Source organism: Cynara cardunculus (genome assembly GCF_001531365.2).
Source record: "Cynara cardunculus var. scolymus isolate 2C chromosome LG 16, CcrdV1, whole genome shotgun sequence".
Lineage (NCBI taxonomy): Eukaryota > Viridiplantae > Streptophyta > Magnoliopsida > Asterales > Asteraceae > Cynara > Cynara cardunculus.
The window spans coordinates 6,039,038-6,110,825 of NC_037543.1; the positions used below are offsets into that span (position 1 = coordinate 6,039,038).

At 35.6% G+C, this 71,788-nt stretch overlaps 7 protein-coding genes and 1 pseudogene across 12 annotated transcripts in view; 3 read left to right on the top strand and 5 right to left on the bottom strand.

Moving 5' to 3' along the window:
* LOC112529158 (probable histone-arginine methyltransferase 1.3) overlaps nt 1-5,598 on the top strand; it is a 12,074-nt gene extending 6,476 nt beyond the window's left edge. Inside the window, exons 8-16 of one of the 2 annotated variants that reach the window (XM_025140258.1) lie at nt 1-7; nt 579-633; nt 872-955; nt 2,766-2,843; nt 3,565-3,668; nt 3,767-3,939; nt 4,048-4,199; nt 4,782-4,884; nt 5,126-5,598. The exon at nt 1-7 is cut by the window's left edge and continues 90 nt beyond it. In XM_025140258.1, coding sequence (XP_024996026.1) covers nt 1-7; nt 579-633; nt 872-955; nt 2,766-2,843; nt 3,565-3,668; nt 3,767-3,939; nt 4,048-4,199; nt 4,782-4,865 — 737 coding nt within the window. In that variant the 3' untranslated portion in view covers nt 4,866-4,884; nt 5,126-5,598. The other variant, XM_025140256.1, reaches the window with a different exon arrangement.
* Nucleotides 5,599-6,301: 703 nt separating this feature from the next.
* On the bottom strand, nt 6,302-36,384 carry LOC112529198 (isoleucine--tRNA ligase, chloroplastic/mitochondrial). 5 transcript variants are annotated; one of them, XM_025140326.1, is made up of 23 exons: nt 36,203-36,384; nt 28,908-29,103; nt 28,453-28,607; nt 28,263-28,364; nt 27,110-27,179; nt 26,604-26,716; nt 26,308-26,376; nt 25,136-25,243; nt 24,723-24,751; nt 24,604-24,656; nt 23,049-23,280; nt 22,644-22,930; nt 22,389-22,525; nt 13,282-13,429; nt 12,769-12,900; nt 12,569-12,697; nt 12,235-12,362; nt 11,988-12,152; nt 11,755-11,880; nt 10,682-10,755; nt 9,331-9,580; nt 8,428-8,607; nt 6,302-6,944 (listed from the first exon to the last, which is right to left on the bottom strand). In XM_025140326.1, the coding sequence occupies exons 1-23, from the start codon at nt 36,224-36,226 to the stop codon at nt 6,702-6,704; spliced, it is 3,150 nt and encodes a 1,049-aa protein (XP_024996094.1). In that variant the 5' UTR covers nt 36,227-36,384; the 3' UTR covers nt 6,302-6,701. The 5 variants fall into 5 exon arrangements, with proteins under 5 accessions (XP_024996094.1, XP_024996097.1, XP_024996093.1 ...); XM_025140329.1 differs by having other exon boundaries at nt 24,604-24,751; nt 28,908-28,978; XM_025140325.1 differs by having other exon boundaries at nt 24,604-24,751.
* Nucleotides 36,385-38,387: 2,003 nt separating this feature from the next.
* LOC112529641 (translocase of chloroplast 159, chloroplastic-like) lies at nt 38,388-40,748 on the bottom strand. The gene has a single exon (XM_025140981.1). The coding sequence runs from the start codon at nt 40,746-40,748 to the stop codon at nt 38,388-38,390; it is 2,361 nt and encodes a 786-aa protein (XP_024996749.1).
* Nucleotides 40,749-46,439: 5,691 nt separating this feature from the next.
* On the top strand, nt 46,440-53,633 carry LOC112529863. Its single transcript, XM_025141287.1, has 9 exons — nt 46,440-46,758; nt 48,524-48,636; nt 48,868-49,040; nt 50,090-50,183; nt 52,190-52,300; nt 52,395-52,484; nt 52,584-52,669; nt 52,742-52,806; nt 53,249-53,633. The coding sequence occupies exons 1-9, from the start codon at nt 46,554-46,556 to the stop codon at nt 53,356-53,358; spliced, it is 1,047 nt and encodes a 348-aa protein (XP_024997055.1). The 5' UTR covers nt 46,440-46,553; the 3' UTR covers nt 53,359-53,633.
* Nucleotides 53,634-53,853: 220 nt separating this feature from the next.
* LOC112529305 (histone H3.2) lies at nt 53,854-54,432 on the bottom strand. The gene has a single exon (XM_025140527.1). The coding sequence runs from the start codon at nt 54,399-54,401 to the stop codon at nt 53,991-53,993; it is 411 nt and encodes a 136-aa protein (XP_024996295.1). The 5' UTR covers nt 54,402-54,432; the 3' UTR covers nt 53,854-53,990.
* A 5,092-nt stretch (nt 54,433-59,524) lies between these two features.
* LOC112529642 lies at nt 59,525-63,471 on the top strand. Its single transcript, XM_025140982.1, has 4 exons — nt 59,525-60,689; nt 61,606-61,856; nt 62,562-62,765; nt 63,158-63,471. The coding sequence occupies exons 1-4, from the start codon at nt 59,525-59,527 to the stop codon at nt 63,296-63,298; spliced, it is 1,761 nt and encodes a 586-aa protein (XP_024996750.1). The 3' UTR covers nt 63,299-63,471.
* Nucleotides 63,472-63,579: 108 nt separating this feature from the next.
* LOC112529747 (TOG array regulator of axonemal microtubules protein 1) lies at nt 63,580-65,247 on the bottom strand. Its single transcript, XM_025141134.1, has 5 exons — nt 64,945-65,247; nt 64,746-64,852; nt 64,416-64,563; nt 64,127-64,321; nt 63,580-64,011 (listed from the first exon to the last, which is right to left on the bottom strand). The coding sequence occupies exons 1-5, from the start codon at nt 65,167-65,169 to the stop codon at nt 63,760-63,762; spliced, it is 927 nt and encodes a 308-aa protein (XP_024996902.1). The 5' UTR covers nt 65,170-65,247; the 3' UTR covers nt 63,580-63,759.
* A 3,269-nt stretch (nt 65,248-68,516) lies between these two features.
* Nucleotides 68,517-68,696, bottom strand: LOC112499750 (annotated as a pseudogene).
* Nucleotides 68,697-71,788: the final 3,092 nt, after the last annotated feature.

A 71,788-nucleotide genomic window follows, 5' to 3' on the forward strand; every position in this document is an offset into this window, starting at 1 on the left:
TTGGAAGGTGATTTTTAACTAGAATCATATGATATTTAAACTATGGTGCATCGAACGCATTTGAACATCTTTCTTGAACATGATATAACAAGTCTAAGGAAGGGCCTCAATGTGCTCTATAATTGCATGATTACGTTCCCATCTGTTTTATAACTCTTCATATGCTTGGTTTTTATTGTATTAACACAGGATGTTGTGTGCCTCTTGATCAAGAACACATGGGTACATCATATGATGCAAACCTGACCGTTTATGCCATTTTTAATCTGAAATTCTTATATGGGAGTTGATAATCCTTCCAAGATGTCCATGTTTGTGAAGCACATATATTTTCGATGAAAAATAATATCCACAAAGTAGTGAATCTTTCTTGTTGTGTCATGCTGATTAAGCGACACTCGTATACGTTGCTGTTGCCTATTTGTTTGTTGAGACCCCCTTCCCAATTTAGTGTAATTTTATGCATGCACTTGATGTGCATGTGGTTCTAAAGTTCTATGTTGTACTTTGCATATATGTACGTAATATGTATGCCTTTTAATGTTGATATATATATGTGTGTTCTTTAAATTTTTCAGAATTCACATGGCACCATTCAGCGATGAGTATCTCTATGTTGAGATTGCAAACAAGGTAGTGGCTTTTCGTGGTTGGTTATTTGATTTATTTAATGTCAGTTTCCTTTCTTTTTGTTTGTTTCTAAACAATCTAGATTCACTTTGATAGAGAATATGATGTTCAGTTCTGGTCTTGTGCAACATGCGTATTCTAAAACATATTAATGATGTCTTGATTATAATTTGCATGTCGTAGTTTCTATATATGGTTTTGCTATAAGAGGCATACTTAATTCTTGCTCCTTGTTATCCAGGCACTATTTTGGCAGCAACAAAATTATTATGGGGTTGATTTGACAGCTTTACATGGTACTGCATTCCAAGGATATTTTTCACAGGTTTGTCTTGCTTGCATACATTAAAAAATAGGTGAAATAAGCATTAATTTGGGGTCTTCTGAGTAGCTTCTTTGTTCACGACTGCTTGTGTTTTAGGAAGTCTTTTTGTTTATATTTTACGTTTATTAATTATATTTTTGAAAAATATGGTTCTCAAAAAGTTATTCATTAATCAGAGCATGAACAAATAGGGATGGAGTGTGCAATTAAATCCAGATGTGAAATATATTATTAGGATAAATTATATATATAAATTGTGTAGCTCTAACACACTTCTCAAGTTGAAGTGTATGTCATGGACCATTTACTATGTAGACACCATGCATGACTTCTAATTAAGAAATCTATGATCCTAATATAGTCATGGTATGGAAGTTCTTCCATTGGAATATCTTTGAGATATGATTGATAATACTACAGGTCAACAACCCCTGTGAGGGGAAGAACCAACTTGCAGACTTAATTGAAAAGGCAGTTTTAGTCATTTAGTCCTGGTGTGAAACAATCTAGTTTCTTGACTACTCCTCTTTAGCTCCTTGATCACCAACTATGGGTAAACCTTGATGGTTAGGATTGTAAAAGAGTTTGCTTCACAACTCTCTTAAATGGTTCTCCGTTGCTACGCTGAAGTGTGTGCCTCAAGCCTTGCTTAGGCTTTCAAGCTGGAAGGTCACTCAACCATATAGCTGCATTTATTGCTTTTTTAGAAATACTGATAATTGACAAAAAGGTAACTTTAACAGTAAAGGGTGCTTTATACGAACGAACTGTATTTTATACATTAAGGCTACACCTTAATTTATTCGCCTATAAATCCACTTAATCGTTGCTTAATCATGTAAACACTGGGTGTTCAGTCTACTGCGTACTATTGCCTAATGCCTTTTAGAACACTGATCAAAAGCTATTACCTAAAAGGCAGAGTTTCTGTCTCACCTCTGCTTTTATTCTACCTTAAATTCGGCCCACCCCAATTATTCCAGCCCACATCCACCCAGCCCTGGCCCTGACCAACTTTTATCATATTGAATTCCTAATACTCGTAACTTATAAAATACAATTAGACACTATAAACTATAAATGTTATATTATGTTTTCCAATACCAAAAGGCAAAATATAAATGCAATTACAAAGGAAAATACACATATAAGGTGTATATTTACAAATATATACTATGCAATCTTTTATAATGATATATGAACATTGTGGATGTGTTTTCTTTGGGTCATAACTAATGCAGGTTTTGATTCCGAATTGGTTAAAAAACTCACCCTCATATCTGCTCCGCCTCCTGTTTTCGCTTACCCCTATCTTTTCCATGTTGGGGAGATGGGACAGGGCCCTGCAAAAGCCTGCCCCTCCGCCACCTACATGCATATTGCTATTTCATGAAACAAGAACAAAAGGAATTTCATTGCAGTGAGAAACGAACCTGCTGCATTGTCACTCCTACATCTTATTTAGTTTGATCTATCTCAATATTGCATTTTGTGACTTGGAATTGTCTCAAGTTGGGAATCATGGGATATCTCCAACTTAAAGGGAGATTGACAGCTAGTTACTGAAGCAAGTCATAACATGGATGCTTATTGCATCAGCCTGCCATATATTAGGGTATAGTGCTGCCCCTCTAGTTGATGAGGCGTTTTTACTCAATTGGATTGCAAGTGAGGTCCACTTTAGCAAACATAGTTGTTAGCTATTTTAAGTATTTCATATGGCTTTTTCTATGTTGAATTTGAATACTGTCATTCATGACATATCTGTTTCTTTTATCTATAGTAACTTTGTGTTTGATATTATTTGCAGCCAGTAGTTGATGCTTTTGATCCAAGGTTGTTGGTGGCTCCTGCAGTTTCCCATGTGATAAATTTTACTACTGTGAAGGTATTGTGATTTTTATTTGCTAATGATGGTGGGCAATGTCGCAGTTTTACATGTTGACCATCTTGAAAACTTTTTATCTACTATGTTTAACCTATTTTAGTGTGACTTTCATAGGAACTAGGATTTCTAGGACTTGCACGTAGAAATTTCTGTGCTTTGGATTCCCTCATAAGACTATCTTAGTCATTGAATGGAAGGCATGATCGTCGCAGAACTCTTAAAGTGTTTAGGCATTAATCTATGAACTTTAGTGGATTGTATTGCATGACTGAAGTACCTGGGAGCAAGAAAAGGAAGTAAAAGTTTCAAGTCCCATTCGTTAGTAAACTTAACCCAGTAAAAATTTGGATGGTATGAATACCCATTTGACTCTCTTATAAGAGAAAGCATTTATGCAAGTTATTATCAAGTGAACTGCATCATTGCAAAATGTCTTGCATGTAATTTTAGAAATGGGAGCTCATATTCTGATAGGACATCAATTGAGGATTGCTAAATGAACAAATATGTTTGGAAGATAATTTGCTGAAAGGACACTTGTTTTTGAAGCATGTGGCAATATTCTGTGACTTGGCTTACCTCATCAAATGCATTTAATTAAATTTCTTGTAGTGAAGCAATAAGGTTATTACTAGTCATTTTTAACTTAACTTAGACAACTGTTTGTGCTTGATTCACGTTTTTCACTACATGTTGGACTCTTTCCCTATTCGATTTTCAGGAAGAGGACTTGTATGAAATCAACATTCCATTGAAATTCATAGCTTCTGTGGGCACTAGAATACATGGTTTGGCATGTTGGTTTGACGTTCTCTTTAATGGCAGGTGATAATTTTATGCTTTTACAATTTATACAATCTGGATCCTCCATACTAAGTTATCTCCACTAAATAAGTTTCCACATTAAATTTCTTGACCTACAGCACCGTACAAAGGTGGCTGACTACGGCTCCTGGTGCACCTACAACTCATTGGTATCAACTGCGTTGTGTCTTGTCTCAACCCATATATGTCATGCCTGGACAAGAAATAAGTGGCCATCTTCACATGATTGCACACAGTGCTCAGAGTTATACAATTAATCTCACCATGTCAGGTTGGTTAGAGAAATGTTATTTATGTCCTTTCACCGCGCATTTGTGGATGCATCTGGGTTGGTAGTTTAAATGTAATCCTATATGACAAGTTGCAAGTTGTGTTGTAGCTAAAATGTGGGGGCCTGGTGCTGAACAAGGAGGAATACTACAAACGTCAAGCTGCAGACTTGATCTAAAAGAGCCTTATTATCGAATGTCTCAACCACAAGCCTACTCAGTGGCTCAAGATCAGCAGCCAAATCAGCTGTTACAATCACAGGTATGCATTAACTTTGAGTATCACTGGTTCCTTTCAGTCTAGCTACTATATATGTCTTGGGGGCTGTTTACCAAACACTTACTGGGTAAGCGCTCAGCGGATGTCACTTACCTTACCAGGTGAGCAAACAAGGACTGAGAATCTTACCCGGTAAGTGAGGTACCTTTAAATACATGGTACCTTTAAATAGCGTAGAAGCAATTCATAAATCCTTTCCCATGGTACCTTTAAAACATTTAATAAAATTTAAGTTATTGTTTATGTATAAAACCAAATGAAACGAACTCGATATATCCCACTCGAAAGTAGGGTTTTGGGGGTGGGATATATGCAAACTCCCCCTACTTCAAAGGGTAGAACGGGAAGGAGGTGCAACATGAGGACTTATCCTAGTATTACTCTCATCCAAGCACATTTAACCTCAAAGTTCTTATGGGATCTTGTGCATTAACGAAATTTCTCGTTTATGTATCCGTCTACCTTTTTCCACCTCTTGTTCTAAGGAATATAATGATTGTAGTATTATTTAGGCATGAAGATGATGCTGGTTTAACTTTTTTTCTATTTTGTGTTATTTTTCAGGATTTACAACTTCCCTCCCTGGATGAAGACGGGTCGGATTTCATCCAACAACCATCAAATGATTCCAGTGTCCCAATCCGTTGAGGAAAGATAATAGTGAAAGGTGATCATCATCATCATGTACCATTATACAAGGCATGCACCCTGAAGCGTCAGGCCCCAGACTGCCATTTACTCTTTGTATCGTTTCAATGCCTGTAAATTATGGTTGATTTGTTCTTAGAGTGTTCTTTGACTAATAATTATTAATTTCTAGTAGTCCATTTACATACAGTCATTTTGACCAATTGTTACTTTCAGACAACTATTTGAGGTGCCCTTTTATTTACTCTCTTTTGTTGCAGGGCCCTGTTTGGTTTAGACTGGTTACCACCGGTTAGAAGGTACTTGCACTCAACCTTCCATGGCTGGTTTTGGTTGTGAATGGTTAGAAGGGTTGCTTAGCACTTCGGTTCACACATTAAAACTAGAGGGTGGCATATGGGATTATCTCAAGATGACTGAATCATTAAGGCTCTGATGGAATTATACCCATTACCCATTTTGAAGGGTTATTTTTGATAGGAGAAAGGTCATCAATGGCCTCACATTGCTGCAATATCTGGCCTAGTGCCAACCTTTACTTCTTTTATTTGTTTCCAATAAGCCATCAACATTTCGGGATATCAGATGTTGGACCCGTTTGACGATAGAGCCCTCAGATGTTGGAGACGTTGGATGTTGAACCAAAAGATGTTTAGATGTTGGATGTCCTTTTTCTGTCACATTATCAGCTAATTATTCATACGATTCATTTTCCTCGACTCTACTTTTTATATTATTTATACGACTCCTTGGTCTCGAGTCTTCTTTTTTATTACTTGGATGGTGGGGGAGAGATTCCTGCTTGCGTACTTCGCTAATCGGTTTATAAAAACAAGAGGAGATCAAGATGACAAGAAGGGAGTTGAATATGTAGTGGCCATGGTGTTGTAGTTGTCCTTTCATTTTTTTGTATATACGAGTTTGCTCAGGCCTAACTAGCTATGCAGTTTATGGTCCAGATCAATTATGGACCGGGATTTATTCCTGTTTAAAGGAATGAAACGATCATTTAATAAAATGAAACTGCCATGCTAAATCTGCAGATGGACCCTGGACCCGCTTGGACTTGGACGTAGACTCAGACTCCAGGTCCAAAAGCCTGACCAGTTCTACATTTTTCGTCGAGAATGAGTCCATCCGGTCATAAAAAACAGGCATTTTGTATATTTTGAATAACACGGTAAAGAAACTGGGAACATAGTTCTGGGTGGGAGTTTTGCTTGCAACCTAAAAGCATGTGCACAAAAACAAAACAAAATCAAACCAAACAAGCCAACTATATCCCACCCGAAGGTATGGTTTTGGAGGGGCCAAACATATGCAGATTTGACCTCCAGAGTGGCTGTTTCCGTGAAGACCCCGACTTTGTGAAAAACGTGTGAATAAGATAAAAATTTCCCCAAAGAAATAGAGGGAATAGAAAAAGGTGAGGGTTAGGAAAATCAATAACACATGAACATTCCATATGCCATATTGTGTTCAATAAAATGAATAAAGAGTCTCATTGCTTGTAAAAAATACATTAAATGTTAAGAATAAAATAAGAGTTTCATAATTTATGATCTGCAGGCAGAGTTCTATCATGTAATCAATATTGGAACCTTTAACTATGTATTATTCTAAAGCTAATAGAGTTCCTTTTACCCTCATGTCACTCTGAATGTAACTCCATACTCCATGCTATGAAGCATGTGCAATCCTGGTACTCCTCCCCTCGATTTAACTTTCCACTTCACTTTCGTTGCTTTAAAACAAAGTTGAGATTATCGACTTAAAAAGATGGTGAATTATGTAGATAATTCATCTTTGTGAAGAGATTGATTACCTACATAAAGCTCAACTCACAGCTGCAAGAGCAGGAAGTGGTTGATCGGCAATAACATCATAGCAGCGTCGGCAAAGTGTGGGATGGTCAACAAAAGAACCAACTTGAGGTGAGAAGTTCCAGCATCTTTCACATTTCGAACCTTCTGCACGTGATATGCCAATCCATATTTTCTTTTCGCCTTCAATCAAATATTCTCCGGAATATGGTATATTTGCGGTTGGTGCATCCTCCAAACTCGAAAGAATCTCAACCTGCAATTATGACCAATACGCTTTTTGAACACCATATATCATCTGAAACAGTCTCTGGGAGTTGTCACATAAATTAAAAAAAACCTAAATTTAACACCTAAAATCGTTGGGTTGGAGAATAAAACTAAGATTTTGGGTTTTATTCTAGGAATAGTAACCGGGAAACACGGATTTCTGCTACTTAACTGAGTTCAATGATATGTAACGGAGAAGGGCAAGAAGCTCGCACTTCAGCACTTCATACAGTTTAGTCAAAAATTGTAACACCCTAGTTTCTTTATTTGCTAAATCTCAATATTTAAGCCTTAAATACAAGATTTTGTAAGTAAATTAAGTACTCTTAAAAGAGTCCAACAGTTGTAGCATTTATTAAACTATCATATTTATAAGGCAAATAGCTTACGAAGCTACTTACCAATAAGCACATAAGTAGCTAACTAAGCTACTTATAAACAAACAACATGAGCCACAAAAATCTTATGACAAAGCAAGCTAATTATGAGTTGTCAAAGCTAGAAGCATGTATTGGCAAAATTCATGATGACAAGTAAGAGCTAGAAACATGACAAATAAAAGCTAGAAGCATGAGGTGTCAAGATTCCTTTATATTAAGCATGATATGTGACGATTCCTTTATATTAAGCATGAGGTGTCAAGATTTTCTTATCCTCAAAATTAGGTGTTAAACTATCATAAGAGTTCTTATGTGGACCCGAGGTTAAAGAAACTATGAGAAGTTGGTTTACTTAACATGCAACCATGAGATCTCAATGACATGTTTTTATACATGATAGTTTATAAGAATTATTTTAACTATTTGGAAAGAATGTTTTATCATGAAACCATAACTACCCACTAAGCTTTTAGCTTACGTATTCATGTATGTATCTCAGGAATCAAGGCAAGATGTTAGAATATCATAAGTTGTAAATTTCCGCATTTCCGCTGCTGTAATAGTTCTATTATAATGAAATAAAAGTTTAAAATATGAAGTTTCTTTCATTCACTTGTACTAAGGGCAAAGGATGATACCCACGGGAACGGGATGTTACAAAAATCTTTAACAATTCTTGTATATACCTCTTATTGATCCCCTTGTTACATTTAAGTGTCACTTTTGAGTTCTTTATCAAATTCCACGATAGATGCACCGCTGAATTCTATTAAATCTATTTCAATATAAAATTAATAAAAATTGCCCATTTATAGAAATAATGCAGAATATTAATGGTAATTTGGAGTGATTCAAGAAACAATGTCAATTAAGTTTCATAATGAGAAAGTTTCTTTATCATATGCTGATAGTAGTTTTTATATTTCTAACTAGCTGTAATTGGGTATTATGTTTAATGGTTATCATAGTTTGAGACCACCTTGTATAGGTCTATAGGAGTTTCAGTGCCAAGTGCCAGATATAAAAACTAGCCAAAATATCAAATACAACTTCATAAATAATCATATGTACAAAACTAAACAGAAATACCTGAGAAGTTATAAATATGCGATGCAGCGAATCTGCATCAATATTAGCTTCACACATTCTCGTTAATCTTGCAGCAAGGATATCATCAGAGCTGTGGAGATAGACCTTTGCCTCCAAACTGGAACCAATGAGTTTGCCCGTGCGAGCAGACTCCAATGCTTTATTCACCTCGGTTCTCAACTAGCAAATTTGTATGAATTAGATGCACGTAAAATTGTTCAACCAGAAATAATAAAAATTTATCAAAATCACAGCTAGATTATTGTGGTCACAGGTATGTGGCAATCAAAGGTGGCATACTAAAATAAAAAGTTGATATCACAGAAGAATCACACTTCAGTTCTTTGTGGACCATGGAGTTGAGCTAGATTTATTGGTCCTGTAGTTTAAAATTTGCCTACAGGCTACAACTTAACAAAAAAAATAGTGCAAATAAGGACACACACGCACACACATATATATATGTGTGTGTGTGTATATTAGACTAGTAGATTATATATAAATATAAATAAAAATTTAACGAAGTTATATATGTTAAGAGGCGGGTTGGGTTGGGTTGAGCTAGGATAATCCAATTTCAACACTCTTAATTGGCGGTTTAGCGGTTTGACAGGTTGGCGATTTAGCGGCTTGGGATTAATTGGGTTATTAGCGGGTTGGGTTGGGAGGGTTGAGCGGTTTGGCGGTTTTTTGTACACCCCTAAATATGGCTAGGAAGTTTAACATCTAGGAGTTCAATTGGGAGGAACAAGTGTACTATTCTTAACAAATTAGATGGCAACATAACTAGGTTTTAACCAAAAGAGAAGACTTCTTCACTTAATATTTGATTATGTGATGCTCAATATCTAAATCAATAATTAGATAACATGATTCCCTTAAGTCAGCAGACAGAATGGTTACCTCAAGAACTTTCTCCCATAAATCAACATCTTCCTCAGGAAAGGCGAGCCATCTTTCATTTACTGCTGGCCATTTTGACTCGAAAACAAATTTGGCTACGTCAGCATTGTCAACAGTATATTCAAAAGGGAGATTCTGCCACACATCTTCAGCCAGATGAGGCAGTATTGGAGCAATTACTCTAGCTATGGAGAGTAGATGAACTGCAAGCACCGTTTGACAGCTTCTTCTAGTAAAACTTGAAGCACCCCTGAAATAGAATCAACATACCAAAGTCTACTCATGAGACTATAAAGCAAATCAAACTTCTCTAAATCATAAGAATATCCTTTTATAATATCTTGCAGCATGTAATAGAGGAAAACAATTGTTTAACTACACACAAATGTAATCATTAAAAACTTTTGATTATTCAGAAATGTCATTAAGGCTGCTGCTGTTGACCACTTGGTCACTTCAACCATGGAAGGATAAAGTGGTGACAGATTCCTTTTTACTTCCCATCTCCAAAAGTTGATTGAGAAGCGGAAGTGAAGATGGATTCCCTAAGCCAGGAAAATTACTAAAAGATGACTGAAGTGAAACGATTGAAAATACTAAAAATCCAGTTTTACAGGTTAGTGAAACATACACCATTTCTGCATGTTGCAACATGAACCAAAAGAGGATTCATTTCTACTCAAATTTTAAGTTGATCTAAAGGACCAAGTAACTTTCAGAAATGGATAACTTTTGTGTCAACAACTTCTCTAAACATAATTACATTGGCTATCTAAATGAATGTAAAAACTTTTTGAACTTCATCTTGAAGCCATTGTTTATTTTGGTGGTGAAGTAATGCAAACACGGTGGTTACAAAGACATTTTAGAGCAGAAGGGATACGAGGGATCGAAGAGAAGATGATTATATCTTTTAGTGTCTGTATAACAGCAGGTATAGTTCAAGATGTTCTGGCGCCTAAACGACTCCTTGAACAATCTTTTTCTCAGATTATTCTTCTGTGAAAGATCTGATGGAACTATCATTCGATCAGTTAGCACAATGACATAAAGATACTATGATTAGGGTATGAAGAGGTGATTTTTCCTCAACTATAAACTTGATAATGTTCTAATTGTTGCACCATAGAATCCCTTCTCAATTGGGTTAATTAGCATACTAGCAACTGAGCTTCCCTTCTAATTAAATTACAACAGTAAACATGAGTAAAGTCCAGTATTACAACAGATCTTAACTAAAGCACAAATAAGATATTGGATTCATACTGAGGGAGGGAGAGAGAGAGAGAGAGAGAGAGAGAGAGAGAGAGAGAGAGAGAAGAGAGGGAGGTGCATTGGAAAAAAGGTGTACCCAACATAAAGGCGATCTTTGGCAACATCAAAATAGAAATTTGAGAGATCGACAATAGCGAATCGTTGAATGATCTGAAATGGAACAAATAAAAATTATGACATAAAAATAAGAAAACCTTTCACTATGAAAGAATGAGCAACCAAACTGTCATCTTGCAAAAACTAAATTTAAAAAAATCGATTCTCCCCCTTTCGAGTGTTGATGGCACATTAGTATATATTCATTAAAGGAATCTATCAGGTGTTCTATTAACACGTACTGCAAGTAAAATGGCAATTGCCATCTTTTCACATCATGATTTTGGATAGACCATTAAGACCATATTTTAGAACATTTTGAGTTAATGGTAATAAGTCAACATCCATATACTTGCATAAGTATTATGCTATGACCACGAGGGAGTAATTCTGAGGGGATAAGTCTGTCTATAACAACCCTGAAAGCCTACTGGATATGAAAAAATATATGTGAATAACCTCTCCATGGGCTGGAGTAATGCTGTGTATGTTTACACCCTTGCAAGCCTACTAGATATGTAAAAGTATCACCAGAAACGAATGCCCTATCCAGCAATCGTATCTCATTTCATGATAGAATTTCATCTAACCATGAATCAGATGCATCAAGAAAAGGAAAAACGGGAACTACATAATCACATAATCAGTTGCTGATTGGCAACCCAGGTTTCATGATTAAAAATCTTAAAAACCTGATAGAAGTATCCCGTTCCCTACTAGTTGTTCCTGAGCAGATTGTTCTCAAATCATATCCATAACTAGTTGTTCCTGAGCCGACCTCATAGGAGCGGGAAGCCACATCAGTGCACCTCATTTGGGAGTGACAGGTCAGTACTTCAAATAAATCTTCCATCACATTATGGGTTGGCAAATAGGTGTCACTCACTTTAACAAAAAATGGATGCCTTACTTCTCAATATAGTTCCTTTTCTTATCTTCTTTTTACTCTTCCCAAGTCAAAGGGTGCAGAAGTGGAACAATCAAAAGCCATTTGGGAACAATATACGTCTTCCAACCTTTAGTTTAAGACGGCAGCTAGATAACATTTTTTACCTGGAATATTTTGAAGAACTGATAGCTTTCATAGCTTTCTTTGATGTTTTTCACAACATTCTCAAGCTGAAACAGAGCATGCCGATCAATCTCAGGAAGTTCATCATATGCAATAGCATTTCCGGCCTGAAAAAGTAAATCAAAATACAAGGTAAAGGAGATAAACAAAAAATTACTACCGTTCAAGGTATAGCAAGACCATTAGTGAAGTGTATTCAGAATCCAATACATACTTTCCAATCATGAAGATTTCCCAAAAGAAACCGCAAAGTTCCTCTTAGCTTCCTATATATGTCGGACATTTGACGGAGGACTTGAGGTCCAATCAGAACATCTCCGGTATAATCTACACTTGAGACCCAGAGCCTAAGCACATCCGCACCATAGGAAGGTGCTTCCTGGAGAAAAAATTGGAAACAATTAATCCACTATTAAAAAATTGTTCTTATCAGTTATCAATACTGCAAAACAACCACTAACCTCTTGATTCTTCCCTCCTTCAATTATAGTACGTGGATCAACTACATTACCCAAAGATTTACTCATTTTTAAACCTCTCTCATCCAGCACAAATCCATGGGTTATAACTCCAGAATATGGAGCTTTTCCTGCGATATTTAACAAAATAAGATTAATAATAAAATAGGTAGTCATAGCGGTGGTGATAATAATAATAATAATAGTAGTAGTAGTAGTAATAAAGGCAAAGTACTAGCAAAACCAACATGCAACAAGCGATAACAACTACTACAATGAAGATGATGATAACAAATGGAACACTGTTGGAATAAGAATGCATTCATAGTCTATGTACCTTTTGTGGCAACACTGGTCAATAAAGAACTTTGAAACCAACCCCGATGCTGATCGGTACCTTCAACGTACAAATCTGCAGGACAACTAAGGCCATCTCTACTCTCCAAAACAGCAGCCCAAGAAGAACCTGCAATTAGCTCATGTTTATTAGGTCAAGGTACATGTTCAATTAACAGTCTCTATTAACCAGTAATATACCTGAATCAAACCAAACATCCATTGTATCAGTTCCCTTCACATAATCTGATGCTTTATCACGATAGTTCTCAGGAAGCAATTCTTCTACTGGCATGTACCACCATGCATCGCTGCCCTTTTGGGAAATAATTGCTGCCAAATACAATCATTTAAAAGTACAGTCCATAACTGTAAGTTCATTTTCGTAATCTGATGTAATTTGTTTTTCCTAAATTTTCAAGAACATACAATCAGGTTAAAAGGAGAGGGTCAAACGCATAAAATAGTCACCCAAGTTACCACCTTTATTTATGTGTAGCTTCTTGTTACATAACAATAATCCCACCAAAGAGCAACCGTGGCACATGGTGACCATTTTATGCATTTGGCCTCACGGTAGAATTCGAAATGGAAAGAAAATAAAAAATAACACCAGATACAGATATCATGGAACAGTAATATATGTTAAAAATCTTAGATATTCTAACCCACTCCAAGAAGCTAGAAAGTAGTCAGTTAATCTCAGTCCCTTACACTTGATATGATTAACAGTCTCTTCATTTAGCAGAGGTTCCTTTGTTTCTGCATGATAGAAGACTGGAATTGGGACACCCCATGTCCTCTGACGAGATATACACCAATCAGAGCGGCTGGAAGTCATTGTCGAAATTCTGTTTTCTGCCTGAATAACAAAGATCATGATAATTTAGAATGATGCTACCAACAAAGTACATATGCTCGACTGCTCGTTAGTAATAGAGGATAATCACTATCTTAGATGATTGTGTCACTAAAATGTTCACCATTATTTATATATTTTCAAGAGAAAAATCTGAAAGAATAAAATACCTTCTTTATCATTCACAGAATGAATGGTTGATACTAGAGGTGCACAAGGACCGGGCTTTCACCGGTCCAAGAGACCGTTCCTTTTTTAGCCAAAAAAGACCGGACCGGTCCTTTTTTGTTGCATGTTGCGTTTAAGAGTCACGAAAAAACTGACATATCTATAAAATGTTTTATAAAAAAATTCTTGCATTAATTTCACTATTGATGACCAAAAGTTATTGTTTTAGTATTTTTCAAATTTTAAGTCATAATAAATAATTTGGGTAAAACGGCTTTTGACTGATTTTTCGGGCTTTAATTGGGCTTGACCAGGCCTTAATGGGACCAATTTTTGGTTAATCACTGACCGGTTTTTGGGCTTTATCCAGGCTTTTTTTAACCAGTCAAGGACCGGTCCCAGGTTCAAAATTTAGGACCAAAACGGGTTTTCGCCTATAACCAATCCTTGGGACGGGCCTTTTAAAAGGCCCGTTTTTTGGGCAGGTCCTCGGTCCAAACTCGGTTAAGTGGTCCTTTGTGCATTAGTTGATACAGGCAGATTCCTAGAAGTAGCAAATGGTTATAAAATTACAACTGAAAAATAAAAATAGGAATAGAGATGCAAACATGTATACAGGAATCACCCATTGCTTCAACAGTTACAAACATTTTCAATTCCAACTAAGCAAAACATTCAGAAATCTTGGCAGTCTGTGATTTTATTAGCTTAGAATATATATTCTCATGCTCGCCTTTACTTGGGACATTACCCACTCCATGGCAAAACAAATTTTGCTCATCCATTCCGCTACGCAGTGCCTTCTCTTATCATCATCTACCGCAATACTGCCCTTTCTTTCCTCCCCGCTACTCACACATCAAGACAAGCTGGAGATATAGATCGGTCTGTCTTGTCTTAGCCTAGCCCTACTCCATCTTGAGCTTATTGATAAGCTTTTCATTTTCTGCTTACTACTAACGCATGCAAATACTGTCAGCAGATACTCTACGTAGTATACCAATGCATGGTACCCTAGAGAAACTGTTTAGCGGTCAGGTTGTCTCGCACTCTTGGAGGATGGTTGCGGTGGACAAAGACCTCGTTCGCTTCTTTCTGAAAGTTGTTTATAGACGTGCGCTTTTAAAGTGCATAAATCAGGCTGTGAAGTGAAGGTTACAGGGGCTATGAGATCCGACATAGGAATTTGAAATCCCTAGTAGTAAGCAGAAAAAGAAAAACTTATAATAAGCTCAAGATAGCCAAGATGGAGTAAAGCTAGTCTAAGACAAGAAAAACCAATCTATATTCTCCTACTCACCTTTACAAGGTTTATACTCACCTTTACAGGAGAATATTGATCTTCAATGAAGATTTATACTCCCTCAAGCCAATAGTAAGTGCCATATATGACCTTAGACATGCTAAGAATACAAAAGATATACCAATACCTATAACGCATATACATATTACCTATGTGTATGTCTATATTGTGTATGCATATGTATGTGTATTGTTTAAAAAACGGTAGAGGCATGTTCCTCAAGGCGCGCCTCATGTTGAGGCGACCCAAAACCGTCTATGAGGCTTTGCCTTTTATTCTGTTGATGATGACTACGCCTTACAAGTGTGGGGCAGTGAAAAATCTGTGAGGCGGTGAAACTATGAACAGGCATCAGACTTTTAACGGGTTAAGAGTTTAGCGGGCTAGTCTTGGTGGATTAGAGTTTTGGTGGATTAGAGTTTTAGTAGGTTAATGATACCTCTATTATCTGCAAGTGGATGTGTTTTATTTTATTTAAATAAATGACTAAAAACAACCCTAATATTATATTTTATAACAAACATAACTGGCAGCTCTCTTTTTCAAACCCCGTAACTTTTCCTCATACAACCTCATGACTTCTCCTCCTCTTTACCCTGCTGCATTGGAGACTTGTAGCAACTGTGAGTATTATATCTATATTTTGTATTTGTATATATGCTATGTACAAGTATATATATATATATATATATATATTATGTTTTTTGGGGATTACGCCTCACGTGCCAAAAGTGAAAACGCCTCGAGCCTCGTTTCCGTTCTTTAAAAACAGTGTGTGTGTGTGTGTATGCACAAGTATATGTATATGCATATGCTTCTAGTCTAGAACGAAACCAATGAAAGAAACAGAAGTTGTCTAATTTTTAATTTGTGTTACTGTTGGATCAAATTTCAATGGAGAAACTTTCGTGAAGCAATTCAGAACATTTATGTTACTGTTGAGGGGATGAGGAGAGGGGAAGAACGAGGAGGACGTGGGAGGAAAAGTTGAGGATGGACATGACCCCCTTATTTCTAAGGACATCACCTTTGATAGCAGTATCTGGAGATGTAGGACTAGGGTAGCAGACTAGATCTGAGAACCTAGCTAGCTTGGTCGGGTAGAAGGGAGTTGGAGATGTTGCAGGAGTAGAGGGTTGACAGTTTAGACTAGAAACGTGTCTTGCTTTACTTGCTTTGTGTGTATTTACCTTGCCTTACCTTTTGTATGTTTCCAATGTACCTACTCGTTACTTTTTTTCCATTCTATGTTCACCATGTACTAGTCGTTGTTCCTGCTATCTGATAGCTCACGCTCTAGCACAAGTCAGGGGTCTTCATGGAAATAGTTGCTCTACTCTTTGGGGTAGAGGTCAGACCAGCATACATAGCATCCTCCAAACCCTACTTTCTAGTGGGAATTTACTGGCTCGGTTTGGTTTAGTTTGGTTATATATAAAACAAAACTGTAGTTGTTAAATTGCTCAATCATCACGAGAAGTCACTATAGGAGTCGAAAATCAATGAAACAAAATCAAATCCTTTTAAAAGTGTTAATTAATTAACCTGTTTATGGTAATGTGTCCAAGCCCGATGGGCTTTAGGGTTAGTGTTTCCCGTGTAATTATGTCTATATATAGTGTCTCTCCTCTTGTAAATTTGAATTTTTTTTCTGATTAATCATATAATAGAGAATTCTCTCTAATATCTCGGTCCTAGTTCTCTCTGATTACATGGTATCAGAGCCTAGGGTTTATCGTTGTTACTGTTCACATCGGAGTTACTGTTCACGCCGGAACCCCCCGCCGTCGCCGGAACCCTAGTCCGCCTCCGTCATGCCTCCACGCGCCGGCGCGTGAGCTCTTTTCCGGCCTCCGACGACCTTCGACTTTTAGGGTTCTGGTCGGAATCCCCATCTGGTTTGTTTTCCGGCATCTTTTTGGTCTAATTTTGCTGTTATCTAGTCGCAACAAATCTGTTCTCATCTGTTTGGTCAAACTCTGTTAATTGCTATCTGTTTAGTCTGGTTTCCTTTGATAATCTGTCCCTTGGGTGTTCGTTTCTGATTTGATTAATATGACGAACACTGATGATAAGCCTCCGGTAGTACTGTGTTCCTGATATAATTTCAGCCAGTAGTAAAGTTACTGAAAACAAGCTTAATGGTAACAATTACTTCGAATGGATCAAAACGATTCGTTTGTATGTTCGAAGTATGGGAATGACTTCCCATCTGGAATCTAACCCTCCCACTACGGGTAATCGTGACCTTTGGTTACAACAAGATGCCCGTATGTTCTTGCAAATTATAAATTCTATTGAGCCCTCCGTTTCAACTTTAATCAGTCACTGTGAATATGTGAAAGAGCTAATAGAATATCTTGATTTCCTGTACTCCGGACAAAGTAATATTTCAAGGATTTACAGCATATGTAAGTCATTCCATCGTGGGGAACAACAGGACCGATCACTTACCGCCTATGCCATGGAATTCAAGAAGATATATGAGGAAATGAACTCTCTTCTCCCATTGAGTACTGATGTGAAAACTATGCAGACTCAAAGGGAACAGATTGCTGTTATAAGCTTCCTGGCTTACGCCCATAATATGATTCCATCATATCTCAGTTCTTAAATGAATCCGTGATACCTTCTCTTCAAGAGACTCTTGCTCGGGTTCTTCGACATGAAGATTTTCAGCCTACTCCACCATCTGATCATAATTCGGCTTTACTTAGCCGAGGTGGATACCGTGGCGGTTTTCGAGGTGGCTATCGTGGAAGGGGTAGCACTAGAGGAGGCCACAATGATCTACCAACTGATTTTAACTCAGACGTAGAGTGCCACTACTGTCATGAACTTGGTCATACTAAGTTTAAATGCAAGAAACGGCAGGTTAGAAATCGAGACTCTCCTTAGCACATGCTGCAACTACATCAGATGACACAGCTATGAGACACAAAGAGGAACCTCATCTGGTAAATGAGCACCCTGCTGCTTCCACTGCTATGTTTGTTGAGACAGGTAACTCTGGCAAATGCTTTGTATCATCCTCCTCCAAATGGGTCATTGATACAGGTGCCTCAGACCATATGACTAGTAATTCCCACCTTCTCCTAAATATCAATAAACATGCATCCTCAGCTCAAGTCACAGTAGCTGATGGATCTGTCTCCCAAATAATTGGGTCTGGCACTGTTAAATTGTCCCCATCTGTCTCGTTATCCTCAGTCCTGAGCCTACCAAAATTTTCTTTAACTTACTGTCTGTGAGCAAAATTACTCGCACTTTGAATTGTAGTGTCTCATTCTTTCCTGATCATTGTATCTTTCAGGATTTGCAGACGAAGAGGATTATTGGTAGAGGACGGGAGTCGAATGGCCTATACATATTTGAACCACCCAAACCATATTCCTTGGCAAGTTCCAGTTCATCATCTCCTTTTGAAGTTCATTGTTGACTAGGTCATCCTTCCTTACAGAGTCTCAAGAAGTTGTGTCTTGAATTTTCCCATTTACAGTATTTACAATGTGAGTCATGTCAGTTTGCCAAACATCAAAGTGTTCACTTAAGTCCTAGAGTCAATAAGCGGGCTGCGTCCCCATTTCAATTAGTATATTCTGATGTCTGGGGCCCATGTCCTGTAACGTCTAAGTCTGGTTTTAAGTATTTTGTTACGTTTGTAGATGATTATTCTCGAATTACTTGGTTATACTTCATGAAAAACCGTTCAGAAGTGTTTAATCATTTACGTTCATTTCATTCTGAAATCCAAACTCAGTTTCAAACATCTATTAAAACCTTACGAAGTGACAATGCAAAAGAGTATGTATCCCAACAAATTCAATCCTATATGTTGCAAAATGGTATCCTTCATGAGTCCTCATGTGTTGATACTCCAACACAAAATGGGATAGCCGAACGAAAAAATGGTCACCTCCTTGAGGTTGCCCGAGCACTTTTGTTTCAGATGTCCGTCCCTAAGTCTTTTTGGGCCGATGCGATATCAACAGCCTGTTTTCTTATCAATAGAACGCCGTCTGTTGTCCTGAATGGAGAAACTCCATTCTCTGTTTTGTTCCCARKACAACGATTATTCCCTATTGAGCCAAAGATCTTCGGTGTTACATGCTTTGTTCGTGACACACGCCCCACTATCACCAAGCTTGATCCCAAATCTCTGAAATGCGTGTTCCTTGGGTACTCTCGTCTCCAAAAGGGTTACAGGTGCTTCTCTCCTAATCTTAACCGCTATATTGTATCTCGGGATGTTACCTTCCATGAGAACGTGCCGTTCTTCCCAATTCCCCACTGACTCCTTTAAATGAGAAAGATGATGACTTGTTGGTGTATACCATACCCACTCCTGAGTCCACTACTCAAGCAACCAGACCACCTATTGTTCATGTATATAATAGGCGCGAACGACCTCCTCCGTCTTCACCAATATCATCTGAGTCTGCAGATCCACCATCCCCATAAGATGTACCTCTTGAAGCTTCTATACCCACTCCAGTAAATGAGGATCCTGATCTTGACGCTCCTATTGCTCTCCGGAAAGGTAAATGTTCCTGCACGTATCCTATTGCTTCCTTTGTTTCTTATGATAAACTCTCCAGGTCATCTCGTTCTTTGGTCTCTAACCTTGATTCTATACCTATTCCATCTACGGTTGGAGAAGCTTTGACTCATCCTGGATGGCGGGATGCTATGATTGATGAGCTTAATGCTCTTGATCATAACACCACATGGGATTTGGTAGAGTTACCTGCTGGCAAAAGAGCAATTGGCTGTAAGTGGGTGTTTACTGTGAAAGTTAATCCTAATAGCTCGATAGCACGGTTAAAAGCTCGTTTGGTTGCAAAGGGGTATGCCCAAACTTATGGAGTGGATTATTCTGAGATTTTTTCTCCTGTTGCAAAGATGGCGTCTATTCGGCTTTTCATCTCTCTAGCTGCTACCTATAATTGGCCTCTTCACCAATTAGATGTGAAAARCGYCTTCTTACATGGCGATCTGCTAGAGGAAGTCTACATGGAGCAACCCCCYGGGTTTGTTGCTCAGGGGGAGTCTGGRAAGGTCTRTAAATTACGGAAGTCGTTATACGGCCTAAAGCAATCACCTCGTGCATGRTTCGGTCGGTTMAGTTYTGTGGTAACTACATTTGGGTTACGAAGAAGCTCATATGACCACTYAGTRTTCTTTACTTCWWCTGATTCTGGATGTATCCTGCTAGTGGTTTATGTCGATGATATTGTGATTACRGRMAGTGATGAGAATGGAATTAAGAAGTTGAAAGAATTCCTCGCATCTCAATTTCAAACTAAGGACCTTGGTCCACTGAAATATTTCTTGGGTATTGAGGTATCTCGGAATCACAAAGGAATTTGCCTATCTCAACGAAAATACTGCCTTGACATACTACATGATTCTGGCATGATCGACACAAAACCATGTGAAGCTCCTATGGTTCCGAATGTAAAGCTGAAGTCTGATGATGTGGATCCTCTTGAGAACCCAGAGAAGTACAGGAGAATTGTGGGACGGCTGAATTATCTGACAATCACGCGTCCCGATATTGCCTTTCCGGTAAGTGTATTGAGTCAATTTATGTCGTCTCCAAGAACTACACATTGGGATGCAGTCTGCCATATTTTGAAATATCTGAAGAGAGCTCCTGGTTATGGCATCAAGTACCAAAACCATGGTCATGTCATAGAAGGGTTTACTGATGCAGACTATGATGGAGACCCTACAACCAGACGATCAACAACAGGCTATTGTGTCTTTGTGGGAGGGAATCTGGTATCTTGGAAAAGCAAGAAGCATAATGTTGTATCAAGATCAAGCGCTGAATCTGAATACCGTGCAATGGCTCAAACTACTTGTGAGTTGATATAGCTGCATAATCTATTGGGAGAGATTGGATTTAATCAATCTAAACCGATGAATTTATGGTGTGACAATGAGGCAGCTATCCATATTGCAAGCAATCCTGTATTTCACGAGAGAACTAAGCATATTGAAATAGATTGTCATTTCACTCGGGAAAAGCTTGAAGATGGATCTATTTCAACCTGTCATGTCAGAACTAGCAATCAATTAGCCGACGTCTTCACCAAAGCATTACCAGGGAACTGAATCACATCTTTTTGTAACAAGCTGGGCATGATCAATATATATGCTCCAGCTTAAGAGGGAGTGTTAATTAAGTAACCTGTTTATGGTAATGTGTCCAAGCCCGATGGGTTTAGGGTTAGGGTTTCCCGTGTAATTATGTCTATATATAGTGTCTCTCTTCTTGTAAATTTGAATTTTTTTCTGATTAATCATATAATAGAGAATTCTCTCTAATATCTCGGTCCTAGTTCTCTCTGATTACAAAAAGAATGTAGCTGTTTATTTCATATAAAATCGATTTTATACAAATTGTCAAATCAGTACATGGAACAAAAAGATTAAGAGTACAGATGAAAATTTTCCAACAGTTCCACCTCACTGAGTACACCAGTGACTAGACCATGTTCTGTTCCCTTCAAGAATGCTTGATGCCATTCTAAGAAGTGTTATGGAGGTTCTTTCAAAATTGTCAGAATTTCAAATGAAATTTTCTTTCTGGGAGAACAGGGGAGTCGTGACTCGTGAGGAAGAGCCATCAAGAGTTCTATGTTCCTAAGTTCCAACCATGTGAGCTGAATGCTATTTTTCAGGAACAAGACATTTTTGTCGACAAGGAGTGAACTAATCTCGAACATTGTGGAATCCCCATGTGACGCTAATAAGGATTGAACAACCTGATGATTGGAATCACTGTTAGTTTGGAATTTACCTGGCTGATGGATATTATTCTTGGTTTGTATCATAATGTTCCCATCTTCTTTTGGGTTTTTGATTATGTTCCTGATTCATTTCCATTCTTGTTAAAGCAAAGGGAGTTGTTAGTTGTTCCATACTTTGGTTCTAGTGTGGAATTGCATATGCACGATAACACTTTAGCATGTAGCTATATCGGATGGGGACTAAACAAAAAACCTCTAAAGGTGTTCCACATCTAATATGATTGCTACAACAATGATAATCTACTACAAATCAACATGAAATCATACATAGCAAGCTATTCATATACGGAAAGGACGAGGAAAACATATAGATTTTAACAAGTCCCAATACTCATGTAGAGTGGATGAGTGGGGCTTAGCTATCTCATAAGCCCCTAAACATTAACCACAAGGGTTGTGGTGTAGTGGTTGAAGTCCTGGGAGATGTGGCGAAATATCCCATCTGCCCAGGGTTCAGTTCCAGGTGTACACAACAATTGTGGCCACTGAGTTTATTAGGGCTGATTTCTTGCAGTCACAATTTGCCGAGATTAGTCCAAGCATAACCTGGGACACCCTTCCAAAAAAAGTCCCTAAACATTACTAGTTTTCTGTGTTTAGCTGAGGCTTAACACAAGACGTAAAGCTGGTCTGTTTTAAGAACAATAGTACTTCAAACCACATATACTTGTACCTGAGATGGAGTCCATGTTACTTGATTAATTGCATCCATAGCAGCCTCTCGGAATCCTTCTACAGACGCAAACCATTGTGCTGTTGCCCTAAAAATTGTAGGCTTTTTTGTTCGCCAATCGTAAGGATACTTGTGCTCTAAAATGTAGAAAAACAATGACCTTTAAATTAAAATTCATATCAAACCATTTCAATAGTATCATGCTGAACAAAAAATTCTTTCATTTTGGATTGTCTAGATGACGATGTGACTTACTGTAAGGTTCTACCATGACAATTGATGAACGTTCATCCAAGTAATCTATTACAGCAGCATTGCCATCCCCTAATACATCAAGCCCACTAAAGATCCCAGCTTCTTCGGTGAACTTTCCTTCATCGTCTACTGGAGACAGTATAGTTAAACCATATTTTAAGCCGGTTATATAATCTTCCTGGCCATGACCAGGGGCTGTGTGGACGAGCCCAGTTCCTGATTCTGTTGTAATATAATCTCCTCCGATGACAACAGGACATTCTTGGCCATTTATTGGATGTGCATATCTGTGACCACATGATAAAGATGTAATATTACTGGATCAATAATTAATTGAATAAAAGTAATTCGGTTTGATTCAAACATGAGATAGACCATGTTTGTCTACATTAAGTCATTAAGTACCTGCAATTTTCAAGATCTGAACCCAGAACTGTTTTCTTAACAGCAAGCTTCACATACCATTTTGCTTCTAGTGTTGGCACAAGGTCCAGTGCAACAATAAAAAATGGTCTCTCATTGCCTTTCAAAACACTGCCAAGCCTCGTCTTTCCACCTTCGGAAGATGAAGCAGCATCAGGTGAAAGGGACTGTACTTCAACAACAGCATACTGGAGCTTGGAATTCACTGCAACAGCTGAGAAAGAAAAGAAAGTACAGATAAAGAACTGATTGTATCCAAGGGATTGTGTATTTATAGGTGCATGTATTAGTTACATGTGTTTATCCGGTCATGTGGTTTGGGAGAGAAAGATGGGGGTAGGGACGAAGAAGGAGAGCGCATTGGAACAACTCGAATTACCCATCACAACTTTAATTCTGCAGGATCAAGGCCACGGGCAATTGGACCTATGTTCATGTGAATCGCATCAATCTGTGATTCCCAACAACAATTTGACAATTATTAGGCCCTTGCTGGAGCTCCACAGAGAAGTCACCTTGTGTTTCCTAAAGTCCCAAGGCTAAATCTCTGTTTTCTTAGAGCTATAGATGGATTATTAGTCATCTGCAACTGTTTCTTCCTATTTACTTGGTCAGTGCAGAAAAGAGAGAATGGATTCTCCTCAAGCCAGTTGTATTTGGGTTTGGCTCACCTCCCTTCTGGAATGGTCTTTATGGGTCGTAAATTTTGTAACTAGTAAGTGGGTGTATAAGGTAAAAGATAAATTTGATGGCTCTCTGGTTCTTTAAGAAGCTGCCAAAACATTGATTGAAGATACCTTCAGTCTAGTTCACATTTTGGTTGCTCACACAGCCATTCATCATTAGCCTCTTCCCTAGGTCGATGTTAAGAACAGCTTTCTGCATGATGTCTTAAAGACCAACTTTCTCTAAATCAGCCACCAGATTTGTTGTTTAGGAGGATACCTTAAAGATCAATCATTTGAGGATGTTTTTATGCCCCTATGCATGCACCCAGGGTTAATTTTCCTCCTCTTTCACGCGTTCTTGAGAGATTTCACATGGTAAGAGTGAGCATAACCAAATTTCCATTCAAGTAAATGGATACTTTTGTCGTCTATGTGTATTATTATGATCAGTGGTTCTCAGCAGATCCAAAAAAAAGATTTACATAATGGGATCCCATACGAAGGGTTTAGAAGACCATCATGATGTGTGTGAGCCTATGAAGAAATATAAGACCCCGATATCCTATCCAAGCTTAGCTTCTTGAAGAATCACAGTGTTGGTTCCTTCATAATATATGTTTGAAGTTGTATCCTCACTTTAAAGAGTTTCTTGATGATCCATATATATGAAGGAGGTTATCCGTGAAGTTGGATATGAGTACTGGTTAGTATGACATGTCATGTTCTTTATAGGGTTATGCTTACAAGTACAAGGCACAATACCAACATCTCAACTAATTCATTATCGCATCAGTAAACAGAAAAGGGGAAGAAAGAACACGGATAAAACATATAGTATATAAATTGAGAAGGATGATAAAGACACATACCAGCGTTGGCAGGAATAGTCCAGGGAGTGGTGGTCCAAACTGCAAGGCACAATCTAGGAAGAAATTCATCTAGTAATCCACCATTAGTTGGAGTACTTAGTAATCTGAAAATTGCATACATGCTCTTTGAAACATGGCCTTCAGGATACTGCATGAAACTTCCAAGAAAGTAAGGAAAGGTGAAGAGCCAACATCTCCTAAAAGATTATCTTACAATTTGATACTTTATAACTCAGGTGATAATGGTACAGCAATAGCCTTATGGGGAAAAAAAAGTGAGATAAAATCATAAAATTACAGAAAAGAAGGAACTTTAGCAATGACCAAAGCTTCCTGCCAAGGACCGCATGGGTTCTCTCAGACGAGATAAAAGAAGTGTCGCTTTGAGTCCTCTAGAAGAATGGAAATACGGAGATCTGGAATTCCTTTCTTAAACATAGATATAACGCCATTTTGTGAACAATGAACAGCTGACATAAGACAGACCATATCACAACATTAGAACCAAACAAGAGGCCGTTGATCCAATTACCTCTAACTCGGCCTCTGCAAGAGCTGTGCGGGATGAAGGACTCCAGTGCACTGGCTTTCTCCCACGATATATGTACCCTCTAAAAACCATCTGGCCAAACACTTCAATCTAGAAAGGCAAAAGAATCAAAGAATAACAATTATAGCAATAAACGAGCAACTTACAACTTTTATCATTATTACCCTTTCAGACCACAATGTAATCTAGATGAAACAAGATGCACAAAAATTATTTTCACCAACTGATTTGTATATAAAAGCATAGAAAAGATAAGAGAAAATTTTACAGGTTAAAAATTAACATGGTATGTCCATTTACTCCAGACAGATAATTTCACGAAAAGCATATTTTTCTACGGCCAAACACTTCAACTTAGGACTACAAGATGAGCATGAACAACTAAAATAAGCCCCAATGAGTAAAATTAAAATGGCATATGGAGGAGGTATGAATGAATTTCCAGGACAACCAATGAACCAATGACAATGAATTGCCACACTGCTTTTAGCAGCATGGTCCGAAAAAAGTCATGAACAATTCTTTATTCGTTTACTTGTACAACCCATGGAATACACTATTTCTAGATGATGAGCAGCTCACCAATCTACTTTATTAGGAACAAGAATCAGAAGAAAAAAAAAACCAAAATAAATAACTCAGGAGAGACTTTCTCTTTAGATTAGGAGAAAACTTTGAGCTGATATTTGGAAAACTAATCCCACTAAATTAGCAACCAAATCTCTTTAGATTAAGGTGACAAATCTGCTGAAATGGCTAAATTTATTTAACAACAAAATACTCTGCAGAGTATAATAAGATAAAGATATAAGAGTTTCTTCTTCGGTGGTCTATGGTACCTTTGGGCTAACTAATACACGGAATCCATGGGAAGTGCCCCTTCCAAATGAACCAGGCAAGCTTTAGGCCTTCCGGCCAATAGGCGTGGCCCTAAGAAATTGCTAACACCTGTGGTATTCAATATTCGAACCGAGTCCTAACGCACCAAGTTGAAGCCTTACCCACAAGGTCAACACCCTTGGAATTAATTAGAAGAGACTTACCAGATCCCCATTTAATTCTCACATACTTTATTCATCAAAAATAATTAGAAGCTGTAGTGATACTAATCTTAAAATAAATTCACTAAGAACTGTAAAATTTGGCCTCGTTACCTGAGCAGCCTCATATTCTGGATCAAGAGTGAGATAAGGATGATCCCAGTCTGCCCAAACCCCAAATCTCTGTTCACAGACAGTATAGATACTTACATTCTATTCTTCGTTAATAATGATAACAAATAAGCAGATCATTAGCCGAAGATATGACAATATGAAATATATACATAACCAAAACATAAATACTTCACAAGTAAATAAGTATTCGACTATATGGAGGAAATATGTGAAATAACAATAACATAATTTAAATGTCGCGCTCTCAGTTTGGTGGATTAATTGCTTAAACTGACCTTGAAAGATGCCATTTGCGCCTTCACAGTTGCTTTGGCAAATTTAGCTGCTTTTGCTCTCAACTTTATTGGTGTCAACCCCTTTCGGGCATCTTGGTCCAATGACTGCAATACTAAGATAATTCACCAGAAAATTACCCATAGTTAAAGCTAGAAGCCAAGATATATCCCTTCGCAATCTAATAGCAATACATACAGCTCAAACCAAGATAAAAGCATTTCACGCTTTAACTTAAATATATGGCAACCAGATTTTATTTTGCAGAACCTAAAGTCTAGCAACCGATAATATTCTTCATACTTAACATATTGTGTGCAGTTGTAAGGCGGCTGCTCATTCTAATCTATGAACCAAGAGTGCTTGACAAGATAAGTCTTGTATGTTGCCCTGTTGAATATTCTTAAACCACAAGTGGAGTATGACACACTCACCAAAACACGTCTCACAATGAGATCATGAACCAGAAAATTTAAACTGAAGAAACCAGCAACAAACTATCACTTGCCTTTCAATTCAATCGGTAGACCATGGCAATCCCAACCAGGAATGTAATGAACTTCATAATTTTGAAGAAGCTGTTATAAAAGCAAAAATCAAAAATAAACGGAGGTTCAGATACATATTCATCATCTGTATTGTATCATTACTTACAAAGTCACATCATAACATCTAGACAGTCCTTGGTACATTTAATAGAACAGGCAGTTCCATGTAGGTTAGGTATGATTTACTTGTTATCCAAAACACAGAATGAGAGCAATTTCCTGACCATATATTGGAACGATTAAACTAGATGCAATTATAGAAGTAAAGCAACAGTACACAGGGATCAACATGTTAAAGTTGTAAATGATCTGTATCAAATTTCTAGAAGCTGCAATTTGGCTAATGCAGTTTTTTTCGCTACAGGAGATGCCTCTCATGTGAATTCTGTAGGCATGATAATAGCCTTTCACGATGAGACAAAACTTGAGTCTGTGAAGAGAACCCTGAAGTTTCACTGTGAACAACCAGAAAGATTCCAAAAGCTTTTTATGTAGTGCATCCATCTCAACCTGCAGCTCTGTGTCATCTTGGATGCAGAAGTTCTTGCAGATTTCTAGGAATAGAGTAGCCACCTATCATAGACGTGATTGCACAAGATTCCAGATGAAATGGAAGTACCTAGCTAGTTCCAAACGGGATATTTAATACAAATGTTATGGAGGTCCCAGTGATGGTGCGGCGGAGGTGAGAGATTTGCTGGTGTCGCATTGAACAAGCAAGCGGTAGCGGCTGTCATCATGCAGCCAACTGTAGAGGTAATTGGGTGGTTCACAGGGTAAGGTCTTGGCGGTGGAGATTTAGAGGGGGCTAGGTTTTTCCTTATATCATACCTAGGATCTGATATGATATACAACTTGGAATTAATTGATATACTACTAATGGATGAGACCCCATTTAAATTAAGTACATAGTGAACCATGGAATGGAAACAGTAAACATAACAGAAAACCTTAAATAATGTGACTAATGGTTAGATAATGGACACTAACAAAACCCTTCTATTTACAAGTTAAATTACAAATGAGAAAAGATGGTAAGCAGAATCACATTAAGTGCATCTTTCTGTCGCGTGTCTCAAATATCACAGTGCAAAGTGAATGTTGCAACCATACCTTATACCGGTTGATAATATCCTTTATGATCTTGTTTAATGCATGTCCCATGTGTAAATCACCATTAGCATATGGAGGGCCATCATGAAGAATAAAACTTCCCTATTAAAAGCAGAAGCAATATCAGATAGAACTAGGGATAGGAACTTTGTAGTACAAAAGATGAACTCAAATAAGCTTCAGAACTGACCCCGTTATTCTTTTCAGAAACTTTCTTAAAGACCTGGTTTTCATCCCATAATTTCTGGATTTCAGGCTCCCTTACAGCAGAATTTGCTCTCATACCAAAAGTTGTCTTGGGAAGGTCAACAGTATGCTTGTACTTTCCATCTCCTTGCTTTGTTCCTAAACAATGGAATACATCAATCAGTTAAAGACCAAATGATCAGGAGAAGCTCCGGAAGAACTTATCAGGAGACAATTTTGGTCTTATATTGGGTTATCCATCTGTACTATAATGGTTTGCTGACTACTTAGCTTGTAGCTCAGATGGAATAATCCATCAGCATTGATTAAATTCATACAGGAACCATCATCCTAACCTCACTTGCAGTCTCACCCTCAATTGTTCTAGAAGTAGTCTTGAATCACCAGCCCTGGCCTACTCCCCAAAATCGCTTTAAAAAGTTGTAATCATGTGAGTACCTTTGGATTCTTTCTTGGCAGCCATAACAGGTCCACGAGACCTTCGCTTTGACAGAGTGCAAAAGGCACTCCTAGGATAAATATAGCAATACGTAAAATGGAAGAGAGATGAGAGATCCATGGAAGAGCATCTTCGAAAATCAATTATGCTAAAAGATGACTTTGTAAATGATGAGCAACTTCTAAATGACAGAACCTGAACAGTTTTGTAGGACAAGATTAGTGAAATACTATGAATGCATCAAGAAAGAATATGAAATTCGACTTTCAAAAAGCCTAACAAAGATTATATGAACCATCAAATAAATTTTCCTTGATTGTGATCTAAAACATGCATACAGATATTTCAACATGTTAAAGATAATAACAAGAAAGGGTTACTTGACATTACTTTTCATTAGTGCTAAAGGGAAGAAAGTTTTGAACGCAAGACCACCTTTTTTATGTTTTGACCATGCTTATCGATTTTATCATTTACTGATTTACAGTAACTTATGTATGACCTCAAGTTATGCATGACCTAAATTGCACACAGTTTAAAAAGTTCACCTTTCACACAAATTGCACTAACTAGATTATCTTGTGCCAAGGAATTAACATATACCATCTGCCAAAAACAACAATAAAGATCTAATGCCAAAGTTGGGAGGTGAGTTTATTGCAGGTTGTTTAAATTATAGCATGCACCTAAATATCTAGACCCATGAAGGATCCTCTACAGTCGTCCTGCTAGTGGATATAGTTTATTAACAGGAAGTGCCTACATTAGATATCTACATGGGATCATTGGGTTAAATTTTTTCTTTTATCAGCCAGACACTAATGAATTGCATTGCCTACAGAAAGGTTCAATCAGCTAACTAATTTGTAGACCTACTGACGAATATAATATTTGAAGAGAATCAAATATGGATCAATTCTTTATCAGATAGTATTAAATAGAATTTGAAAAAGACTACAAATATGGCTTTTGTATAGGCTAAACATAAGAATGAACTATGAAATCAAATTTTTATTAAGAACCCAAATTTCCTATAATAGTAAGATACCTAATAAGAACCTATATTTCCAAAAATATGGTAAGAACATAAAACGTGTAAACAAAAATATATGGATACATAAAATAGATAAGGTTCCCACTATATGAAGCATTATGACACAATCGGTCCACCACATTTGCAACTTTATCTACAGCCCTACACCTTAAATTATTTTCCCGTTTAAAATTGCAATTTGGGTTTCAGGGAACAAGTAAAGAATCCTTTAGAGCACTGACCACAGTGTACACAAGTCAATCAATGAAGATATATATGAACTGGAAGCATTAGTGCACACTTTGTGTCTTAAAATACATTTAAAGACGGTCAAATTTGGTTCGTTTTGTCAACCTTTTTTTGAAGATCAAAGTACATGATATGAACTTGTACAAGGAAATTTTCTGGAGTAGGTGGCACATATTTTACTGGTTTTTATGCCTTGTTCTTGAATCCAGCCCGACAGTGATAGCTAATAGCGCCTCACGTTCTGCTTCTTCTCACCTTAGAAGTAATTATCCACAAAAATATTACCCCATCCGTCCCATTCCACCTATTTTGCTCACCCACTCCAGTTAATGGTGCACATATTCTACAAAAAAAAAGCAAGACTCTGAAAATTCATTAAAATCAATGGTATGTCCAAAAGACTGTCACATGGATTAGGTCTCACAATCTTACTACAAGCTTGTGTCAAAGTACATGCACTCAGAATATCACAGAGGTGACCATTTCACAACCTTCTTTAAGTACATGTATAATCAAACAGTTGGCATGCAACCCAATCCTCATAAGCCAATAACCACATAGTTAGCTTAAGCTCTATGAACATTCAAGAAGCATCAATGTTTTCATTACTACTATTGTAAATTAAACTATAAACAGTCTAAAAACAATTTTGCATTCTCATGACAGTTTATGCCCCTTTTTAACAAGTAGACTCCAAGGATGCTATCAGTTTTTCATTTTTCAGTTCATATAGAACGTAGAATCAGCACTGTGCCAGTGCACCAATGCTTTAAATTAGCGGTTCCAGATGTAATTCCCCAATTCCTGCTTCGGGTGCCGTTACTTTCTTATTGATACTACTAAGTCTTGAATATGAACTTGAAATTTCACTTTATTTATAACTTAGCTTATAATTACAACAAAGTACAAACACTAGCAGAAACGTAACTCAATAACTTATAGTACAACAAAATTTTGCTATTGATTAGCACAAACTTCTTCATGCTATCCTTCTTTACTCCTTCCCTGAGATACATGAGATATGTAAGCTAATAGCTTAGTGAGTAGTTATGGTTTCATGAATAAACAATTTTCATGATGCTTAACATTTTGTGAATAGTAATTCACTACAACTCTTGATTATGCACAAAATAATCTTTTCCTCATGCATAAACATTCTTTTGAGATCTCAGTTGAAACATGTAAGTATGTTATACTTGTCTTGAGGTTTGCTAACCCCCGGGTCCATAAAGGCTGCCCCATAAGGTCCATTTGCAAGACGTCCCTTCTTGTAATATCCCGTACTTGGATATTTATAGTCATACATAACATGTAAAAACTCTCACGTCTTGTGTAACACATACTTGTATCATAACATGTAAACACTTTCATGCCTTGGTGTAAAACACATACTTGTTCAAAACATGTCATTATGCATATCTTGTATAACATTTTCATGTAAAGCAAACATGCCAAAATATCTTGTAATGCATAAAATACTTTTACATAGCATGTATGTACCTCATAAATCTCAAGTACTCACCTTGATTATGCCTAGCTTTTCCCCTAATTTCCTATCTTCAAGCTTGATTAGGTATAAAGAGAGAGATTTCTTAATATTTGGTATGGAACTAATGGTAACACTTCAATCACTATTTATAGGTAAATTCATTGCATTAGCTACTTGTTCTTCTTGCTCCCAAAATTGTACTCTTATGATAGTTTAACACCTCATTTTTTAGGATAAGAGAATCTTGACATCTCATGCTTAATATAAAAGAATCTTGACATATGATGCTTAATATAAAGAAATCTTGACACCCCATGCTTCTAGCTTTTATTTGTCATGCTTCTAGCTCTTGCTTGTCATCATGAATTTTGCCAACACATGCTTCTAGCCTTGACAACTCATAACTAGCTTGCTTTGTCATGCTTACTAGACTTGCTTAGTCATCAAATAGCTTGCCAACACATGCTTCTAGCCCTTACAACTCATAATTTCATGTTTGATTTCTCATACTTTGCCTTGTAAGCTATTTGTAAGCTACTTGCCTTATAAATATGATAGTTTAATAAATGCTACAGTTGTTGGACTCTGCTAAGAGTACTTAATTTACTTATAAAATCTTGTATTTAAGGCTTAAACATTGAGATTTAGCAAATAAAGAAACTAGGGTGTTACAATTCTCCCTTTCTTATAAGAATTTTGTCCTCGAAACTTTACTCAAAAGGATGTGGGTACTTATTCCTCATTTCTGACTCGGCTTCCCATGTTGCCTCTAATCCATGAGAATAGTCCCAATGAACTAATACCAATGATACCTCTTTGTTTCGAAGTTTCTTAATTTTATGCTCAGTGATAGCTATGGGTTCTTCTACGATTTTAAGTTTATCATCAACGGAGATTTCTTCGACCTCGTTTCCATGACATCAAATAAGTCACCAACTATCTTCTATTCTTTAACATTTAAATATCTGCAAACTCAAAATATCTTATAACTTGCTATGTCATACTTACATTCCAACTTAGTTTGACACAATAATATCATAAACTTCCTTTACCCAAAAAATAATATCATAAACTTTACATTTGCGGAAGTATTCTAACAATAGTTCAATAGCCTAACACGTATAATTGCTACTATAAGAAGTATATCTCTTCATGTCGGTCCCTTCATGTCTTACTTTGATCTTACGTGAGATAGTTCCTATTTCACCTATCCATCTAACATTATACACATGTACTGATTTTCCATTCAGGGTTTGTATCCTAATCGTATTCTTTTCAAACACCACTTCTGCGTCATTCTTTGACAACGAAACCATTCTGATATTATATCACCTTTTTCCTGAGCACATCAACTTAACTAGGTAATTCTTACCATTTAGATTGATCGAACAATCCTCAAGAATCTCATTAACCTTTGATTGACCACCATCAATGATTATTAGTACCTTACTCTTATTCTAGGTGTTTAGCTCTTATATTCAAGTAGTTGAAACAAAGCTTCTAGATGTACTTGAATCGAATAAAACTAGGGTACAATAATTATTGCCAATAAACACATGTTGGTGATTCCTTAGGCCTTGTCTGCTATCATGACATATGCCTTGTCCTTTGCCTTTGGTTCCTCTTTTTTTTTCAATTGAACTTCCTTATGTCGATATCTAGACCATTGTTGAATTCTACTAAAGCTTGGGACAACTTCATCTTATATGCCCATCATACAACATTCATAGCAAGTGCATCTTCTTATATTGTTTTATTAAGTGTCATGGCTTAACATACGTGTTGAACCTTATGCCACCTACTTGTCATACTCACAAGTGTCTTTTGTTAGACTTATTGCATAGAGGATAACTCAACTCTGATCTCTTGGCCTATTTCTTTAGATGGCTAATCACTCTCTTTCTCACATATTACATCCTTTGGTTATGATTTGAAATCCTTATCCATAACAAAATCCTTTACAAATTTACAAAATTTCATTATTGTTTACTGCTCCTAGATCTTAGCTTCTACCTCGATGTTTAACCTTGGGTTCACCTTAGCTTTTGCCTACATAAACACTTGGTTGTATGGCCTCATTCGTGACATGCTTAGTGTTGAGCGTTGTTCTACCATTCCTTCTAGACTTTCTTGATGATAAAAATGACAATACATATGTCCCAAACATCTTTTTGTGTCATAGTCTTGTATCATAGTTGTATAACACCTTTAATAATAAGTCTGACCTGAATTATTTACTTTCAATAATATTAACTATTAACATAGTCTGATATTATATATCAAAAATGGCTACTATGATATGGACAATACTGAGTACAACTGAGACTAATACACTAAATTTGCTAATCTTGCTCAGCATGATCATTTAATTGTCATCCCACATACTACTCAACTAGCTGATATTTGATCACCATTTTCCAACATAATAAAGGATATCTTACTAAAGTATTTCATCGAAGAACAAACTCTTAGTGAAGTATTCCATCAAAGTATGAATTCTTAAGTCTTAAGATTTTAAGGTTATGTGAGTTTGTAATCTATTTCTCTTACACCACAACTCTTTTATTTTAATAAGATCAACACTTCTTGCTAATCCATCTGACTACCAATATGAAATAGCTAGGCCGGTATCACGGGAGCTAGGATTTGTTTGGTGCAATTATAATCTGCGACTTCTGTTTTTGAAGTCAAAAACTCAGCCGGATCAACCTTTCTAGACACTATCCCATATGGTTAAATCGACCAGGATAAAAAATTAGTGAAATAATTTGATAGAGTTCATATATATGTTAGTTATTTTGAATATAATGCTTTAATACGCAATGTTATCCTCCTTGATTTAAGTCTAAGTTACCTAATCTAAGGCAATCTTAGTTCACTTAAACTAATGCTCTGATACCAACTTGTAACACCCCAATACCTACTTTGTTTCTTATTGATACTATTAAGTCTTGAATATGAACTTGAAATTTAACTTTATTTATAACTTAGCTTATAATTACAACAAAGTTCAAACACTAGCAGAAACGTAACTATATAGCTTATAGTACAACAAAATTTTGCTAGTGATTAGAACAAACTTCTTCATGCTATCCTTCTTTACTCCTTCCCTGAGATACATGAGATATGTAAGCTAATAGCTTAGTGAGTAGTTATGGTTTCATGAATAAACAATTTTCATGATGCTTAACATTTTGTGAATAGTAATTCACTACAACTCTTGATTATGCACAAAATAATCTTTTCATCATGCATAAACATTCTTTTGAGATCTCACTTGAAACATGTAAGTATGCCATACTTGTCTTGAGGTTTGCTAACCCTCGGGTCCATAAAGGCTGCCTCATAAGGTCCGTTTGCAAGACGTCCCTTCTTGTAATATCTCGTATGTTGGATATTTATGGTTATACATAACATGTAAAAACTTTAATGCCTGTGTAACATATACTTGTATCATAACATGTAAACACTTTCATGCCTTGGTGTAAAACACATACTAGTATCAAAACATGCCATCATGCATATCTTGTAAAACATTTTCATGTAAAGCAAGCATGCCAAAATATCTTGTAATGCATAAATTCTTTTATATAGCATGTATGTACCTCATAAATGTCATAAGTACTCACCTTGATTATGCCTAGCTTTTCCCTTAATTCCTATCTTCAAGCTTGATTAGGTATAAAGAGAGAGATTTCTTATTTTTTGGTATGGAACTAATGGCAACATTGCATTACCTACTTGTTCTTCTTGCTCCCAAAATTGTACTCTTATGATAGTTTAACACCTCATTTTTTAGGATAAAAGAATCTTGACACCTCATGCTTAATATAAAATAATCTTGACATATCATGCTTAATATAAAGGAATCTTGATACATCATGCTTCTAGCTTTTATTTGTCATGATTCTAGCTCTTGCTTGTCATCATGAATTTTGCAACAAATGCTTCTAGCCTTGACAACTCATAACTAACTTGCTTTGTCATGCTTACTAGACTTGCTTAGTCATCAAATAACTTGCCAACACATACTTCTAGCCCTTACAACTCATCATTTCATGTTGATTTCTCATGCTTTGCTTTGTTTTGTAAGCTACTTGCCTTATAATTATGATATTTTAATAAATGCTACTGCTGTTGGACTCTTTTAAGAGTACTTAATTTACTTATAACATCTTGTATTTGAGGCTAAAAGAATGACATTTAGCAAAAAAGAAACTAGGGTGTTACACCAGAGCCTGACTCTTCCACTAAAACAATGTTATCCGAAGTCTACAAAGCAATTGTCATCAAGAAGAAGTCACAAACCCATTACAAACCCTTGTCAAAAATCCCAAAACTTGTCACACAAACATGAGTAATTTGCAGCATTCAAATAGACATATAATCAAACAGCTGGCATGCAACTCAATTAACAAAATCCCTCCTTTAAAACTCGTTGATAGTGCCACAAGATTTCATAAATTTATATGTGAACTCTGAAGCAGTGTACGCAAACATAAGCATATAGCTATAATACTTACGGTTTGAGAAGTTTGCATCGCCATTGTAGATGATTTGGTTCTTTTTAATAGTGAGTTTGGAGGCTACTACTACTGGTTCTTCATGTTCTCGTTCATTGCAAAAGCTAGTCGGCTTCCCATGGAAGAAAGAGAGAGGGGTTTTTCTTTGGATAAGCGAATAAAGAAGGGCAGAGCTGGGCGTTTCTCTGCGCTTGGTACTGATATCTTTAGATTCTAACTCCCATGGATGGAATGCAAACAGGAGGTCGTTTGGCAAAATTGACAAATTACTTGTTTGTTTTTCATTTGATGAAAATTTTAATCTTTAATTTTAATTTTTAATACATTTACGTTTAGTTTAGAGATTTGTTTGGCAGTTGTTAAATAGTTTGGTATAGAAGGCTCTCATGATATAGTATAAAATAAAATATAATTATTTGGCGGTTATTTAAAAATGAAATTATGGCGCTGAATGATTAAGGAATGTCAATGATACAAAACTATTCAGAGGATTTTAGAACCATTAAGAAGCAGACCTTTTTTTTACCAAACAAAATTCACCTCTTAACGATTCAAAATATGCCTTTTAATGAAACTAAATAGAGGTAAACAAACAACCCTTGAATGTATTTGTCATGGTTTACTCAAAATTTGGGTTAGTTTATGTCCGATTAAAAGGCAGATCTCTCATTTTTTTTAAATTTTTTATTTTCTTTTAAAAACTAAAAATAAACAAATATTATATATAAATAAATTCATGGGATCTATAATAAAGGATGAGTTGTTTTGTTATTGGCTTAATGGGCTTAGTAAATTGAATGGCTTATTGGATAAGTCATACAATAATGTTTGGTTGTAATTTAATTGGTCAACACATAACTTGTTCACTAAGCTCTTGGACCATTGTTGTATATGTTCAACCTTCAAACGACCTCTCGTCATGGACCTCATCTTAAAATCAACCGCCACATAGTTCCTCGTTGATGCTCCCCCTGAAATTGACATTGTGACTCTCACGTTCTACCTCATTGAGCTTGTTTCATGAGTCACCTGGTACACTTAAAATTCTTTGTGATAATGGTGTTCTTGTTAGTAGAGAGAGAACCAAGGGGTGCTTATAGTAGCAGCAGGACACGGAGTTGTGAGAAATGAGTTATTTTATTTTGAACTCTTTCAGATAAATATCTGTGGGTGCTTAATTTTGGTTTACTGTATTCATGTGCATAAGCCATGTTTGATGAACACATGAGGAAAACGGTCCCTGTATTAATTTAATAATTCACGGTTATTATTAGTTGATCAATTTCATCGTTAATACAATAATATATTACAACCACAAGGGTGGTGTCTGATTGGTTTGAGCTTGACTCCAAAGGTCAGAAGTATCAGGAGGTCTCAGGTTCAAATCCAAGGAGAAATAAAAATCCTCTTGTGGCCATAGAGGTTCAAATGCAGTCACTCCGGGCTATCTGCAAAACAAGTGGTCGTCTTGGGATTAGTCGGCTCGAGATATCCAGGTTAATAAAAAAAAATGTCTTATTTAATTTTCTGGTCCTTGTACTATTTTGCTTGCATGAGTAAGGTCCCTCAAATGCATTCGGTATCTATGGTTTTCGAGATTACAGGCTCTAAACCCTCATTCACTCTAAACGATTTTGTTAACTCAGTTCAGTCAAACGGTATTTCCATCTTTTCAACCTTCGTTTATCTTTTACCAGGACCGAAAATGTAAATCTCTCGGATGTAGTATATATATTTTATTATTAATTATAATTATCATTAGAAACTGAACTTAGGGACCGTTTACCAAACGCTTACCACTTCACGTTACCTCATAGGATGGATATGGTAAGGATCAAGAATCTTACCCGGTAAGAACGAGACAAGGACCATGAATCTTATCCGGTAAGTGAAGGCGACGACTCTTACCATGGTAAGCACTTACCGGGTAAGTATTTGGTAAACGACCACTTAATTATAGTATATACTTTCTCGGAGACAATGACCGAAATGGAACCATAACTCTCTCTGCCTAAAACTTGATTAATCAAGCTACAAATCAATGGTTAATCTTTTAATCGACATAAACCAACCTATTTCTAGCGGAATCTATGTCCAAAGTTAAAATGCCTATCGATCTTCGGTATCTCCGAACCCGAATTCGGAAAACGAATTTCCATACGCTAAATATCAACGATCGTACCATCTAAATATGCAATCGACACAGAAGAGACCAATGTTTCATTCCAAAAACCTTCACACGATAATCGTAGTTTTCGAAATAGGCCTTCTTACGCTCCCTGAGAAGCTTTTGACCATTCTGTGGCTTGTTCAAAGGCTCAACGGACTGAACTTGATCCGAACCCATTAAACTCTCCGATCCAGCATCCAGATCAATAACGTGACCTAAACGATTACTGAACTCAAACCAATTGCGTTCTAAAGAACTCAAAGATGGTTCAACCACAGAGTTAGCCTCATGTAAGATCTTAGCCGAATAGCATAACAAAAGAAACCGAGTTTGCCAATTATGGTCATGTTTATAACTCCGGTGGTTCTGGTTCTCAACGAGCCACACCGGATTGGCTGCTTTTTGATTGGTGGCTCGGAAGTGAAGGATCTGTTCTTGTATAAACTGACATCTTTGGAACACAAATCCGGCTGATGGCTCATCAGGAAGAGCATCAGAATTCGCTGCATGAGTAAGGACAACGATACAATTCTGCCACACCGAAGAACCAAGGGAACTCGTGATCGACCGTAGAAGATGTGATTCGTTAAGGTCGCGGGAATGCGTGTCTAACCGATCAACATAGAGCACGATATCCGGGCTGCGTTTTCGTGTGTATCTTTTTATCGCCGCCAGAATTTTCCAGTTATAGGATTGCTCAGAGGGTGAATCACAGAGGCCAGGGGTGTCAAGGATTCTAACTCGGATTCCGTCTATTTTTCCAACGATTTCTTGCACAGTGGTCGTGCCCGGACGGAATGCGTCCGTCAAGGCTTTGTTTTCGCCAAAGATGGCATTTATGGTTGCGCTTTTACCCGCACCCGTTTTTCCTATCACTAAAATGGTCAAAGAGAAGTCAAACTCGTCGGAACAGTGTTCTCCGTCGGCTTCCACGACAGACGGTTTTCCGAGTGTGAGTCGGTACAGCAACTGTGCGACGGTCGAATCTTCATTTGATAAACCAAGAAGACGGACAAGTTTTAGAAACTTTGCTCGAATCGGCTGCATTTTCACCAGCATTTCTTCTTCGTTTTTGCCTAGTGTTTTCTGGAATTCACTAAAACGATCAAACACGCCTTCCTGTTCGATTCCATTGACAGTTTCGATTTTTATCTCATCGTCTGAATCTGGGATAATTTGGGCATCGATTTTCTGTAAATCAAAGCTTATATTATCTTCATCTTCCTCCCTTTGTTCTTCTTCCTTTTTGCTCGTTTTCTTGGATTCATTTACATAATAATCAAATCGACCTTCTTGTTCGATTCCATTGATTGTTTCGATTTCAATCTCGTTGTCTGAATCTGAGACAATTTGGCCATCACTTCTCTGTGAATCAAAGCTTATATCATCTTCGTCTTCCTTCCTTTGTTCTTCGTTTTCGCTGTTTTTCTTGGATTCTTCGTTTCTATAACAATCAAATACACCTTCATGTTCACTTCCATCGATGGTTTCGTTTTCGATTCTAATTTCATTGTCTGAATCTGGGACGATATCTGAATCAAACCTTCTATCATCTTCATCTCCCTTCTTCTGTTCATCAAGACATAAGAGTCCAATTTCATCCATTTCTGAAATCTTCACAACCTCATTCAAACCCTCAATCTCATGTTCATCTTCTTCAATCGTTTTGGATGAAACATAACCCTTAATGGGTTCGTTCGATCCATGGATATCATCGCCGGAAAACACATCATCAAACTGCAACTTATCATCTCCTTCATAACTACAAAAGACTCGAACTTTAGGGGCCACAGCAACCTTCTGCACAGTCTCATCAGCCGGAATCCCATCGGAACTTAAACTGCGGTGACTTTCAACGGAATCCTTGTCACTATCACAATCGATGGTCAAAGGAGCAACAGGTATACCCAGTTTTACAGGGGAGAAGATACCAAAATCATTAACACCTGGTCCATTAAATCCCTCAACCGCACTACTACTTTCTTCAAGTGGGATTTTCACAAAAGGCCTAAAAATGGCAGATATATCAAAATCCCTATTCTTTTTCACATAATTTTTATCTGGGTATTTCACAAAAGGCCTAGTAAATGAATGTTCTTCAACACGACAGCTTTCTATCACCATTTCTTCATCTGGGTACGCTACAAAACCATCATCTTCTTCAAGAAAACTAACATGCTCATCGCCGCCACAGCTACTAACATCAATACTACTACTGCTGTTAAAGCTGCTAGCTCTTGAGCATATCTGCTCGTTAATGGATAAACAGAACTCAGAATCTGAATCAATGGTGAGGGGAGCTCTAATGGGTACAGAAGAACCTGGTAATGAAGTGGGAAGATGAATCTTCAGAGGCGGTGTTAAATCTGCGTCCATGGTGGTTGGTAGCAGAATGGAAAATGGAAATGCCAAATCGAAGAAGATAAATCTTGGAGAGTGGTGTTGGAGGACGATGACTTAGGGTTTTGTTTGTTGAGATTTGGTGGTGTTTGCAAGGAGTTTAGTTTTGTCTTTTCAGATTACGAGAAAGGGAAGGGGTGGCTTTTGCCTGAAAAAGTCTCCATTTTTGGTCCATATGAATATATGATGACAAACTGATACACTTGGTTGCAAGTTTGCAATCATGGTTGTTTTTTTTTTTTTTAGTTGTATAAAAATTATGGGGTGTTTGGGGTTTGCCTATAAAAATAATTTATTGATTTATTTTGTTGTGGTACCAGTAATAAATATTTTTGAGTGTTTGAGTATACAACTTATATCGACGTCAAACCGGTAATAAGAAGCTATTGAAGAAGTTAAACTCTTTTGACTTATAATAAGTTGATAAGTGCTTTTGTAGAAAATCATAAGTTGTTTCAAATAAGGCTTTCAACCACTCAGCCATCTCTCCGAAAGACAATTTTATTTTATTCCTCCGAATACCCATGCTACGGGTTGTTTCATGCCATAAATAAACTCGAACACTCAAGAAATCCGTTGGGCAGGCTCAAACACCACCTAAATAGCATTTCTATGGTTTCAATTTTGTTACGAATTTGAACCACTGTCTTTATTTCGTTAAAAGGTTGACAAGGAGGAAAACGGGGGCACGACCCCCTTAACCTCCGCTTTATTGCGATTGTAGGTTTTAAGTTAAATTATATAAGTGTATACTTCACACCTTCTAACTTATATCATAACTTAACTAAAATGTCATCGATCTGTTTGTAAATCATAGCCACACAAAAATGTAACGACACTAAAATCATCAATAAAAATTCAGTTTATCACTTTACTTATTTCATCTATAACAAAAAGTTATTTTTAAATAAATTATGTAATTAAAACACCCAACGGACTTTCTGTTTTTTAGTGGTTAAGTTCTTTGACGATACTTAGAACAAATAAATGTTTGGACTTTTTAAAATCGGTTAAATACATCATTTTAACAAAAAACGGTTAATACGACAAAATCCTTGGAATAAGTCCGAATAAACCCAACATTTGAGCGATTAAGTTCCCAAACATTTTTTTAAATAATAAATCCCCGACTTTACAAATCTAATTAAATAGTTCCTTAACCGAAACCAATAAAATAAAAATAAATATGTAATTTCTATTAGTGATTCTAAATCATACAAAAGTTGTGTCCACAACATAATAAATGCATATAAAATTTGTGCCTAAGGGTCGTTTACTAAACACTTAATTGATAAGTGCTTACCGGATAAATTTCTTCATCGGATAAACATGAGAAGAGTCAAGAGTCTTACCGGGTAAGAGCGATGAGAAGGAATGGATATTCTTACCCGGTAAGTGAGAATGGTGACTCTTACCTAGGTAAACGTTTACCCAGTAAATTGTTGCATTTGATATGTTTTGATGTACTAAATTCTTACGCATCAAAATAAATGATAGTGTTGATTCATATCAGTAAGTGTTTGCCGAGTAAGCATTTGGGTAAACGGTCCCTAAATGTACCAAAAATTGTTGTTATCTCATTTAGCAAATATACCAAAAGATGTGTCCATCACACTAAAAAAAATATTAATATTTGTGCCTTTTGTACAGATCCACCTTCATCCTTGTCATATACACTTTTGCTGAGTTTGATTTGATTGTTCTTTCTGATTTCATCTTCTCTTTTTTCGGGAATTTGTGGTCGTAGAAGAATTGAAGGTTGTAGCATGACCTTTTCTTCACTTGCATTATCAATCGTTGGTTAAGGTATGACCATTTAACCGCCATGTATCCGTTCCTAAATAACATCACGTTCATTGCCATCAACAACCTCAACTTCATGTGAACTTACATAATAACCAGGGTCATCAAGCCAGATAACTAAACAGACATAGAAAAAGAAAGACAGATGAAACAGACATTATTGTGGTACTCAACTGAAACAAGCGAATTTGAGATGAGCATACAAATAGAGAAAAATAAAATCTAAATCTTAGATGGCAAGGCAACGGTAACAACAACATAGATGGCTTGGGCAGAAGATGTCGGAGATCGCTAAGGATAACAAGGCAGTAGAAAGTTGGGGACAATGGCGACGGCGATGGGGATACAATTTGGGGGTGGGATATGGTTTAGTCGATTTAGGTGGGTTGGTTATTTTTTTAATTTTAAAACTAGTTAACCTGTCTAGTCGATTACATAATTCTTTTTTGTCAAAATGGTGTATCTAACTGGCTTTAGAAAGTTCAAGAATTTACATGTTTAAAAAAGTTGTCCAAGAGTTTAATAACTCATAATTGAAAAGCGTAGTGGGTTCTTTAAGACTTTTTTTTTCAAAATAATTATAAATTCACAAATCATGATTCCGTGGTTTGCAATTTATACGCTTTCTGTCTCTCACCTATTAGCCTAGTTGGCTAGGAGGTGCTTTAAGGGCTGTTTACAAAATAGTGCTTACTCGATAAATTTTCTCATCGGATGAACATGATAAAGACCAAGAATCTTACTGGGTAAGAGCGATGAGAAATATGGAGAGTCTTACCCAGTAAGTGAAGATGACGACTCTTACCCGGGTAAGCGTTTACCCTGTAAATTGTTGCATTCGATACGTTTTGATGTACTAAAATCTTACGCATCAAAATAAGTTATAGTGTTGACTCCTATCGGTAAGCACTTACCGGATAAGCATTTACGTAAACAAACCCTTAGGGGCTGTTTACCAAATCTTATCGGGTAAGTGCTGTCCGGGTAAGAGTGCTGACCCGGGTAAGTGCTATCCCGGTAAGTGCTGTCCCGGGTAAGATTGTTTACCAAATGTTTTTGGTAAGTGCTTACCAAAAATATAATGACCATTATAACCCTATTTGTAATTATATATTGAATAATATATGATTATTTTTGTTATTAATAGTTTAATGGAAGAAAAAAAACAAAATGCATATTTTAAATAAATGTTTACCAATAAAAATAATACCATTTTACTTCTTTTCACATGTTATCTATCAAATAAGACAAAAAAAATATAATTTTCATACTTCAAATTAAATAGAAAAATATATTAATAGTCGTTCATACTTAAATATAAACGGGATATGAAACGTTAATACCAAAAGAAATTGTTTGTTTTTAATCCTAGATAATAAAAACTAATTTGAAGCATTTGAAAACAGTTGAGTCGCAATCTGATCTCGCAGGTTAGCCATATATCCATTGTCTTGAGAAGCCCCCATTGTACTTCAACTTATCAGCATATTTACTCAACTGTATATATAAAAAAAAGTAAAAACATATAACTAAAAGAAAAATATAAGGAAATTAAATTAGAAAACCAGAAAAAGAATTGACTTTGCCTCTGCCTTCCACTCCTCTTCAGATAGATTGAATGTGTTGTTTGTTGGGTTATAAACATTGCCCGTTTTATTCCTAAGTCTAGACCATACAGCGTATTTCCCTCGTAAATAATCATAGTGATTCTTCATTTGTCTTTGATTGACAATGAAGTTGTGAGTTCTTTTTAATGTTTCTGCTATATTGTTCCATGAGTGCATCTTAAGGCTACCGCCTTGCATTCCATTCATGGACATCTCTTGTAGACAACATTCCAAGAATGTTTTTACTACATTCTCTTTCCAACTAACCCTCGATTTTTTGGGTTTCATTGATTCATCATACAATTCCATACCTATGTCAAAAAGACCCAAACATTTCAAGGTCTTCATTATCCATCATGTTTTCAATAACAAAGCATATAAAAGCAAAAACACATACAAAAGACCAAGAAATATTGACGATAATAACTAGAATTTTTTAGAGTACCATATCAAGAAATGATAAAGAAACACTATAAACTATTGAGATCACCAGAATAAATTCCATCAAATAGGTGCTAATTAAAATCCAACAAAAATTGACTGATTTACGAGGCTGTGGAGTTTCAACCATATCTCACTCATATGGAAGCCGGATGGAGTAAACCAATTTATTTCTTTTTTTTATTTTCACTTTAATCAATCCAAACCCATCCCAGTTTCATTAATCATTAATATACAACCTTAATAAAAATCTAGTATCAAACAGAGGTTAATGTGCTTGCCAATGTTCTTGAGTTGTCATTATATTGTTAATGGGTGTCTAATTTTGCTTCTTTATGGCACAAATTCTCAAGATATGGCACTTAAATCAGAAATTTATTCCAGCTTTTTGCATTGGTGATCATGCTAATTAGTATCAAACAGAGGTTATCATGCTCACCAATTTTCTTAACTTCTCATTATATTGTTAATGGCATATTAAAATATTGCTTATTTTGATCTGTAGGGGGTTCGATTGACCAATAGAACCATGTAAATCCCATACGAAGGTGGGTTATTCTACAAATGTGGTTTCATATATTGTGAAGTAAAGAAGATATGGGAACATAGTTTATTGGTGTTTAAAATCAATTCGAGAAACATATGACATCTGGCTAGCTCAAGTTTTGATTGTTTCTTCTAGGTATAACTCTTTGCACAAGGTAACTTATTGATAGAGTGTAACCAAAACAGCAAATCTTTGATCATAACATTAGGGCACAACTGTGCAGCGACAATACATAAAACACTTTCAACATAGAATTGTATTCATGTCTGTGATGCAGAGGAGAACACAGAGAAAAGAAAATACAGAAAATGGCATCGATTACTAGAAAAAAAAAAAGAGAAAAGATAGAGGGAAAGTACCTGTTACACAAACGGTGGCTCCCAAATCGATTACCAGGGATGAAAGGCGAGCGACTATGAGGGAAGGTGAGGAGCGTCGAGAGTCGGGAGAGACAGGGAGGAGGAAGGAACGATAGGGGAGAGGGGATGAGCGACTGGAATGGAACGATGGGGGAGAGGGGAGGAGCGACAGGAATGAGATGAAAACCTAATTGTGTGAAAAGGGGCAAGCACGGAAAGAAGAAATCTGACTCGGGTAAGCAATATTTTCGTGCGGTCTCGGTCAGCACTCGGTCAGCTTCCGGTCAGAGTGGTAATTCGGTAAACAAACTGACTGCTGACCGAGTCAGCATTGCTGACCGGTCAGCGCCTAGTAAACAGCCCCTTAGTCTTTTTAAACCATTTCCATAAAAAAGATCAACAAAGTATATTATAACTTCAAATAATGTGTCGTAAGATCCCATATCCCCTCACATTTCGGATGGAATTAGGGTAAGGGGTGAAAGACGGGAAAAATCGTAAACCATAATTATTAAAAAAAAAAAATTAGACTTAAAGGATGTTTGCTAAATGATTATCAGGTAAGCGCTTATTGATATCACTTGTTTTACCAATTAAGTTTGACAAGATCGAAAATCTTACAAGAGGCACAACAAGGAGCGAGAATTTTACCCGGTAAGTGAGAAAAAGACTTTTAAACGATAAATGTTTACCAGGTTAAGATACTTACCAAACAATCCATTTTGATAACAGAAAATATTTCATAATAAAATAAATGATATTGATGTCTGGTAAGAGCTTACAAAGCAAACGTTTGTAAACGGCCCTTAAAGTGTTATTACATGTAAACTTTAGGGACCAAACATGTAATTTACTCTATTTTTTAACAACTCCTTCCAAAGGTTTAACTCACGGACAGATCCGATCGTGGGTATTGGTATGGTAATCGAAAAACTCCGACCCGAGATTCCGGTATCTGTCAACCGTCAAAGAAAGGGTGCAGGCCACCACACGGTCCACACCATATCTTATCCAACACCATCAAATGGGATCAACTGTTTGTATATCTCCGGCAACCTTCACCGGAATTAGATTATCCTCTTCACGCAGCCGGAGCTCCAAGTCTTCAATTTCCTTTCTGTCCTTCCTTACAAACCCTAATCGTAATTTCGTATCCAAGCACATCTCTTCTCTATCATCTTCATCGATGGCTTCTTCCACTCTCCAAGTCCATGCTTCCTCCTCCACTGGTAGGCCAAATACTCTACATCTTGTTTCCATTTTGTATTAAATTCTTTCTATCTTATTGTAGATTGTTGGATTTATGATTGATTGACAAATGGAATGTTAATTTGATTGAATTGCTATATGCATCTAATGTGTTCCATCATCATAACTTGTCGACTGATTTCTATTCAATGGGATGATCGAGTTTATGAATGTGAATCCTGTGTTTACAACGACTCTTCAAAGTGATCTGTTTTCCATGATCAGTTGGTAAAGATACATTAGTTTTTGGATCAATTATACTAATACCTATGGAGTTTGTACCGATTACCATATTACTGAATTATATGCAGTTGTTAAACTTCTGTCAAATTTTTCGCTTATTTCCTCTCTCTATGTCTCTCCCATATTCTTACATTATCATTTTTATCTTTGTAGGTTACATGGTTTTATTTCTGTATTTACAAAATTACAAGTATAGAATAAGAAAAAAAAATGTAAGTTAAATAAATGTACTCTGGATATTTAGTTTTATTTCAAAAATAATTGAATAAAATATTTTCAGGCTTTTTAATCAATTTGTATCCGTCGTTTAGTGTTTAATTTTATGATGAAAAACAACCCAATACAACTCAACATGTTTCTCTAGAGAAATTTTATCAAATGTTTTTTCTTCTTCTAAGTGTGTTTATATTTCCCTTATGAAACGTTTTGAGAAAAATATAAGCAGGTTTGAGTAAAACATTTAATGAAACTTTTTTAGAAAAAAATATGTTCAATTCTAGTTGATATCTTATTAAATGTCTAGACAATCAAGTTTAAACAAAAAAGAGATCATCAAACATGATTTGGTGGCATTTGATCCCAAATTTACTGAGTGTATATCTCTCATTGCCTTTTCCAAACAAATTAAACAACCAAAGAGCATGGTAAACAGCAATTAGAGTTTGAAAACTGTTTTAGTTATATATTTTGAAAGGAGCTAAAATCTTAAGGTATTTATTTAGTTCATACTATTTGTATTCTGAAAGCCAGTCTTCATTGGATATTGTCACTTGTCATGAATCCAAACCTGGATGTCAATATGTGAAGCTTGGGTGAAACTAAGTGATGGTCCCATTCGAGCGATGTTGAAAAATATGGGTAAAGTATGTTCATTTCTCAATATAAAAATATAAGTGTTATTCATAAAATATAAATAACAAATTTAAAAAGAAAGAACCATTATATATGTAAGAGGGAACGGAGAGGAATAAATGTATAAATTTGAGAAAAAGAGACTTATGTGGTCCAAATTGCCATTGCGAGGTGTTAATTGGTGCATTTTACCCAAGCTTTTGATGTATTTTTTTAGCAAACCCAAGCTTTTGATATTGCTATATGCATTTCTCGTGATCTGACCCACTCGGGTACCAGTGTTCTAGTTGAAGAACAGAAAGTCGCATTCTTTTCCTCTCAATTTCTTCCTTCCAATTATATGTTGCATATAATGTTTCAATGATACCCACTGTTGTGAAAACCTCATAATGTATCTGAATGGTAAATGCATGCTTGCTTGCATTTGATAATATATTGCTGAGCTTCACTATGCTGTTCCATTGATGCTAAAGCTGAAAATCCAATAATACTAGCTCCTATAGTCTCACTTTAAGGCTGCTCTTTTTATTATCATATATGTGCACTTTGTTGTGTATTTAACTTATCTTTTATCCTTGATTTTACTTTTTCAATACTGACACTGTTGATACTCACCTTTTAACTCTCTTCACAAACTTGATGATGCTGAAGGTGCTGCAAGTGAAGAACTGGACAGTTCATATGCTGCCACTGTTGGAGCAAATGATTTGCTGATTGTTGGACCAGGTGTTCTTGGTCGCTTAGTCGCAGAGAAATGGCGGGAGGTGAGAAAAATGTTAAAATTTACTGTACAATCTATTATAGAACACATCGTACTTGCTGCCTGTTTGATTTACTCCATGTTGGTAGATTTTCTTGTTTAATTGGTTAAGTAACTCGGAGTCTTTTTCTTTAATTTTAGGTGGATTTAGAATTTTGAAAAGTAGCTCATGTTACACTTGTTTCAAACTATTTGCAATATGTGTTCCTCATGGATGCTGCCATTCTGCTGGCAGGAACACCCAGGGTGCCAAATTACTGGGGAGACAATCACTACTGACCACCACGAGGAGCTTATTAAAATGGGGATACATCCAACTTTGAAGGGAGTTAAAAGGGACCATAAGTTCCCTTACGTGATTTTCTGTGCCCCGCCTTCTCGAAGTTCAGACTACGCTAGCGATGTCGGGTAAGGCATGAGAACTTCCCCCTCTGAAAAGTTCTTATAGTGTTTCCTCATAACCATTGCAAGATTAGGCTGGGTTTTTTCTTTCTTTTTCATTTATGTACCTTATTAAGAATTAAAACATCTCCAGTCAGTTTCTTACAGTAGATGCTCTTACCAAGAAGTTAACAACAGAATGGCTTCATGTCTTAAACTTCGCTATTCTTTGAAAAACCTTTTTGTGTTAGTAGATTGATACATCAAAGCTTTCAGAAGATTTAAAGTTGATTTACCAGAGTATAGCATACCGCATGTGTATTTTTTCTCAATTTGATTATGCAGTCATCCTCTTTTGTTATTATGAACTCTGATTTAGTGGTGGTTGACATCAAAGAAGACAGGAATATGATTTACATCTTACTAACTTTAAAATACATCTAACATCTTATTTGGTGTCATGTTGTGTTGATCGAGTTCAAATAAATGTATTCCATCATCCTAAAAAAAAATTACAACATTTTCTGTTGTGGGATGTCTCATAATAATTGTAACATTTGCTTTTTGTGAAAAGAGTTCAAGCCAATATTACTTATTCGCCTCCTGTTATCATTTCAAATTATTGACGAAATTGATCAAGTCCAAAGGGTTCCCTTTATTTTCTCGTTATTGAAATGCAGTGTAGATGTTTAACAAGTATATATGAGCACTTCCATACCATGCACCTAGTTGAATAATGAAATTATTTTGGGACCTATGGAATAATTTGTTAGTATCAAGATAAGTTACCAAGATTTAGAAGTATTATGGAACTCTATCTAGTTTCTTCATTTTATGGCTAACAAAGTATAAATATTAGATTATGCTATGAGTTCTAGTCATATCGAGTTTAAACGCCCATTTTATTTATTCGTTTTCACATTTTTTGTTTTCCTAATTCTTTGCTGCAACATCTTTTATCTGAACCTAGTTATGTTCCTGTTCAATTGACATGATTTGTTTCATCCAAGTCTTGAAGATGGCTCCTAAACTTGATTTCTGAATTCCATTAATTGTCTTTGATGTTAAACAAACAGGGGAGCTGCATCACTATGGAATGGTGAAGGTTCTTTCTTGTTTACTTCAAGCTCAGCACCATATGATCGCTATGACAATGGAGAATGCTATGAGGTGTTGGATCTAACAAAAATATTCTGCTGCTGACAGAACCTTCTAATTCTTTGTCATTGGGTTACTTCTTTTTATTTTGCTTCTCTGAACTTCCGTTTGGCTTCAAAACATGAATTGCATTGTTCCATAAACTCTTATCTAAAGCGAACTCTTTTTCCATGTCCATTCACTAAAATTTTGTTTACTACTTTTCCCATGTCAATCACGGGATCACAGGACCTCAACCTCTCTTAACGACCTCCTCTGGGTACAAATCTTTTCTTCCATCTAGTGCATCGAAGGGTCTATGTGAGATGATTGAACCATTTCAAGCATGCTGCCTCAGCCTCAGCTTCTTAACCTCCCCCTGTATATCACCATTTCTAATCATATGCCTCAATCCCTCATTGTATGGCCACACAATCACCTGAACATTCTCATTTTTGCTGGAATCTTGTGTACGTGCGGCTTTTTCTGACAGCCAATATTTTACCACATTTGTTCTTATAGGATTTACCTATCATCTTCAACAGAACTTACCGACTACATAAGACTGTCAAAGCTTGTTGCCATTTTATCATCTTCTCTTTTTACATGATTAACCTTCTAATCTTTCTCTACGTCCTTGTGTAACATTGATCCCAAATAACAAAGATATTATTATATCTATTTCTTGCATGACCATAACTTATCACACTACAACATTGCTAGTCGCACCAAGTGTGCGATGTATTACTGTGGACCAATCTAAACCCTTAAAATTAAGATGGTTTTTCTCATCTTCCAATTTGTACGAACACCTTGCCTTGTCACTTTAACATACATGGAATAACACTCAATCCCTTTCATCGTGAGGACAAATTGTACCAGTGTTCCGACCTCTACTAATGGTTACTAAATGAAGTCACATGTACTTAAGGAAATGTTTGCAATCTCCAAAGTGCAAGCTGCTGCAGCCTAGACACCTTCTACCCATGGTTCTTTTAATCATACCTGAAACCTCAAATCGTTTCATCGTCACTGCTATCTTAGTTTAGTTTATGAGGCTCTTATCTATTATAATACCTACCCCATTCCTAGAACAATCTTTTTGTTGCATGCTGCAAGTAAAAACCCATTCTCTTGATTTGCTTAGATATTTTATCTACCAACTTAGTTTATTCAAAGCATGCATTTTTAGTCATGGGGTTGACTTGTTCCCTCAGAACCATTAGAGTTCTAAGACCCCTTGATCATTTCTCACCATACCAAGCGTCAATGTGGTGCATCACTAAGAGAAAAATGACCTAGACCTTCCTCACTTAACAAATACATCAATGTAGGGCTTACATATTTACACATGCATGTAGAACTGGAATCTGTCACTGAGGAGGCTATGACCTGCCTTGCTACCTAGTTTAAATTTTCGAAAGCAGCTCTGTTGGACTCACTACACAAGGTTCCAATGCAGCATATCACTAAAAGGTTATACACCAATCAAATTTATTTTGTCATGGGCATATACAATGGCCGCTCAGAGAGCTTGTAGCTTGAGATAGGATAGCCAAGAATGCATAGGTTGAGTTAGCTATATGCCAACTAGTGGAAGATGAATGTTTAAGTTTGTTTATTTACATGAATCCCAGTCTGTGATCTAAAAGAATATCCAGCAGCAGCTGCAGGTAGCCTGCTCTTAAGCACTAGCATAAAAGACATAACAAATGTTCATTTACCTTTCCACAATGGGACTCGTAACAAAAAGGAAGAAAAAAGCTGGTAAGGGACTCGTAACAAAAACAAGCTGATAAACATCTTATATTCTTGTACTATTATACAACAAGCAATTGACTTGGTCAGAAAATTCACGCTTACCCTGCCATTTACTGTGAGAAAACTTTGTGCTGATTTTTATTTCTTCTTATTGTTTGAGGAATCACAAAAAACAAATGATCCTTTATATGAGAAACTAGATGCTTAAAGCATGAATATTGACATTCTTGGTCACTATATATTGCCTATACCTGATCTCATCTTGATCGGGCATACAGGACAGTCCAGTAGTACCGATTGGGAAGAGTCCCAGGACAGACGTCCTTCTAAAAGCAGAGAAGATAGTACTGGATGCCGGTGGCTGTGTGGTTAGGTTGGCAGGACTTTACATATCCTTTTACACCACTTGAACTTTGGTACATTCCTGTACATCCAAAATGCATCTGTGAACCTCTATTACTCAATCCTTAACTCTTTTAGCACAAAGCAGATAGAGGAATGCACCTCTATTACTTGAAAGTTGGAACTATTGAAGCTAATGCTCATCACATCGTCAATCTCATCCATTATGAGGTGCTCTCACCTTTGTACCTGAATGGATCCAAATTTCTGTGTGATCTCATTGTATGTTCCCATTGTTTGATATATGGAGTTCTTTTTGCATCCATACAGGATGCTGCCTCTCTCTCAGTTGCAATTCTGAAAAAGAAACTACGCAATCGGCTATTTTTGGGATGTGACAATCATCCTGTGTCCAGGTTTGTTCTAATGAAGTTTCCATCTCCATACATGATTTCCATCTTTGGCCTAATATATATATTTTTTCTCAGACAAGAAGTGATGGACTTGGTTGCTAAGAGTGGAAAATTTGATCAGACGTTTGTGGGCTTTACAGGTACTTCAAAATAATGAGAATTATAGTTTTGGCAAAAGAGAGAAACTGATCACAGATCTTTGATGGGTTTTCACCTGCATATATTTTTTATCAATCACAAACCGAGTTTTTCATGACTACAATTATATCCTCTCCACCCAATTGAGGTGGGATCTCACAGGTGTATCATTTACATCTTCTTCGTCCAATTGAGATGGGATTATACAAGTCCCCAGTCATTGACTTCCAATCTGGACTTCAATTTGTTAATTTGGATAACCATAGAGCGAAATTATATAATTGATATTGTTGTTCGGGAATTTTAGACCAAGCTTATGATAAACTTTGATCACGATGAGTATGTGATTGATAAATTGTTTCGTGTGGTATGCTAGGGAAAAAACCACTATATTTTTTAGGTACATGAAGCTTAAAAATTCTTGTAAACATGATGATTGTGCAGGGACAGATGGCCTTTTGGGTAAGAAATTGAACAACTCCAGGACACGTGAGGAGATAGGATGGGAGCCGAAATATACAAGCTTTGCTCATTTTCTTGGGGTAGCCGGGTAATGTCTACCTCTTGTTTTCTTTATTTTTCTTTTTTTCTGGGCATTCACTTGGATGGTTGAATCGACATGAAGAGGCGAACCTTTTGAGAAAGTTTTATTCTTCTAATGATTTTTTGCTTGGGGGGTACAGAAGAATGGTTATGGTTACTTGTAACATAGCATGTATTCAACATTCTGTACAACTAAATTGTGCTTAACTCTGGATCTCATCAAACTAGTACTTGTTTTCCTTATTGAATCCTTTTACATTGAATCGATACAATCTCATTTGACTTGTGTTGTAATTTGAACTTCATAAGTTAATAAAATTGTTTGGGTATGAATTAAAAAATTACACTTGTCACCTTGGATAACTTTTCTTCTATCAATAACTCTTATCGTAAGGCTTTGACAATCTGTTCTGTTGCATCATATTTGTATAATAACTCCACGTAAAAACAACCACTTGCCAATAAGCATTCACATCTGTCATTGTCTCATTGATTCATTGTTATAACATAACTTCAAATATAAAATTCATAGCATGAAACCACCAAACCCCAAAATCTAAACAGCATATTTTCATGGAACAATGTTCACTAAACCAAATATCCAGAATATTACCCAACCAAAAATTGCAATGTTACAAGTTAATCAAGCCCTCTCGCCACGAATCCTTCGAGCAAGTTGAATATCCTTGGGCATTATCGTCACTCTCTTGGCATGAATCGCACACAGATTTGTGTCCTCGAAAAGTCCGACCAAATACGCCTCCGCCGCTTCCTGGAGCGCAGCCACGGCGCTACTCTGAAACCTCAGGTCGGTTTTGAAATCCTGTGCGATTTCTCTAACCAGTCTCTGGAACGGAAGCTTCCTGATCAAAAGCTCAGTGCTCTTCTGGTACTTTCTGATTTCACGGAGCGCAACCGTGCCAGGACGGAATCTGTGAGGCTTCTTCACTCCGCCGGTCGCCGGTGCCGATTTCCTGGCGGCCTTGGTGGCAAGTTGCTTCCTTGGAGCCTTTCCTCCGGTTGATTTACGTGCAGTTTGCTTCGTACGAGCCATTGCCGATGGGTTCTAGAGAATGTAGGTTTCAGATGGAAGTGAGATCGATGAATGATTCGGTGGATGCGGGAGTATTTATTTGTAAGTAGGCGCGCGAAGTTTTGAAATTTGAAATTGATTTCAGTCCGTCAATTTTTATGATGGGAATCAACGGTGGAGATGAGATGTTAAATGGAGGCAAACTGTAATCCGTGTTGTGGGAATTGTAGCGTATTGAAATCAAACACGCGTACATGACGTCTGTTGGAATCCTTCCAAAGGTCCCTGTGATATAATATTTACAAATCAAGCCCTTCAAAGTTTCAAATGCCAAAAAGGTCCCCATTCTTTTATTAACTTGTGGAAAATCGTACTTTTTTCCTTTCTATTTCATTTAGTATATCATTTACTCGTTGACTTTGTTACGTTTTAAACATATTTGACAATCATAAGCTAACATTTTTTTTATCTTATTGCAAAAGTCTCGTTTGAATAAGAGTTTTGCCACTTTTTTTCAATTATATCGTCTAATTTGTTATTAATTATAAAAAGAAATATAATACAAAAACACATTCTTAGTGCTCTCCCAAAACACAGGCTTAGGGATTGTTTGGCAGTTGCTGAATAGTTTGGTGCAGAATGATTAAAAAGCTCTCATGATATAGTGCAAAATGAAATATAATTGTTTACAACAAAATTAGGGCGTTGAATGGTTAAGGAGGGCCTAAGATGCAAAATCATTGAGAGGGTTCTAAATCTATTAAGAGGTAGACTTTATTTTTGTCAAACAAGATTCACCTCTTAATAGAACTATTAAGAGGTAAACAAACAACCCTTTAGTGTTCTCGTTGATATGTCTCAGCCGTAGAGGGCGAGTTTAATCAATGTGAGTGAAGTACTGAGTTTAAGTCTAGACATTGCTTCTCTATGCCAATTAGACACACGAGTTGATTAACCTCTCGCACAATGACTGTAGAATTAGTGTGTTTACCCAAGTCCCAAACATGGGCTTATTTGTGTATAAGTTTACCATCGTTTTTGGATTCTTGTATTATGACATAAAGGATGTTTCAACCATTTATGCTTAGAATTGAGGTTAATATACTTCACTATATCTACTGGGTCCCTGTATCAATATACTTCACTATATGGACGATAGTATTGCATCCTTTTAGGTGTATGATTCTTTGTTTGTTTCCAATTAATTTGGCTAGACGGTGTCTCCTCTTTAAAGAAAACCATGGGAACCCACATAGATATTGGTACCATTCGAGGTGATCGTTTATGGGTTTGAGTGGGCCACGGGCCGGGAGTAACATACTTTTTATGTTCAAAGGGTTTGATATAGTAAATCCAAACTTGTTTTTACAGGCTTGAGAACTTGTTCATACCTGTTCTAAAACGGATTGGACTTGCTAACGGACCTAAAAATAATGTTTTCTCCAACTAAAGAAACATAAAATATACTAATGTACACAACGTAAAAAAAATATTTTTTTTTATAAAATATGAAGTTGGATTGTTTCTCTCCAAAAATCATCACCCTTTGAAATTTGAATTCTTCAACAACAAAATATTTAACGACCTAATATTTCAAGATATCATATATATAGTATATATATTCAGGAGGTGGTTGATACTTAGCAGAGGAAGTCCAACCAAAAACAACTTATAAACTTTTTAATAAAAATATTAATTAAATTAAAGGTTTAATTGATTATTATAAACCTGTTCAGACGGGATGTCCAAATTTCTTTTTTCATTATCCAAGCCCGCCCACTAATTTAAACGGTTCCACCAAACCCGGCCATATTTTTTAAAATGGTTGTCTAAGCCCACTCTTTTTAACAGGCTAAGTCTAACGGATCATATCGTCCATGAACAACTCTAGCATCATCAAATAATAAATGATAGATATTTGTATTTAGGGAGAATACTAGTGCAAAAAAGAATTACATGATATATAATACTTTTTCACTGTTTAATCTTATGAAATTTTTTCATGAAATTGTTTTATATAATACTTTTTTTGATAAAGTTGTTTTCATATATGGTTATGAAATTGTTTCATATAATACTTAATGAAATTTTAATGAAACTGTTTCATGTATTTCTCTAAAATTAAAATGATAAAGATGATAATATCCATGATTAACACCTTCCACAATAAAAATGATTAATCAGCATCTCGTAATTACAAAAAATGAACAAAATGAAATCATGATTGGTTGAATTAGGTTTGTACGGTTTGTACAAATAACGTGTTTGCAAAATAAACTTTATCTCTCTCTCTCTCTCTCTCTATATATATATATATATATATATACTATCTTACAAACCAGATTTGAAAAAAATCTTAAAAAAACCTTAAATGCATAAAGTACTACATTTTGATGCATAAAGTTTTATAGTATTATTCACAACCTTAAAAGTCTTAAAAACAACCTTAAATGCATAAGGTACAACTTCTTTACGCATAAAGTCTTAATTATAATATCGTAAAGAGGTTGTCGAGAGAGTTTTTTTTTAAATGTTCTTGTTTGCACAAAGTTATTGGGAGAGAATTCTTGTGTAAATGTAAAGAGAAATATGAGAAGGTGAATCTTATATTTATATGTGAGATGATAGAGAAAGAAGAGAGAGGAAAATGACGTTTCGAAAAGATGTGCAATGATGAATTTGTGCACATCATCATCCTATGATTGGGTTGAAGAGTAATGGATCGTGTGTGTCAGAAGGACGCACGTGATACCATAAAATTTTTAATGACGTCATAAACATATCACAATTCATCATTCTTTTTCTTTTAAAACAAACGATCACTGAATAAGAAATTTCAGTGATAGTTTTAAGTTTCTTTTAAAACAATACAACATATGTAACTCCAACATACAGTTTGTAGATTACATCTCAAATGCAAGCTTTAATGGTGATTTTGTGATCTAATCTTCAAACAAGTATTCCATCCACAAACACCCACTTTTTTTTTTTAATCACAACAAGTATCTTGACTTGCAAAGAGAGGATTTTGCTTCCATTTGAAGCTTTTGAACAACCAACTATGAGGATATATTGAGGATTTATGGGTTTTACACCCAAAATATCTTCACAACTTTGCTTTTTAATATTTTGACGACCCTATTTTGCTTAAGAGTGCGTTTGGTACGCAGACAGGACAACACAGGACAGGACAGGTGTTCAGCGTTTGGTAATATATGACAGGACAGGACAGAACAGGACCGAACTGGTTAAAATGACCAATTTACCCCAAATGACATTTCAAGTACATAACTACATATCAGACGAAACAATAGGCAAAATCGAGTGTGTTGAGAAACAGTAGGCAAAATCCAAACAGTAGGCAAAATCGAAATATCAAGTGAAACAGTAGGCAAAATCCAAACAGTAGGCAAAATCGAAATATCAAGCGAAACAGTAGGCAAAATCGATTACCAGCTATGAAGAAGACGACGAAGATGGAGGAGACGATGGAGATGGAGGCGGAGGCCGGCTGTGAAGAATACCCAGTTCATCATTGATCAAAAATCACAATACCCGGTTCATGATTCAACTAAAAACACAAAATCAATAAAAAATCATTTCGAATTTCATCAAATAGAACAAACCCCAGTTCGTGAAATCCAAATAGAACACATAAAAAATCGAGAGAAATTGACCGTGCATTTGTTCTTGGATGTTGTGAAGAAATTGATGGAGATGGAGGTCTCTTGTGAAGAAATCGATGGAGATGGAGATCGATGGAGATGGAGGTGGACTGTGAAGAAATCGATGGAGATGAACGTCTACTGTGAAGAAATCAATGGAGATGGGTATTAGGTTTAGGGTATATTTGTCAAATATGTCTTGTTCCACTTAGTTCCAGGGGGTGAGGGTGAACAGGCTTGTCCCATACGTGTTCCACTTAGTTCCACTTAGAAACACACCAAACATGGGACAAGTGTGTCATGTCTTGTCCCAACCTGTTCCACATACCAAACGCACCATAAATGGCAAAATGCTCCCAAATTTAGTACATACGTCTATTGGTTTATCATAAAAACACATTACAACCCATAATGATTAAATTTGCTGAAAACACGAACTTTACATGCTATAAATTAACAAGACATACCTAATGCTTAATAAATTATTTTTTATAATTTTCAGTTAAATATTTTACAGTGTAATAGTAACAAATATTTTCGTTTTGGTCAATTTATTAAGTTTATGAATTATTTAGAAAAACCATGTGGACTGAATGCATTTTCTTTCGAATTAAAAATTCATTTTTCTTTTACATTTTACTAATCAATATTAAAGAAAGATTCATATGTTACTTTTTGAAATTCGACTTGTCACACGGCTATGCTGTTAATGCAGAGTTGAATTGGGTTAGTTTTCAAAGCTGGTTTGGATGAATTTCATTAGTTAAATTGATTCACGTAAAAAATGCAATATAAATTTTTAAAAACTTTTCAGATTTATTAGAGTTTCTGCAACCGCACGAAAAAAGAGATTTTCAAAACATTACAAGCCCACCACTACTTTAGCGAATGGTTGGAATTGAACAATTTTTTAGTGTTTGATAATCCATGATGAATGACCATCTAACCAAACTTATCAAGCGTCAAAAGATCCCTTAAAGATTCAAGATGACCCAATTACAAGATCAAGATCGAAACTAATCAAAGAAGCTTTGATGAGCTTAGTTGCGAAGACTCAAACAAATGCATTAAAGTCCAATGAAGATGCATGTAATGCACGATATTATGCTTACTGGAGCTTTAGATAATTGAAGGAGTTAAAAAAAAGCATTTGTGTTGAAGATTGCAAGTTTTTGGGCTACTTCAAAGAATAAAACCATTAACCATTATTTTGAAGCCAAAATTGAACTATTTCTTTTGTTCGAAATATTTAATTAAAAATCATATATATATATTTAATTAATTTTGATTGTTTATTTACAAGAATATCTTCAATAAATTATATAAAATAAAAAAATTATATTTTTAATAATTTTTGTTATATAATAAAAAAAATTCAAATCGTAACAAACATTAAATATGTTTCCACCATTGAGATTTGAGACAGACACAAACCAGAAGCAATCTTTATTCGTGCCCAAAACAAATTTCAAAAATCCAATGGCGGGTGTCCACCGCGCCGCCGCCGTTGCCATCCCTTCCTCCTCCGTCACACCGACAACCTCCGCTTCTCCAATCCCCGGTAAATCATTCGTCTTAGTTTCTTCTCTTTCCTCATCGTTTCCGTCAAGACGAAGAAGAACCAACCATCTACGTCAAAAGATTCTCAAAACCCTAGAAAACAAACCTTATCCCGACCCTTCTAATCCCGATTTTCCCCGAAAACTCCCGACAACTTCCATAGACGAAACGGTGCAACAGCAGCTTGCTGAAGCCGACCAACTTTCAGTATCGGAAACCACTGGATTTGTCGATGGCATTGTGGCCCAGTTTTCACCTAGGTCATTCGTTAAAATCGGGTTCTTTCTGGTTGGGGCTTTCATTTTGCAGACGATTTGCGCGGTAATGATATTTGGATCAAATGATTTAGAGGGTGAAGATGGAAATTTGAATGGTGACGATTTCAAGCAACCTAGGGTTCTAGATAGAACCAATGAATCGAAATCAAATTCATTGTTGAGCAAGAATCGAAATTTAATCGAGACCAAAGATGGTGGGATGGTTTTGGTTGATGAGTCCGAAATGGATAACAAGATTACTGAAATTAAAGAAATGGCAAGGGAAGCTCGAAATCTGGAGGCAAAGAAAAAAGGGTTAGTGGAAGAAGGAGATGATGATATTGATTATGATTTAATTGATAAAAAACTTAAGGAGAAAGAGGTGGATGGTCGATTAATGAAGTTGCGAAAAAGTTTAGAAGGTAATTACGAGAAGTTGCCCCCTAAGTTTCCAACCAAAGAAAGTGATATTAGGAACAATGGTGAAAAGGGTACTTCGGCTGCAGAAGAAGCATTTGGTTCATTGATGTTCAAAAAGAAGTATAAATACAAAAGCCCATCGATTGATTCAGGGGATAAACCAAAGGGATTTCATGGAGAAGATCATAATGTTGCTAATGGAACATTGATCAATGGTATTAGTAGTGATAATGGGGTTGATATATCAGATAGCAATGAGCAGATAGATGTCCCAAATGGTGAGGGATCGGAAATTAAAGTGCAAAAACCAATAGATGAATCTATACCCTTCAGTGAGCCAGAAAATAAGTCGGTGGAGAGGAGTGAAAGAGCAGAACCAAGAGTATCTAAGACTGAATCGATAGCTGGTATGTTCAAAATACAGTTCTTTATGGCAGCATATGATTGTCATTTTGTTAGTATGACTGAGTTTGAATTATGATGTCTGTCTCAAGAAGCAATATACAAGGTTATTCATTTCTAGGTGTTTTTAGTCATGTCACTAGAAAAACGGACTTAAAGTCAAACATACCCAGTAAATCCCATGTAGAGGTAGGTCTAGGATGTAGAGAGACTGTTTCTGTAAGATCCCTGATTTGCAAAACAAAAATTTAAAGAAACAAGAGAGCAAAGTTCAGGTGAGTGTGTGTGCAAATAAGCAAGTAAACAAAAAAATGCAGCAGAGAAACATGTGTGGAAATAGGTTAAAACAAACAAAGAAACACAATGCACAATACTGATATTACTGGTACAAGAAGAAAAACTAAGGGTTGTTTGGTGTGACTTAATGTTTTAGGGATTTGGAATTTGTGAAAGGATTTGTTAAAATAAGTTAAATTGCCTTTTTATTAATTGATTATTACAAAACTAGTGCTTTTAACATATTGTAAACACATTATTACAAACAAATCCTATGAAATCCCACCAAATTCCACCCACCCCCATGGGATTTAGATATCCCATGTTTGTGGGATTTTATTGAAATCACAGGATTTCAATTCGAGACTTTCCTTTAAACCAGAAGTAGGATTGGAATTTGAATCCAATTCCAAATCTCGCAAACCAAACGGGGCCGAAGAGTGTACAGAAAACATGTCATAACAATAGTAGAAAAGCAGGCTTATTGGGAAGGAAAGTGATATAACTCTTTCAACAGTACAGATAGAGATTTCTTTCAGACCATTTTAGGAGTTGAGATTTGTAGACTTCTTTGGTCTTGCAGCTGTGAAGTGTGCGTTAATGTGATTTACTGAAGAGATTTTTATATTTGTTTTTGTGATATAGGTTCCTCAAAGGAGCCAAAATATGATAAGCAAGCAGGTAGAGCCGCAAAGTACGGGAAATCAAGCAACCTGGAAGCAAGGAAACCTCGAGGCTTTGGTAAAGAAAGTCAGAGCGATAATGCAACATCTTCCAAGCACAATGGCAGTTTAAAGGGCAAAAAAGGTGGAAACGGGAAATCTGCCAAACATCTTGGGGATATGAAATCTAGTACCCAGACCGACTTTTGGTGGACTAGTCTCCCTTATGTTCTGGTATGTAATTTGTTGTGCTTGATTATAAACCAGATGTTGAGCTGCCTATTAGACGCTAATCTCAGCTTTTCTTCCTGTATTGAGTAGTTGTCAGTGTTGTGCTCTTTGTGCTTTCTTGATTGTTTTAACCTACTTTCATCACTTCTGTTTCTGCTACCTTGCCTTGTCTTGTCTGTTTAAATGTACACTTTGTTTGATTGCACATACTCTTTTGTTTATTATAATTTTTTTGTTTTACAAACCCGGGATCTTCACTAAAATAACCTCTACCCCAAGATCCTACATGTGTGAGATTTACTGGGTTTGTTTGGTTTGAATTTTAGATGTTAACTTTCATATATTAACAACTTGATTTGAACAATTGCTTTGGCCTAGCGGTATGTGAGCCTTTGGCGTCCTAGGAGGTCAAGGGTTCAAACCTCACCAGGAGTGTGGGTGAGTTTATTTGTTCTATTTGCGGTATATAGATATTGTATACTTTAAAAAAAAGAAGATTTGACATCATAAATATGAATATAAGGATGTCCATTTTAAGTTATCATGGAAGGCTGTGGCCGAAAGTTTAACTGTCAAATGTCATGCATAAACGTTAAGTAGGTTCACTGGTTTCATTGTCGGTCACTCTGATTTATGTGTTTCTGTTGAAGCTGTAAAGGTTAAAGAACATGATGGTTCTTGGGTGTCTCTTAACATTTTCTTTATCAGGCTGTCCTCATGCAAAGAGGTGGTGATGGTGAAGAATCGGAAGGACTATTTACTTTAAGAAGCACTCTTGAAACTAAGAGCGGGTTATCTCACACTGTTGCTTTTGAAGATCGTGGTGATGCTACAAACTTCAGTTATCTTCTGGAATCCTTCTTCGAAGATCTTGGTGACTTCAGTACCAGCATCATACCAATACCAACAAATGTGAGTTCTAAAATATAATTGATCGAAATGAACTTGGAATCTGAAGTTCAATAATTTCAGGTTTTACAAACTGGGGATCCAAAGTTCAATGATTTGGATTTTTACATCTTCATTGATTGAAATGAATTGGAGGGGTAAAATGGTAATTTACATCATTCAAACGGTTCATTGAGGAGCATAGAAAACAATTAGCAATTGATCTTTAACCAGACAAGATAGCTTAATCCAGACATGACTTAATAGAAACAAACAAACAGATAATCTAAATCTTGCAGAACTTGACTTGATTCATGGATGCTTTCAATCATTCATGGCTTCAATTAACATGTTATACTTGATTAGTTGGTGTATGAGATGAATGACAGTGGAAAAATATTGAACCTCTCTTTCAGGAGCTTAAAGAGGCAATCAAATCACAGATCATGAAAGTAGTTGTGGTGAAGAAAGGACAACTGCAGCTTTACATTGGTCAACCACTTACGGATGTCGAGTCAGCATTGCGTAAATTGATTGAAGAAAATGACAGACTCTAAATAACACGTCGACATGTGATGTGGCCTATTTGTTCAATTTTTTGTTCTGTTTTCAAGATTTTGGGAGAATTTCCCATTGAAATGCCATTTGTAATCTTTATGTTATATTGCATATGCTTGTACTGTACAAATGGTTTCAAATCAAAGTAGTTTTCAGCAACCCTCTTCATGTTGATTTAAGCTGTTCACATTTATAGGTCATTTGTTCACTTTTTGTTCTGTTTTTAAGATCATGCCGTGTTCTTGAATTTGGGGAGAAAAGAAAGGTATCAAACCAATAATAAGATGAATTGAACTTTCTTTCTGAAACAGATGAAACTAGTTTTCCTAAAGAACAAACCCCTCTTTACAGATAAGAGAGGCAGTTTGCAACAACTAAACAAGTAAAGCCATCTTCATCAGCATGATGATGGTCTTCCCTACTATGAATCACCACACACAAAACCAAAAAACAAAAAGCTCTACTGAGATGCAACAAGTTTGGCCATGGCCAATGCATCAATGGCTGACAAATTTGACTGGCAAAATTTTTGCCATTTCTCCTGCTGCTTCTCCTCTTCTTTGCTCTCATCTTCCTCCTCCATAACCGCACTGTAAATCAACAACACAATGCTTCGAGCCGCCTCTCGTGCTTCAGGGAGTCTATCTTTCAACAATTCAGCCGACATTTGTACTAACGAAACCAATCCGTAATCTCTCAACTCTTCCATTTCCTAAAAATCATATCTCAAATTAGATTAAACCAAACCAAACTGACTTCTACCCAAAATACAGAGCAATTGTTTATGTGAAACAACAGTACACCAAAAGGAGAGTGATTTCACATACCATCTTTGAGACACAACGAGAGATTGAAACAGCAGCTTTGGCTCTAACTCTCATGTTTCCATGGTTGACATATCCTTTGAGCTTCTGAAGCAAAGGGATGGGTGTTGTGGACACCACCATTGTGTTCAATGATCTCTCTGCTTCTTCACACACAAACTTTTTATCTTGAGAAGCTTTCAGTAGCAACTGGAGAATCTGTAAAGTATTCACCATATCCAATCAACAACTAAATTCTCAATCATTTCTTCTTATAAAAACTAATAAATCATTTATCATGCATGTAACATACCATGTGGTTAACTGCATCTGAGGTGGTGGACTCAAGCAACTTATCACCATAGGATTTGAAAAGATCAGAGGAAGCCATGATCGATGTCTTGATTAAAGCACTTCTTGGATTCTTCATTGCCTTCACTAATATCAACAAAACCTTTTCCCTGGATGATTACAGAATCACATTTATTAGAAAACCCCACGATTTTTCTGCTACGAAATTACAGAAAACTATCTGGTTTAAATAAAAATGTGGTAGAAGAACTCAGATTCCAAATGAACAAATTCAAACTTGAAAAGGATCTTTCTGATTATAGAATCATGAGGGGCAAGAGGATTTACATACAAGATTGGAAGTAATAGAGTGGAGTGATACAACGCCATCCGCCTAACATCGTTCAATGAATCACAAATCTTCAGCCAATCTTTGGATTCCAGTCCTTCAATCAGGCTCTGAGTTCCCCAAAATCAAAATTCAAATCAATATAAGCAAAATCACAAATAGGTATTGAAGGAATCACACAGAAAGACTCGTGCTTACTTACCTGGAACTTAACATCGGCATCTGAAATGGGCTTCAGATCTTCAGATGATATATAATCAATGGAGTCAACAACAGGAGTTACAGAAGCCAAAGGGGCTATATTTTCGTCATTTGCAGTCGGGTCTGCAAGCTGTTTAGGTTTAGCAATTGAATTCGAAACTTTCAGATTCTTTTTGGGGCGTTCTGGGGACAAGGGCAAGGTGTTATCAAGAGGTCTAAGCGCCATTGATGAGTTGAAGAAAGAGAGAAATTGAAGACTGTAGATGTTAGAGAGAGAGAGAGAGAGGAAGAAGGGCTTGTTCGAGGATGAATGTGAGATTGAATGAGGAAGAGGGAGATTATGTTAAAGTGGAAATTGGGGGAAAGGGCTTAAATTTTGAAATGAAATAAACGTTGGAAGAAAAAGGGGGATGATTTCGTAACGGTCATATTTTCAGAGTTATGTTGGTGGGTAATGATTGAAAATTTGGAATCATAGATGGAGGGGGGCCCAGTGGGCCGGCCCACAACATCCGTACTCATTTTGAAAAACATATAACAGTAAATTACAAATTTTGTGACGTTACACCTTTTACTCCTTTAATATCCCTAAAATAAAAATCACTACAAGGGCTTGTTTGTTCATCTCGTAATAGTTTCAGTAATATATACCATCTGAATCGTTAAGAGGTGGATCTTGTTTGACAAAAAAAAATCTGCTTCTTAATGGTTTTAAAACTCTCTGAATGATTTTGTATCTCAGGCATCTCTTAACCATTCAACATCCTAATTTCATTATATATATATATTAAATTATAAAGCATTTTGACAAAAAACTATTAAAAACTATTTTTTATGCATGAATTACTGTTTATTGATGCATATTACTTAAATTTAAGATTACAAGTAAATTATGCGTAAGTACAACTTATTAAAGCTTCATGTTTGAATTCGTGTCACGAACTGAGGATAAACATAATCAAATAGAGGATAAACATCTCATTTTAAAATATAAAAAATCTAAAATATAATTAAGATAATTATTTATTATCTTATAAAAAATTATATTATTAAACTAAATATAAAATTACTTCATTATTAAACCTAAATTAAATTATAATAAAAAAGTTGAATTAAAAAATTACACAAAAAATGATGAATTTTAAATAGTTAATTTGATACCAATATCGATATTTTTGTCAAATTCTTATGATATCTTTAAATTTATATATTATTCAAAAATAAAAACATTATCATTTTTTCAAAATCATATAAGACCATATTATAACATCAACCGAGATAAAGAATATAACGAAATATTAAAATCAAAATGTATCTCGCTGCATTGCGCGAGTACCCTTCTAGTAAACATGCAAATACATGCTCAAAAAACATGATTAATTTAAAAGCACATCATTGATTGGGACAAATCATTTTCAATATAAACCATATCGTTTATATTTCCAAAAAGTCTCATAACACAATAATATACATTTATCATCAAATAATCTTTATTTAAATAATAAATTATCAAAAGGACCCACACTTATGATTTATTTATCAAAATGTCCAAAAATCAAATATAAACATTTTACATGATTTATAAAACCAAATACACCAAATATGCAAAACTCACTAAATAACCCACACATTTGATAAGTAGCAAGTATAACATGTTAATACTTCAAAATGGACATTTTTGGCATGTACATAGTTTTCACAAAGCAACCTGAATTCACCTTGTTAGATTTAGGCTAAATCTAGGTTTTACCCCAATCTTGAGTTTCATTTGGTGAAGAGATGAAATCCTCAAACTACAACTCCAAATATATGGTGCAAAGCTCTTAATAACACTTCATTTTATTCCAAAACATGCACAACAGAGAACCAAAGATAGAATGAGAGTTGTTAGTGCAAAAGGACCAAACCCTAGATTCAAAAGACAAAGATGTGATTTATTTTCAACTTCTATGAACTCTAAAATCATCAAAGAATCATTAATAATCATCGTTCCCATCTTGAAGATCTAAAAAACGAATCTATAGCAAAAAGAACTGTCCAAAACGGAGTAGAAATGAAGAAGTTATGGCTAGAATGAGGAAAACCCTGATTTTCGTTTTTTTTTGTGCAGGTCAGGCCTCCACGCTAGTTTCACCGTTAGTTTAAACTAGCGTACAAACTAGCCCGAGAATTTTAATGTCTGGTGTTAGTCTCACCGCTAGTTTAAACTAGCGCTGAAACTAGCTCGAGCCGAAAATCCTGGCGCTAGTTTTAAGGTGAGTTTAACTCACTTGACAACTAGCTTGGCAGTGTATTATGTTTTTAAGTTGACTTGCAACATCTCGACTGATCGAACTTACATGGGAGGTCTCTTAATGCCTCAGATGACCTCCAACACAACTTTTCTTCATCTCAAATCTACCATGACTCTTGATTCAAAAGTCACGAACATTCAGTAATAGCTGGACACTGAATGACTTGTTAAAACAAATCTATACTCTTAAACAATTAAGCAAAAAAAATACAAGTGTTACATTTATTATTGTGACTTGATATAAAACTAGTTATCTAAAACTAATTAGTTGACCATAAATAATCAAATATTCATTAAATATTTATTAATTCAAATATTAAAAATTGATTATTGTAATTTCACTCCTGAAATAAAAGTAATTATAAAAGGTAAAATAAAATGACATTTTACCACTTTCATGAAAGATTTTTAGGGGCCGTTTACTAAGTACTTACTTGGTAAATGTTTACCAGATAAATTTTCTCATTGGATGAATATGAGAAGGGTCAAAAATCTTACTGGGTAAGAGCGACGAGAAGGATGAAGAGTCTTACCGGTAAGTGAAGATGACGACTCTTACCCAGGTAAGTGCTTACCAAGTAAATTGATGTATTCTATATGTTTTAATGTACTAAAATCTTATGTATCAAAATAAATTATAGTGTTGATTCTTATCAATAAACGCATATTGGATAAGCATTTGAATAAACGGCCCCTTATTATTATTTCATAATATGTTTCCCTTTTTTTCCTAAAAAAACAAGGTTTATTGTTTGTATGATTATTACAACTTCAGACAAGACAAACATTAGCCATTGTGACTTGTTTTTTGTCACAACTAATTATTTGATTCTCAAACAAACAATCTCAACCATCCGATTTTATTTTAGTTATTTAATATTATATAAAACTAGTGTTGCAACCGTACGTTGCGTGGTGACGATAATATCATCTTCAAAAGAAATGCTATGGACTAAAATTTGAAGTCATCTTCTAAACAAATTTTAGGAAAATGTATGTGACAACTACTCATTAACATTAAAAGTTTTAAGAGAAGTTGACAACAATCTTAGAACTGTATGCTAATTTAAGTTCTCTAACTATGCTCGAGAACGCTGTTGCAATGTACTCTACAAATATTTGACTAACATTAGTAGTTTGTTTAACTTAAAATCACAGTTTTAATTGAAATTTCATCTAAGGTGACAAAGTCAAGATTTTAATTTTTATAACAAATTTAACTGAAATCTCATTTGAAGTTATGCAAAAAAACATTCTATAATATTAGTGAAAATTTAAGCGGTGTGTAAACTGTAGCAACAGTAGTGGAAGCTTAAGACGATGCATGAAAAATCACATCACAAAACTAAGATAATGAATGTTCCCCCATAAAACAATAAAATTAATATCAAGTGGGGTCGATGACCAACATATCAGATATTAAACTGACAAAAACAAATATTACACTTTACCGTAACATTCTATACTATTTTAATTGTAAATTAGAGAGGTACATCAAGCCTTGATAGTAGTAACACAAGACGACAGATAAATAACTACATCACCAAGTAATATAATGGGCATTCCCATATAAAAATAAAATACCAAGTAAGCTGAAGAATCATGTATTAGATATCAAACTGAGAATATAAATTATACTTGATCTAAATAAAAAACCTAAGATTCATGACAGATATATAAACTAAAAACAGGTATCATATTTGATCTTAAGCAAAAGATTGAGATTCTAGAAAAATATGTTTGTTCCATTGTTAGTCATTTCTTTTTGTAGCAATCCATCTCTTGCCACTTTCATTCCATCATCCAATGCAGGATGCAAACAATATTGACAAAAAATTTTACTTTTTTCATTTTGTATCCACCTCCCACATGTTTCTTTCATTATTTGATCTAATGTGGGATGCAAACAATAATGTGAGAAAAATGATTTATAATGCTTAGAAATTGTCACCAGATTATCCATGTTTATTGCTTTTACATGGATAAAGATATAAAAATATAGATTATAGATATATAAATATTGTTTTTACAACTATAACTTATACCAATTTTATAGTGTTGATTTATTGTCAACTTTATGTTATTTTTTATATTAGTTTTTGGTATTTTTTTTTTTATAAAAGATGGTAGTACAAAAATAGTTGCACAAACTCTCTTAGTTTTGAAAGATATTTAACTCCTTTTAAATATTCACTTATTTTGTATTATTTGGTTGGTTTTGATTTCAATCTTGGTTATATATTTTGTATTATTTGTTTTGTTCCTCCTTTAATATATTATATTGATATTGACATTAAAGGCTGATTGACATCAAATACATTTTTTCTTTCTTTCAGATACTTACATCCATATTTGAATATATCACATTCTCATGGATTTGTGGCAATACCTTAACATGTTGTTTCTTTATACATAGGTTTATTTTATTTTACTTATAATTATATAATCAAGTCTAGTTATAATAAATATAATTGTAGATTCAATTTCAGTTATAACAAATTAAAACAATCAATAAATTGTTCGTTATATTATTTTAAAGTTTTTAATTCAACTTTATAATATAAAATATATAGTAAATTCATATCATTACCTTTGCTAATTATTTTAAAGTCAACTGATATAAACAATTTTTAATATGAATAAATTTTTTGCAAAAATAGAGGAAAGTTAAAATGAATCAACTCTATTACTTAATACAAAAATATTCTGTAAATTACGTATATAAACATTTTTTTTTCGCAAAAAGAGGGTTGACCAAATTGAGCCAACCTCATGATTTGGCATAAAAGTACCCATTATTCTTTCATATATTGACACCATACTTCCAATTTTGCATATACTCACCAAATGAGATGATGAAAATCAATCACCTTCCATATTAAAAAAATACGCAATCCTCATTTTGTCACATCACTTACTTTTGGTTTCTCTTTTATCGTTCAAAATATGAATGTTCATTGGGGTTTTTTTCGGATTTTTTTCCACTATTTTACCACTTTAACTAGTTGTACAAGTCATAAGAATGTATCCAACATGTTTTATAAAAGTTCAAGAAGTTATTTAACATGTTTTGGATTGTTCAAGGACTTATTTGTTCCAAAAATTGTCCAAGGAGTTATTTAACATTTTTTGGAATGTCCAATGACTTATTTGTTCCAAAAATTGTCTAAGGACTTATTTAACATATTTTGGAATGTCCAAGGACTTATTTGTTTCAAAAAATTGTCCAAGGACTTATTTAACATGTTTTGGAATGTCTAATGACTTATTTGTTCCAAAAAAAGTCCAAGGACTTAATCATTCCAAACAAGAAAGTTCATTGGTTTTTATTGTACTTTTCCCTTAAGGAATTTGATATTTCAAAATTAAATAATCTTAACGAGTTTTTTACATCCCGCTGTATTGCGCTGGTAGACAACTAGTTATATTATAAAGCAGATTTGATAAAAGTCCTAAAAACAACATTAAATGCATAAGATACTGTTTCTTTATGTATAAAGTCTTAATTACGAGTCATTTATGCATATGGTATGACTTAATAATGTTTCACCTTTTACAACTCGTACTTTTAAGTTTTATCTTTCTCGTATTTAGTTTTGTTCCCAATAGACATTGAAAATTTAAACCATCTACCCCTTTCAAATTTTGACCCTTTATGTTCTCAAGATTTTCATCTTACCATCAAAAACTCTGTTATCATTTCAAATGTAAATCATATTTTCATAATTCACGATTGATTTTTTTCAATCACCTCTATTGGCCCAGCTACATTCTTTCTTGCCTCTACCGTTCTCGCCGTCTCTCCTCCGGTCGCACCGACACCCTTACAACTTCCATACGTTTTTATACTTGTATACATGTCTTCATTTGGCTTTTCATTTACTACAAGAGTTGAGCTAACTGCTTATTTTAAAGGTTGACATTTCGGAGCTCCGAATCTACATTTACAGTATTTGTATACATTAACAAACACATTTGTTTTTAAGGGTTTCTTTGATTCGAGATGAGTTGTGATTGTGGTCAAGTATCTTGCTACACCGCTCGAGTCATTCGGGTTATAAATAAAGGTTTATGAATAAATGTAGAACCTACTAACATCAACATTTTGGATGAATGTATATTTGAATCTAAATTAGATACAAACGTAGTAGGTTTTGTACAAGAAATTTGATATCTCAAAATTGAATAATCTTAATGAGCTTTTTACATCCCGCTGCATTGCACAGATAGATAACTAGTATATATATATATATATATATATATATATATATATATATATATATATTTTGATGATTGTAAACATAATTCATTTTTATTTTTATATAATAAGATTTGTTTTAAGATAACCTTATAAGTCAAGCATCATGAGTTGACACAATTAATCTCATATTTCTTTCTTAAACATACCTCCTTATTCCAGTCTTTCAATCTTTTACCAATGTGGATATCTCAAACTCACCAGGGACGTTTCAATTTTTTTGGAGGCCCTGCTACATCCAAAACTTTTGATTATATTGCATAAATGAGATGATAGAGAATATATGTTAAGAAT

Excerpts from the sequence above, each read along its gene's own strand:
- LOC112529198 (XM_025140325.1), bottom strand. The coding sequence starts at position 36,226 with ATGGCGATGCAAACTTCTCAAACC. Across the intron at positions 24,752-25,135 it reads TTGCAGAGGCCGAGTTAGAG|TATCCTGAAGGCCATGTTTC; the intron begins GTAATTGGATCA and ends AGTTTCATGCAG. Across the intron at positions 8,608-9,330 it reads TATGGGAGAAAGTTCTTGAG|TTGAGAACCGAGGTGAATAA; the intron begins GTAACCATTCTG and ends CAAATTTGCTAG.
- LOC112529641 (XM_025140981.1), bottom strand. The coding sequence starts at position 40,748 with ATGGACGCAGATTTAACACCGCCTCTGAAGATTCATCTTCCCACTTCA.
- LOC112529863 (XM_025141287.1), top strand. The coding sequence starts at position 46,554 with ATGGGATCAACTGTTTGTATATCTCCGGCAACCTTCACCGGAATTAGA. Across the intron at positions 52,301-52,394 it reads TTAGGTTGGCAGGACTTTAC|AAAGCAGATAGAGGAATGCA; the intron begins ATATCCTTTTAC and ends CTCTTTTAGCAC. Across the intron at positions 52,807-53,248 it reads GACGTTTGTGGGCTTTACAG|GGACAGATGGCCTTTTGGGT; the intron begins GTACTTCAAAAT and ends ATGATTGTGCAG.
- LOC112529305 (XM_025140527.1), bottom strand. The coding sequence starts at position 54,401 with ATGGCTCGTACGAAGCAAACTGCACGTAAATCAACCGGAGGAAAGGCT.
- LOC112529642 (XM_025140982.1), top strand. The coding sequence starts at position 59,525 with ATGGCGGGTGTCCACCGCGCCGCCGCCGTTGCCATCCCTTCCTCCTCC. Across the intron at positions 60,690-61,605 it reads TAAGACTGAATCGATAGCTG|GTTCCTCAAAGGAGCCAAAA; the intron begins GTATGTTCAAAA and ends TTTGTGATATAG. Across the intron at positions 61,857-62,561 it reads CTAGTCTCCCTTATGTTCTG|GCTGTCCTCATGCAAAGAGG; the intron begins GTATGTAATTTG and ends TTTCTTTATCAG.
- LOC112529747 (XM_025141134.1), bottom strand. The coding sequence starts at position 65,169 with ATGGCGCTTAGACCTCTTGATAACACCTTGCCCTTGTCCCCAGAACGC. Across the intron at positions 64,853-64,944 it reads ATGCCGATGTTAAGTTCCAG|AGCCTGATTGAAGGACTGGA; the intron begins GTAAGTAAGCAC and ends TGGGGAACTCAG. Across the intron at positions 64,564-64,745 it reads ACTCTATTACTTCCAATCTT|GGAAAAGGTTTTGTTGATAT; the intron begins GTATGTAAATCC and ends GTAATCATCCAG.